The sequence below is a fragment of the Triticum urartu genome, chromosome 7 (assembly GCF_003073215.2).
Source record: "Triticum urartu cultivar G1812 chromosome 7, Tu2.1, whole genome shotgun sequence".
In the NCBI taxonomy this organism is placed as follows: domain Eukaryota; kingdom Viridiplantae; phylum Streptophyta; class Magnoliopsida; order Poales; family Poaceae; genus Triticum; species Triticum urartu.
In genome coordinates, this window is record NC_053028.1 from 236,426,208 (window position 1) to 236,498,296 (window position 72,089).

Genomic DNA, 72,089 nt, shown 5'->3' on the forward strand with positions numbered 1-72,089 from the left:
ATGAGGTCGAGGCAGTGAAGCTTTTCCTCACCGGCGATGATGATGTAGCGGCGGCGCTAGGGTTTGAGAAGCTCCAGCTGGAGAGAGGTCGAGCGGAGTAAAGGAAGTGAGGAAGGGGAAGGGGGGTATTTATAGCCACGGTGAAAAACTGTTCGCCCGAAGAATTTGGACGAACGTGCCCCTGACCCTTCTCATTTGCTTGACATTTGTCACCCACGTACTGAGAAGTGGAGATCATGTGCGATCGTGGGTGAATAGGTACGTATATCATGGGGTGCGGAAGGGTTTGAGCGGCAAAGCCGGAAATTTAGATAAGATAGGTTTTAAAGTTCCGTTCGCAATTTCTTCAGCTGACAAGGACACAGTGAAGATTTTGAACGAGTTTTAAATAGAACGCACATGAAGAATTTGTGAACAGATTGGGTTGAGTATAGCATAGAGGGGGAAGGGTCCGATCACATCCACTTAGCAGAAAAACCAACTTGAAGAAATAGCCATAAGTGAATGCTGTAGAGGACATAAACTCATATATATATATAGCCAATGAAGAAAAACAACGGAAACAGTGAAGACAATGCAAAGTTGAAGAATTTTAACAACTGAGGAATTTCAACTTTTGGTGGTGGCGTGACCCACCGTATAAGAATGATGATTTCAGACACCGCGTACAATTCTCGTAGGGTTCTGAGAATCAAATTCTTCGTTAATTTCTTCACACTTAGAGTGTTATTCTTCATTGATTGAAGAAAAACGTTTCTTCATGTGTTGCACATCTGAGTCATCAATTTTGCATAAGTGTTAGGATGAGTGTCCTTTTCAAAGAACATTCGAAGATTCTAAGATATTTAGCTCACACCGCAACTTGCTAAATCTCTTCTCATCCAAGGGCTTTGTGAAGATATCGGCTAGCTGTTCTTCAGTCTTCACATGCTCAATAGAAATGTCGCCCTTCAACACATGATCATGAAGAAAATGATGACGAATCTGAATGTGCTTTGTCTTCGAGTGCTAAACTGGGTTGTGAGCAATCTTGATGGCACTCTCATTGTCACAGAAGAGAGGCACATTCTTCATGTTGACGCTGTAGTCCTTGAGAGTTTGCTTCATCCATAGCAATTGAGCACAGCAAGAACCAGCGGCAATGTACTCAGCTTCAGTAGTAGATAGTGATACACAGTTCTGTTTCTTCGAGGACCAACAGACCAAAGATCGTCCGAGGAAATGACATGTACCAGATGTTGACTTGCGGTCCACACGATCACCGGCATAGTCAGAGTCAGAATATCCAATGAGATCAAAAGCCGAGCCCTTGGGGTACCATAATCCAAGTGTTGGTGTGTGAACTAGATATCGAAGAATATGCTTCATAGCTTTATGGTGTGATTCCTTCAGTGTAGCTTGAAATTAGGCACACATGCAAACACTAAGCATAATATCTGGCCTAGATGCACATAAGTATAATAAAGAACCAATCATGGAACGGTATACCTTATGATCGAAGTCGATACCATTTTCATCAGTGCACAGGTGGCCATTTGTGGGCATAAGAATTTTGACGCCTTTGCAATCTTGCATGCCGAATTTCCTCAGTACATCCTTGAGGTATATCTCCTGAGATATGAATATGCCATTGCGTTGTTGACGAATTTGAAGATCACGCCCGTGGGGCCTGCTTGAGGCCATAGAGGGCCTTATTGAGTCTGAAGACTTTGTCAGGATGCTTTGGATCTTCAAAACCTGGGGGTTGAGCAACATATACTTCTTCCTCAAGCTTACCATTAAGGAATGCACTTTTCACATCCATTTGATATAGAGTGATATGATGATGGTTAGCATAAGCAAGTAATATGTGAATAGTCTCAAGTCTAGCAACAGGTGCAAAAGTTTCATCGAAGTCAATTCCTTCAACCTGTGTGTAACCTTGAGCTACAAGCCGTGCCTTATTCCTTACCACAAGGCCATTTTCGTCTTGCTTGTTGCGATAGATCCATTTTGTGCCAATGATATTGTGCTTGCGAGGATCTGGACGTTTGACCAGTTCCCAGACGTTGTTGAGCTCGAACTGATGTAATTCTTCTTGCATGGTCTAAATCCACTCAGGCTCCAGAAATGCTTCATCTACCTTAGTGGGCTCTGTGATAGAGACAAAAGCATAGTGCCCACAAAAGTTAGATAAATGTGAAGCTTTTGAGAGTGTGAGAGGACCTGGCGCTTTAATGTCAGTGATGATCTTTTCAACTTGCACTTCTTTTGCAATGCGAGGATGAGCTGGTTATTGTCGAGGAATTTGATCAGCATTTTCTTCAGCACCATTTTCTTCAGTATTTTCTTCAGGTGCATTAGCTCGACGTTCTTCATGTTCTGGAATGAATTCTTCAGCAGATTCTTCAGTAGGAATGACATCCTCAGTAGCTTTGAACTTGATAGTTTCCTCAGGTGCTAGTTCATCTATCACAGAAGGTAGGTTCTCTCTTTGTGAGCCATTAGTTTCATCGAACCGCACATCTACAGTTTCAACAACCTTGTGAAGAACGTCGTTGAAAACTCTGTAGGTGTGCGAGTCCTTTCCGTATCCAAGCATAAAACCTTCATGTGCTTTCGGTGCAAATTTTGAGTTTGGATGAGGATCTCTAATCCAACATTTAGCACCGAAGACTTTGAAATAACTTACATTGGGTTTCTTATCAGTGAGGAGTTCATAGGCAGTCTTCTTGAAGAATTTGTGAAGATATACTCTGTTGATGATGTGGCACATAGTATCAATTGCCTCAATCCAGAAATGACGAGGCGTTTTGTATTCATCAAGCATAGTGCGAGCCATCCTAGCAAGAGTCCTATTTTTGCGCTCCATGACGCCATTCTGCTGAGGAGTATAAGGAGCAGATAACTCATGAGTAATACCAAGTTCATCAAGATAGTCATCAAGGTCAGAATTCTTGAACTCAGTTCCATTGTCACTTCTGATGTGCTTGATCTTCACACCAAAGTTGGTTGAAGCCCTGGAGGAAAATCATTTGAATACTTCCCGCACTTCATGTTTGTAAGTAACAATATGTACCCATGTGTATCGAGAGTAATCATCAACAATAACAAAGCCATATTGAGATGCATCATTTGAGACTGCAGAATAATGGTTAGGACCGAAGGGATCCATGTGAAGCAATTCAAATGGACGAGTGGTGGTCATGATAGTCTTCGCTGGATGCTTAGCCTTTGTCATCTTCCCAGCCTCACAGGCTCCGCATAAGTGATCCTTGAGGAATTTGACATTCTCGATGCCAATGACATGCTTCTTCTTCGCAAGCGTGTACAAATTCCTCATGCCTGCATGACCAAGTCGTCGATGCCAGAGCCAGCCTTCTGAAGCTTTTGCAAGTAGACACACGGTTGGTTGCGGTCTTGTAGAGAAATCAACAATATACATGTCTCCTCTCCTAAAGCCTTCGAAGACTTTGGAATTGTCAGCTTCCATAACCACAACACAATGGTACTTGCCAAAGACAACAACCATATCAAGATCACAAAGCATTGAGACACACATGAGGTTGTATCCTAAGGACTCGACAAGCATGACTTTGTCCATGTGTCGATCCTTTGTGATTGCAACCTTACCTAGACCCAATACCTCACTTTTGCCTTTTGTCAGCAAAGATGATATGCTTCAGATGCGATGGTGATAAGGGAGCATCCATCAATAGATTCTTGTCACCAGTCATGTGATTTGTACATCCACTATCGAGGACCCACTCAGTGGCTTTGGGTTGATCATCCTGTAGATGAATTAGTGCAACTTACGAACTCATATACTTCATCAGTGAAGAATATGACATCAATTCGTCAGATCAATTTCATCAAGCAACAGAATAGATAAAGCAGTATGAGGACGTGAGAAATGAAGGTTCATTTCTTCATGATTAGCCTGCGTCCTTTCAGTCAAGTCTCCAGCAAATTCTTCAGACAATTATGTACGTCTGGAGACCTGACCCTGCAGAAGAGATTAGTTCTTTTTCTTCACCACCCACATCTGAAGGGGTGGCAAAGAGTTCATCACTCTGCGAGATCCATACGAGAAAGGTGGCATAGAAGCCAGTCCATTTTGTTTCACATAAGAGGGGTTAGGATAAGCATATGAATAAGCAGAGAAATTCTTCGAGGACTTATGACCATAATGATTAGAAGAATAATGCTCATATTCATAGCCCTTAGCTCTTCCCTGCGAAACAGAGTTGTTAGCACGATGATATTCATATGAGGACTTTCATCCTTTTGAGGAATTTGGTCCATATGAAGAATTTGATCTGGGGTTCCTTTTCTTCACAGGTGATGTCCTGAGGACATTCACCTGAAGACTTTGAAGACACCTTTTGGGAACCCAGATTTTCTTCATAGGAGGACCGTTCCTGCAGTTAGTGCCAACATATCTAGCAAATATTTCACCATTTTGATTTTTGAACAGTTTGTAGTTGGAGTCAAATGACTCATCATCAGAACAAGGAGATTCACATGCAAAGCCAGATAAGTTAGATGGATCAACTGGAGGTCCCTTTGCAGCAACCCATGAGGTTTTGGGCTACTGCTTCAGGCTTCCAATATGTACCATCAGCATTGAGTTTCCTCTCAAAGGCAATACCATCTTTCCTAGGGTTCCTGTCGAGGATATGCTTTTTAAGCACATCACAAAGAGTCTGATGCCCTTTGAGGCTTTTGTACATGCCTGTCATGTACAATTCCTTCAGCCCTGCATCGTCAGTGATACTGGCAGTGTCCTCAGATGAGGAATTAGTGATAGCAGAGGCATGTGAAGAATTTGAAACATTAGTAGCATTTGAACATTCAGGTGAAGAATTAGCAGATTCACGTTCAATGCACTTCAAGCATGGAGGAACAAATCCTTCTTGCTACCTCTTGAGCATTGTGTTGATTTTCCCCGAAGAGGAAAGGATGATGTAGCAAAGTAGCGTAAGTATTTCCCTCAGTTTTTGAGAACCAAGGTATCAATCCAGTAGGAGGCTACGCGCGAGTCCCTTGTACCTGCACAAAACAAATAAATCCTCGCAACCAACGCGTTAAGGGGTTGCCAATCCCTACACGGCCACTTACGAGAGTGAGATCTGATAGATATGATAATATAATATTTTTGGTATTTTTATGATAAAGATGCAAAATAAAATAAAAGCAAAGTAAAAGCAAAAGGAAATAACTAAGTATTGGTAGATTAATATGATAAAGATAGACCCGGGGGCCATAGGTTTCACTAGTGGCTTCTCTCGAGAGCATAAGTATTCTATAGTGGGTGAACAAATTACTGTTGAGCAATTGACAGAATTGAGCATAGTTATGAGAATATCTAGGTATGATCATGTATATAGGCATCACGTCCGATACAAGTAGACCGACTCCTGCCTGCATCTACTACTATTACTCCACTCATCGACCGCTATCCAGCATGCATCTAGAGTATTAAGTTAATGAAAATAGAGTAACTCCTTAAGCAAGATGACATGATGTAGAGGGATAAACTCATGCAATATGATGAAAACCCCATCTTGTTATTCTCGATGGCAACATTACAATGCATGCCTTGCTGCCCCTACTGTCACTGGGAAAGGACACCGCAAGATTGAACCCAAAGCTAAGCACTTCTCCCATTGCAAGAAAGATCAATCTAGTAGGCCAAACCAAACTGATAATTCGAAGAGACTTGCAAAGATAACCAATCATACATAAAAGAATTCAGAGAAGATTCAAATATTGTTCATAGATAGACTTGATCATAAACCCACAATTCATCGATCTCAACAAACACACCGCAAAAAGAAGATTACATCGAATAGATCTCCACAAGAGAGGGGGAGAACATTGTATTGAGATCCAAAAAGAGAGAAGAAGCCATCTAGCTACTAACTATGGACCCGTAGGTTTGAGGTAAACTACTCACACTTCATCGGAGGGGCTATGGTGTTGATATAGAAGCCCTTGGTGATCGATGCCCCCTCCGGTGGAGCTCCGGAACAGGCCCCAAGATGGGATCTCGTGGATACAGAAAGTTGCGGCGGTGGAATTAGGGTTTTGGCTCCGTATCTGATCGTTTGGGGGTACGTAGGTATATATAGGAGGAAGGAGGACGTCGGTGGAGCAACATGGGGCCCACGAGGGTGGAGGGCGCGCCTGGGGGGGGGGGGGGGGGGGGGGGGGGGTAGGCGCGCCCCCTACCTCGTGGCATCCTCTTTGTGTCTTGATGTAGGGTCCAAGTCTCCTGGGTCTTGTTCGTTCAGAAAATCACGTTCCCGAAGGTTTCATTCCGTTTGGACTCCTTTTGATATTCCTTTTCTTCGAAACCCTAAAACAGGCAAAAAACAACAATTCTGGGCTGGGCCTCCGATTAATAGGTTAGTCCCAAAAATATAAAAGTGGATAATAAAGCCCAATAATGTCCAAAACAGTAGATAATATAGCATGGAGCAATCAAAAATTATAGATACTTTGGAGAAGTATCATCCCCGTCGCCGCGCCCCGCCCCGCCGCTCCCCATCGCCTCGCCTCGTGATACGTCTCCAACATATCTATAATTTTTGATTGCTCCATGCTATATTATCTACTGTTTTAGGCAATATTGGGCTTTATTAGCCACTTTTATATTATTTTTGGGACTAACCTATTAACCGGAGGCCCAGCCCAGATTTGCTGTTTTATGCCTATTTTAGTGTTTTGAAGAAAAGGAATATCAGACGGAGTCGAAACGGAACGAAATCAACTGGAGAAGTTATTTTTGGAAGGAAACACACCTGATGGACTTAGACCCCACATCAGAAGATACGGGAGCTGCCCACGAGGGTGGGGGGCACCCCCCCTAGGGCGCGCCCCCTGCCACGTGGGGCCCCCATGGCTCCCCTGACGTGCTTCTTCCGCCTATATAACTCCATGTACCCAAAACTTCCAGAACGGAGATTAGATCGGGAGTTCCGCCGCCGCAAGCCTCTGTAGCCACTGTCTGTGTCAAAACCGGTGGATCTCGGGTAGGGGGTCCCGAACTGTGCGTCTAGGCTGGATGGTAACAGGAGGTAAGGGACACGAAGTTTTACCCAGGTTCGGGCCCTCTTGATGGAGGTAAAACCCTACGTCCTGCTTGATTAATATTGATGATATGGGTAGTACAAGAGTAGATCTACCATGAGATCAGAGAGGCTAAACTCTAGAAGCTAGCCTATGGTATGATTGTTGTTCTGTATGTTGTCCTACGGACTAAAACCCTCCGGTTTATATACACACCAGAGAGGGTTAGGGTTACACAAAGTCGGTTACAATGGTAGGAGATCCACATATCCGTATCGCCAAGCTTGCCTTCCACGCCAAGGAAAGTCCCTCCCGGACACGGGACGAAGTCTTCAATCTAGTATCTTCATAGTCCAGGGGTCCGGCTGAAGGTATAGTCCGGCCATCCGGACACCCCCTAATCCAGGACTCCCTCAGTAGCCCCTGAGCCAGGCTTCAATGACGACGAGTCCGGCGCGCAGATTGTCTTCGGCATTGCAAGGAGGGTTCCTCCTCCATGTACTTCATAGGAGATTTTGAACACAGAGATAGTGTCCGACTCTGCAAAATAAGTTTCCACATATTGCCATAGAGAGAATAATATTTACACAAATCTAATCTGCTGACGTATTCCGTAGTGTGACATCGCACCACAGCCAAGCCTTTATTCAAATCGTTTTATTGTCCCACCTCAGCGTGTCATGCGAGGCGGTTTCCTTGGCACATCTCGTCGAAGCAGAGATCATGTCCCCTTATTCCAGGATTCTCATCAATACGGGCGTGGGTAACCCAACTGCGCCATTGATTACGGCGCTTGGAGATAAGCGAGTTTTACCAGGCTGGTGGGGACACGTAGTTGCGTCCACCCATATAAGGGGATAAGGATCCACCTTTTCACCTACGCCTTCTTCCTCCTTTGCCTATCCATTTTCGCGCACTCGAGCTCCAGCGCCCAAGTCCGCACTCCCCACCTCAACCTTCTCCAGCCATGTCCGGAGCGGGAGGCAAGTGGATGGTCTCCTCCGTCATGGAGGGACACATCAAAAAACTGAGGAAGGCCGGATACTTGTCTAACGACATCGCATACCGGCTTCCAGAAGAGGGGTAGCTCCTCCCCACCCCAAGGCCCCATGAGAGGGTAGTGTTCCTTCGCCACTTCCTCCGCGGACTGGGCTTTCCTATCCACCCATTCGTCCGGGGACTCATGTTCTACTACGGCCTGGATTTCCATGATCTGGCCCCGAACTTCATCCTCAACATCTCGGCGTTTATCGTTGTGTGCGAGGATTTCCTCCGCATCCGCCCCCATTTCGGCCTATGGCTCAAGACTTTCAATGTCAAGCCGAAGGTGGTGCGCGGCAACCAGGCGGAGTGCGGAGGCGCCATGGTGGGCAAGATGCCCAACGTCTTATGGCTCGAGGGCTCCTTTGTGGAGACCCTGAAGGGGTGGCAATCGGGGTGGTTTTACATCACCGAGCCGCGCGACCCTGAGTGGGTCGCAGCCCCCGAGTTCCAGTCCGGACCCCCAACGCGGCTCACGTCCTGGAAAGAGACGGGCCTGTCGTGGGGCAGCAAAGGAGAGGTGACTGGACTGCAAACATGCATCCAAACCCTGGTGAACAAGTAGCTCAAGCTTGTCAACATAGTCCAGGTTATGCTCATCCGCCGGATCCTCCCGTGTCAACAATGGGCCTTCAATCTGTGGGAGTTCAACCCGGCGCAGCACCGAACTCTGAGCAGGCTCTTCGACACGACGTACGAAGATGCCTGGAAGGTGCTTTTCAAGGGCGCCGAGGCTCCCGCATCCGCTACTGAGGATCGCGGATTCAGCGCGGAGCGTCACGCTAGCGCGGTAAGTTGGTTGTACCTTTTACAGGGTATTAGTTTTTCATAGTTTAACTCTATGCGGGATCTAAGCTCACTTACCTTTGATAGGATTGGCAGGCGAAGTCCGGACAGATCGACTGTCTGGCTCCTTTGCCCGAAGACCCAGTCGATGCCCGCTTGGCGAAGCTTCTGGTTCCGGCACCCTATGTGGTGCCGGAGAGGAAGGCCATGAAGAAGGCCACAGGGACTCGAAAAAGTGCTCGGCGCCAGGAGGTGTCGGGTTCATCATCCGACGGCTCCAAGGAGCATTCCTCCCGTGAAGACAAGGAGGAGGAAGAAGAGACCTCTCCCCCTCCAGCGGGGGGAGAGAAGAAAAGGAAGGCCGCCCTCACTGGGGAGGCCGAAGGGTCCAAGAAGGGGATAACCCTTCCTCGGGACTACTCCACCAACACCGACGACGGTGGAGAGGAGTGGCCGCTCAGGGCCAAGCCCCTGGCGAAATCGTAAGTATCCGGATACCAGAGTAATTCATAGTATTCCTTTATTGCACAGCTTTCCCTTATGTCGAATATGATTATGCAGCCCACCCATAGACCGGCTCGACGCGTCGTCGAGCGGTTCACTGGACTCGTCGGATGTGAATTCGCTTCCGACGGCTACCTCTCCCCGCCCTACGGACGACGCCGAAGTGTTGTCCCAACAGGTTCCAAGCCAGGAGGAGGTGGTCCTGGAGGCGCCGCAAGGCGACCTCCTGGACTCCAGGAGTAAAGGGGATAAAACCCCCCAGGGCTCCAAGTCCGGCTCTAGGCCGGACACCGCTCCGGAACCTTCAAAGGTTCCAGAGTCCGGCGGGCGACCTCCTTCCAAGAGGAGCAAGCCCACCGTGCCGGTGACCCCCGTCCAACCGGAGGCGCCGGACAATCTGTTGGAGGTGCTCAAAGGCGCCTCCATCGACGAGGAGCACTGCACCATTATGAGTGCGGTGGTCCAGAAGGTTCAGTCCGCCAAGAGCGGACTGACTGAAGCTTGTGTTAGCCTTTTAACAGGCTTTGAGGTAAGTAAAGAATGTGTAAATAATATTACCGCATAGACAGTAGCCCCTGATGCTCTGTTTGGCGTTCGGGAAGAAAAGCCGAATAGAGGATCAAATAAAATTCGCAGGAGTCTAACAAAAAGGAGTCAATATGCATATACAGGCTTCTCTGCTGGCGTCCGCCGCACTGACTGCGGAAGTGGACACGCTAAAGCAGAACCTCAAGCAATCCGAGCAAGAGCTCGGGCGTGCCAAGAAGCAGCTCGAGGACAAGGAAGGTAATAAATACCTTGTTTAAATATATATAAAAAAGTGCAATTGCAAAAAATGATAGGATTATCGTGGCTATTGTAGGGGCCACGTCTAAGGTGGCGACCCTTAAGCAAGAATTGTTCAAGGCCGAGAAGAGGGCGGCCACGGAGCGCACCGAGCGGGAGATGTATGAGGCCTAGGTTGGCAAGGTGCGGCCAGAGCTCCAGGCTGTCATGAAAAAACATGAGAGTTTGGAGCTTGACTCAAAGACGCGAGCGTCTGAGCTCGCGGTGGCTGTTGAAAATGCCAAGTCTGCCAAGGCCGAATCCCAGAAGACCCTCTAGGAGTTGGATGCGGTGAAAAAGATAGCAGCAGGTAGGGCATTCTTTATGCAAAGCAAACACATAAACGTGAGTTACTTGTTACTTACCCGAATCCGGAGCTCTCCAGGAGCATTCGCAGATCTTCCCCATAGCGTGTCCGATGCGGCCGCGTTCTATCGAGCCGAGGAGGGCAGCTCGACAGAGAAGGTGTTCTGGTCTCAGTATGCTGAGGCCGGACATCCCGTGCCCCTGAGCGACCAGCTGAAGCAACTGGTCGAGCTCCACAAGCCGGCCGAACAGGCCATGAAGGGCCTCATAGTTCGGTTGTGGCCTGGAGAGGCTCTGTCTGGGAGCTATTTCGGGCTGGTGCGGCGGCTGGTGGGGGCCTGTCCAAGGCTCGAAGTCATCAAGCGCTCCGTCTGCATTGAAGGTGCCCATAGGGCCCTTTCCCGTGCTAAGGTGCACTGGGGCAAGCTGGATGCTGAGAATCTTGTGAAGGACGGGCCACCGCCGGGGAAAGAGCATCGCAAGCCCGAGAATTATTATAAGGATGTTCTGAAGGGTGCCCGCCTTATGGCGGATGAATGTTCCAGGGATGTAATTTTTGAGTAAAACTCGCTCGTTTTGTCCTGTGCGCTGAAAACTTGTTCATATGCGCTAAGCAATGCTGTTGGACTTTAAAATATTACCTTCTGTGCGGCTGTTTATCAATTCTGAGAGATGGCGAGTCGTCGGCTTCTGCCCCCGTGTCGCTAGTGCTGGTGTGTTCGGGGATAAACCTGAGCGCTCTTTTTCCCATGTTTGGGTCCTTCGAGGGAGGCGCTCAGCACAACGAACAAGGCAATCGGACTATAATGCGTGAACACTCTCACTTAGCCATAGAATTCTATAATTTTAAATTTCGGCAAAGCCCCTGGTATTCGGAAGACCGAGTTCGGGGCGCTATCCACGCCTTGGCCGGACAGAGCCGACTCGCTCTAAGCGGCATAAGTCTTTAGGGACTCGAAAAACCTCTCGAACAGCGACCAGCTCTCGCTTCATCATGATAGTCAGTTTTAGCTTTCTCTACTGAGGTGCTGGACCCAGCTCAACTGGGGCACAATCGCAGTAGTTCTCCTAGTGCTACCTTAGCCGACATAGCGGAACGTAAGACACCAAAACATAGGAGCCGGGCAAACCCAACTATTGACCCAAGACATGATTCGGAGCCGATGCATATAATGCTATAAGTTCAGGGTGCCGCACTTGTTAAAGTATTCGGACTTCTCACACCATATTGAGGGGTACTAAAGCCCCTGGCGTATTTTGGCCGTAGCAAAGTGTACGGGTGCAACATGTTGTTAAGGAACATATATTTGTAAAAAAAGAGTAATGCAAAAATAGACAAAAGCTATGGATTGTTTATTAAAAAGGGCTGCGATCAAAGCAGAACGATACAAATAATGCGATAAGCAAAAGGTTGGACTATTTAACATGTCCGTTCCAGGGGCAGGCTGCGGAATGGTATGCGAAACAGGTATACTGCTCGTGATAGAGACCACCTGGGAGTTCCGTAATGCGGCATGGCTTGTCTGCTTCCCTGGTTCTTGCATCGTTTGTGCGACAATTGAACTGCCGAATAGGCCTTCCGAAGAATGGAGTCCTGAAAGTAAGAGAAAGTTAAAAAATCGGCAGCCCCTGGTGCGGTTTAAGCCGTGTTTCGGGCGTGCTGTGATGGTGCCCCTCCCCCTGTACCCATGGTATTTCTAGAGCGTAGTTATGTACGCGAAGCACTGGTGTCGCATTTTTGTGAGGGCTGGGGTTGGGTCCGCATTGCTATGCCTGCTCGGAACGTGCCAGGCGGTCTTGTTATAGGTTACTCCGGTCATGCTTGACGGTGTCCGGACGTTTAATGGCCGGACTGGAGAACTGCCTGGAGAGGCTGCTTTGTACTTCCGCTGCAAGGGCCGCCGTGTGCTCCTCCGTTCGGAGGGAGCGTTCGGTGTTTCCATTGACCGTAATTACTCCTCGAGGGCCTGGCATCTTGAGCTTAAGGTATGCGTAGTGCGGTACCACATTGAACTTGGTGAATGCGGTTCGGCCGAGCAGTGCGTGATAGCCACTGCGGAATGGGACTATGTCGAAGATTAACTCCTCGCTTCGGAAATTATCCGGAGATCCGAAGACCACTTCAAGTGTGACTGAGCCTATACAGTTGGCCTCTACACCTGGTATTACGCCTTTAAAGGTCATTTTGGTGGGCTTAATCCTCGAGGGATCTATGCCCATTTTCCACACTGTATCCTGGTAAAGCAGGTTCAGGCTGCTGCCGCCGTCCATAAGGACTCTAGTGAGATGAAATCCGTCAATAATTGGGTCTAGAACCAATGCGGAGAATCCGCCATGACGGGTGCTAGTGGGATGGTCCCTTCGATCAAAGGTGATCGGGCAGGAGGACCATGGGTTGAACTTTGGGGCGACTGGCTCTACCGCGTATATGTCCCTTAACGTGCGCTTCCACTCCCTCTTGGGGATGTGGGTTGCGTATATCATGTTCAACGTCCGCACTTGTGGGGGAAAACCCTTCTGTCCACTGTTGTTCGGCGGCCGGGGCTCTTCGTCGTCATCGTTATGCAGCCCCTTGTCTTTATTTTCGGCATATAACTTGCCTGCCTTCTTGAACACCCAACAATCCCTGTTGGTGTGATTAGCCGGCTTTTCGGGGGTGCCATGTATCTGGCACAAGCGGTCGAGTATTCGGTCCAAACTGGACAGGCCCCTAGGATTTCTTTTGAATGGCTTTTTCCGCTGACCGGATTTATAGCCTCTGAATCCGGCATTAACTACCGTATCCTCAGCATTGTCGCCGTTAATGCGGCGCTTCTGCTTGTTGCGACGCGACCTGCCACTACTGTCCCTGGTATCTGAATTACCAGGGTTCTTGGTCATATTGTTGCTACGAGCAAGCCAGCTGTCTTCTCCCGCGCAAAAACGGGTCATGAGTGTCGTGAGTGCTGCCATAGATTTCGGCTTTTCCTATCCAAGGTGCCGGGCAAGCCACTCGTCACGAATATTGTGCTTGAAGGCTGCTAGGGCCTCTGCGTCCGGATAGTCGACTATTTGATTTTTCTTTGTTAGGAACCATGTCCAGAATTTCCTGGCCGATTCCTCTGGCTGCTGAATTACGTGGCTTAGGTCATCGGCGTCTGGTGGTCGCACATAAGTGACCTGGAAATTGTCGAGGAATGCGGCTTCCAGGTCCTCCCAACAACTAATAGATCCTGCTGGCAAGGTGTTAAGCCAATGCCGAGCTGGTCCTTTAAGCTTGAGTGGGAGGTATTTGATGGCGTGGAGATCATCGCCGCGGGCCATGTGGATATGAAGGAGATAATCCTCGATCCCTACGACAGGATCTGTTGTGCCATCGTATGATTCGATGTTTATGGGTTTGAAACCCTCGGGGATTTGATGATCCATTACTTCGTCTGTGAAGCATAGTGGGTGTGCGGCGCCTCTGTACTGGGCTATATCACGACGTAGCTCCAATATGATTTGTCTACTGTGTTCGGCCCTACCGGATTTGTGTCCGGCGTGATGGTTATCGTCTCGAGTCGTGGGGCGCCCACGCGATCTGTAGATCGATCTTGTTTTCCTTGCCTTGTCCTCCAACATATCTCACAGGTCTGGCGCATTTTCCCGTGCCTTGGTACGGGGTGCGGCTTGACTGGAGGGCCAAGAGGCCTCTCTGTCGCGGCCACGAGGTGGCCGGTCGGCCGTATCAAGTGCTGGTGATGTAGGTTTAAGTGCTTCCTCCTCTAATCGGGGTAGCAACCTGCGCTTTGGGTAGCTCTTGGAGGGGCGTTCGAGTTTATGCTCTTCGGCCGCAAGGACTTCAGTCCATCTGTCGACTAGCAAATCTTGATCAGCTCTAAGCTGTTGCTGTTTTTTCTTGAGGCTTCTTGCCGTGGCCATAAGCCTGTGTTGAAAACGCTCTTGCTCGACGGGATCCTCTGGCACGACGAATTCATCGTCGCCGAGGCTTGCCTCGTCTTCGGAGGGAGGCATATAATTATCGTCCTCGACCTCTCTGTCTGCCGCTCTCTCATGAGGGCTGGCTTCTCCATCCTCCTGTGTTGAATCTTGGTGGAGGGGGTTTTCTTCGGCACTCTCTGGAGTATTATTATCTCCCGTGCTGGAATCACCGTATTTGCTTTGGCGGGATTTTGAGCGGCGCCGCTGACGCCGGCGCTTAGGCTGTTTCTTGGAGGGGTCATCCTCCGCTGTTCCATCGCCATATCCTTCTTTCGGGGTGTCCATTATGTATATGTCATATGATGAGGTGGCTTTCCAGGGCCCAATAGGCGCTGGTTCTTCATCGTCTCCTGCATCGGCGTCCATACCGTCGATGTCTTCGAAGTCGAAGTCGAGCATGTCGGTTAAATCGTCGACGGTGGCTACAAAGTGGGTGGTGGGTGGGCTTTGAATTACTTCATCGTCCGTATCCCAAACTTCTTCATGGTAGGAGATCCACATATCCGTATCGCCAAGCTTGCCTTCCACGCCAAGGAAAGTCCCTCCCGGACACGGGACGAAGTCTTCAATCTTGTATCTTCATAGTACATGAGTCCGGATGAAGGTATAGTCCAGCCATCCGGACACCCCCTAATCCATGACTCCCTCAGCCACCAAAAACCAATCTAGACCCGTTCCGGCACCCTGCCGGAGGGGGCAATCCCTCTCTGGTGGCCATCTTCATCATCCCGGCGCTCTCCATGACGAGGAGGGAGTAGTTCTCCCTCGGGGCTGAGGGTATGTACCAGTAGCTATGTGTTTGATCTCTCTCTCTCTCTCTCTCGTGTTCTTGAGGTGATATGATCTTGATGTATCGCGAGCTTTGCTATTATAGTTGGATCCTATGTTTCTCCTCCCCCTCTTCTCTCTTGTATTGAGTTTCCCCTTTGAAGTAATCTTATCGGATTGAGTATTTATAGATTTGAGAACACTTGATGTATGTCTTGCGTGGGATACCCGTGGTGACAATGGGGTATTCTATTGATCCACTTGATGTATGTTTTGGTGATCAACTTGCGGGTTCCGCCCATGACCCTATGCATAGGGGTTGGCACACGTTTTCGTCGTGATTCTCCGGTAGAACTTTGGGGCACTCTTTGAGGTTCTATGTGTTGGTTGAATAGATGAATCTGAGATTGTGTGATGCATATCGTATAATCATACCCACGGATACTTGAGGCGACATTGGAGTATCTAGGTGACATTAGGGTTTTGGTTGATTTGTGTCTTAAGGTGTTATTCTAGTACGAACTCTAGGGCTGTTTGTGACACCTATAGGAATAGCCCAACGGATTGATTGGAAAGAATAACTTTGAGGTGGTTTCGTACCCTACCATAATCTCTTCATTCGTTCTCCACTATTAGTAACTTTGGAGTGACTCTTTGTTGCATGTTGAGGGATAGTTTTATGATCCACTTATGTTAGTATTGTTGAGGGAACTTACACTAGCGAAAGTATGAACCCTAGGCCTTATTTCCACACATTGCAATACCGTTTACGCTCACTTGCTACCTTGCTGTTTTTATAATTTCAGATTACAAATACCTTTATCTACCATCCATATACCACTTGTTTCACCATCTCTTCGCCGAACTAGTGCACCTATACAATTTACCTTTGTATTGGGTGTGTTGGGGATACAAGAGACTCTTTGTTATTTGGTTGCAGGGTTGCTTGAGAGAGACCATCTTCATCCTATGCCTCCTACAGATTGATAAACCTTAGGTCATCCACTTGAGGGAAATTTGCTACTGTCCTACAAACCTCTGCACTTGGAGGCCCAACAACGTCTACAAGAAGAAGGTTGTGTAGTAGACATCAAGCTCTTTTTTGGCGCCGTTGCCAGGGAGGTGAGTGCTTGAAGGCATATCTTTATATCTTGCAATCGAGTCTTTTAATTTCTTATTTTATCACTAGTTTAGTTTATAAAAGAAAATTACAAAAAAATGGAATTGAGTTTGTCTCATACGCTTCACCTTTTTAATATCTTTCATGAGTATGATGGAAAGGATAATTGTGCTCAAGTGCTAGAAGAAGAAATCTATAAAATGTTTGGCACTAAATATTTGAATGATGAGCATGATTGCAATGTTGTTAGTATGAATTCCTTGAATATCCATGATGCTAATGATATGCAAAGCCACAAGCTTGGGGAAGCTATGTTTGATGAAGATGATATTTTTTTGTCCCCCAAGCTTTGATGAGCAAATTTATTATGATGAAAGCATGCCTCCTATCTATGATGATTATTGTGATGACACGTATGCTTTAAAGAATAATGATAACCATGAAACTTGTCATCTTGATCTTAATTTTCAATCACATGATAATTATTTTGTTGAGTTTGCTCCCACTATTATTCAAGAGAAGAATTTTGCTTGTGTGGAGAGTAGTAAATTTTCTATGCTTGTAGATCATGAAAAGAATGCTTTAGGTGCTGGTTATATTGTTGAAACCATTCATGATTCTACTGAAAATTATTATGAGGGAGGAACATATGCTTGTAGGAATTGCAATAATATCAAGTTTCCTCTCTATGTGCTTAAAGTTTTAAAGTTATGCTTGTTTTGCCTTCCTATGCTAGTTTATTATTGTTCCCATAAGTTGTTTGCTCACAAAATCCCTATGCATAGGAAGTGGGTTAGACCTAAATGTGCTAGTAATATTCTTCAAGATGCTCTCTTTATGTTACAATTCTTATCTTTTATGTGAGCATCATTGAAATCATCATGCCTAGCTAGGGGCGTTAAACGATAACGCTTGTTGGGAGGCAACCCAACTTTATTTTTATTCCTTGCTTTTTGTTTCTGTTTAGTAATAAATAATTCATCTAGCCAGATGTGGTTTTATGTGTTTAATTAGTGTTTGTGCCAAGTAGAACCTTTGGGAAGACTTGGGGAAAGTCTTGTTGATCATGCTGTCAAAAACAGAAACTTTAGCGCTCACGAGAATTGCTGCCATTTTTATTTGGAGAGTGATATTTAGTTAATTTTTGAAGATGATTAATAGATAAATTCCTCAGGTCCAGAAATTTATTTGAGAATTTTATGAGTTCCAGAAGTATACGTTTGATCCAGATTATTTACCAGACTGTTCTGTTTTTGACAGATTCTGTTTTTCGTGTGTTGTTTGCTTATTTTGATGAATCTATGGCTAGTAAAATAGTTTATAAACCATAGAGAAGTTGGAATACAGTAGGTTTAACACCAATATAAATAAAGAATGAGTTCATTACAGTACCTTGAAGTGGTGATTTATTTTCTTATACTAACGGAGCTTACGAGTTTTCTGTTAAGTTTTGTGTTGTGAAGTTTTCAAGTTTTGGGTAAGGATTCGATGGACTATGGAATAAGGAGTGGCAAGAGCCTAAGCTTGGGGATGCCCAAGGCACCCCAAGGTAATATTCAAGGATAGCCAAGAGCCTAAGCTTGGGGATGCCCCGGAAGGCATCCCCTCTTTCGTCTTCGTTCATCGGTAACTTTAACTTGGAGCTATATTTTTATTTCACCACATGATATGAGTTTTGCTTGGAGCGTATTTATTTTGTTAGGCTTTGCTTGCTGTTTTAATAAAGTATCAAGATCTGAAATTCTTAAAATGTTAGAGAGTCTTCACATAGTTGCGTAATTATTCGACTACTCATTGATCTTCACTTATATCTTTCGGAGTAGTTTGTCTTTGGCTCTAGTGCTTCACTTATATCTTTTAGAGCATGGTGGCAGTTTTATTTTGAAGAAATAGATGAACTCTCATGCTTCACTTATATTAATTTTGAGAGTCTTAAATAGCATGGGTAATTTGCTTAAAATCCTAATATGCTAAGGTAATTAAGATTAATAATAAAATTCTCTTATGAGTTGTGTTAGAATACTAAGAGAAGTTTGATGCTTGATGATTGTTTGAGATATGGAGGTAATAATATCAAAGTCGTGCTAGTTGAGTAGTTGTGAAATTGAGAAATTCTTGTGTTGAAGTTTGCAAGTCCCGTAGCATGCACATATGGTAAATGTTATGTAACAAATTAGAAACATGAGGTGTTATTTGATTGTCCTCCTTATGAGTGGCGGTCGGGGACGAGCGATGGTCTTTTCCTACCAATCTATCCCCCTAGGAGCATGCGCGTAGTACCGAGGTTTTTGATGACTTGTAGATTTTTGCAATAAGTATGTGAGTTCTTTATGACTAATGTTGAGTCCATGGATTATACGCACTCTCACCCTTCCATCCTTGCTAGCCTCTTCGGTACCGTGCATTGCCCTTTCTCACATTGAGGGTTGGTACAAACTTCGCCGGTGCATCCAAACCCCGTGATATGATACGCTCTTTTCACACATAAACCTCCTTATATCTTCCTCAAAACAGCCACCATACCTACCTATTATGGCATTTACATAGCCATTCCGAGATATATTGCCATGCAACTTTCCATCATTCCGTTCATCATGACACATTCATCATTGTCATATTGCTTAGCATGGTCATGTAGTGGACATAGTATTTGTGGCAAAGCCACTTTTTCATACTTGTCACTCTTGATTCATTGCATATCCCGGTACACCGCCGGAGGCATTCATATAGAGTCATACTTTGTTCTAGTATCGAGTTGTAATCATTGAGTTGTAAAAAAATAGAAGTGTGATCATCATCATTAATAGAGCATTGTCCCAAAAAAAGGAAGGCCAAAAAAATGAAAGACCAAAAAAGGCAAAAAAAGAGAAAGGCCAAATAAAAATAAAATAAAAAGGGGCAATGCTACTATTCCTTTTTTCCACACTTGTGCTTCAAAATAGCACCATGTTCTTCATATAGAGAGTCTCTTGAGTTATCACTTTCATATACTAGTGGGAATTTTCATTATAGAACTTGGCTTGTATATTCCAACAATGGGCCTCCTCAAGTGCCCTAGGTCTTCGTGAGCAAGCAAGTTGGATGCACACCCACTAATTTCTTTTGTTGAGCTTTCATACATTTATAGCTCTAGTGCATCCGTTGCATGGCAATCCCTACTCCTTGCATTAACATCAATCGGTGGGCATCTCCATAGCCCATTGATTAGCCTCGTTGATGTGAGACTTTCTCCTTTTTGTATTCTCCACATGATCCCCCCATTATATTCTATTCCACCCATAGTGATATATCCATGGCTCGCGCTCATGTATTGCGTGAAAGTTTATGAGTCTGAGATTACTAAAGTATGAAACAATTGCTTGGCTTGTCATCGAGGTTGTGCATGATGAGAGCATTCTTGTGTGACGAAAATGGAGCATGACTAAACTATATGATTTTGTAGGGATGAACTTTCCTTGGCCATGTTATTTTGAGAAGACATAATTTCTTAGTTAGTATGCTTGAAGTATTATTGTTTTTATGTCAATATGAACTTTTGTCTTGAATCTTTCGGATCTGAATATTCATATCACAAGTAAGAAGAATTACATTGAAATTATGCCAACTAGCATTCCACATCAAAAATTATCCTTTTTATCATTTACCTACTCGAGGACGAGCAGGAATTAAGATTGGGGATGCTTGATACGTCTCCAACGTATCTATAATTTTTATTGCTCCATGCTATATTATCTACTGTTTTAGGCAATATTGGGCTTTATTATCCACTTTTATATTATTTTTGGGACTAACCTATTAACCGGAGGCGCAGCCCAGATTTGCTGTTTTATGCCTATTTCAGTGTTTTGAAGAAAAGGAATGTCAGACGGAGTCGAAACGGAATGAAATCAACTGGAGAAGTTATTTTTGGAAGGAAACACACCTGATGGACTTGGACCCCACGTCAGAAGATACGGGAGTTTCCCACGAGGGTGGAGGGCGCCCCCCTAGGGCACCCCCCTGCCTCATGGGGCCCCGTGGATCCCCTGACGTGCTTCTTCCACCTATATAACTCCATGTACCCAAAAACTTTTAGAACGGAGATTAGATCGGGAGTTCCGCCGCCGCAAGCCTCTGTAGCCACCAAAAACCAATCTAGACCCGTTCCGGCACCTTGCCGGAGGGGGCAATCCCTCTCTGGTGGCCATCTTCATCATCCCGGCACTCTCCATGACGAGGAGGGAGTAATTCTCCCTCGGGGCTGAGGGTATGTACCAGTAGCTATGTGTTTGATCTCTCTCTCTCTCTCTCGTGTTCTTGATGTGATACGATCTTGATGTATCGCGAGCTTTGCTATTATAGTTGGATCCTATGTTTCTCCTCCCCCTCTTCTCTCTTGTAATGAATTGAGTTTCCCCTTTGAAGTAATCTTATTGGATTGAGTCTTTATAGATTTGAGAACACTTGATGTATGTCTTGCGTGGGATACCCGTGGTGACAATGGGGTATTCTATTGATCCACTTGATGTATGTTTTGGTGATCAACTTGCGGGTTCCGCCCATGAACCTATGCATAGGGGTTGGCACACGTTTTCGTCGTGATTCTCCGGTAGAACTTTGGGGCACTCTTTGAGGTTCTATGTGTTGGTTGAATAGATGAATCTGATATTGTGTGATGCATATCGTATAATCATACCCACGGATAGTTGAGGTGATATTGGAGTATCTAGGTGACATTAGGGTTTTGGTTGATTTGTGTCTTAAGGTGTTATTCTAGTACGAACTCCAGGGCTGTTTGTGACACCTATAGGAATAGCCCAACGGATTGATTGGAAAGAATAACTTTGAGGTGGTTTCGTACCCTACCATAATCTCTTCATTCGTTCTCCACTATTAGTGACTTTGGAGTGACTCTTTGTTGCATGTTGAGGGATAGTTTTATGATCCAATTATGTTAGTATTGTTGAGGGAACTTACACTAGTGAAAGTATGAACCCTAGGCCTTATTTCCACACATTGCCATACCGTTTACGCTCACTTTTATCACTTTCTACCTTGCTGTTTTTGTAATTTCAGATTACAAATACCTTTATCTACCATCCATATACCACTTGTTTCACCATCTCTTCGCTGAACTAGTGCACCTATACAATTTACCATTGTATTGGGTGTGTTGGGGACACAAGAGACTCTTTGTTATTTGGTTGTAGGGTTGCTTGAGAGAGACCATCTTCATCCTACGCCTCCTACGGATTGATAAACCTTAGGTCATCCACTTGAGGGAAATTTGCTACTGTCCTACAAACCTCTGCACTTGGAGGCCCAACAACGTCTACAAGAAGAAGGTTGTGTAGTAGACATCACCTCGCCGGTTAGTTATATAAATTTCAGTTATAGAAATTTTTCTGTTTTTTAGTTATAAAAATGTTAGAAATTTTAGTTATATAGAAATGTTAGTTATATAGAAATGTTAGTTATATAGAAATGTTAGCTATATAGAAATGTTAGTTATATAGAAATTTTAGAATTAGTTTTAGTTAGATGGATTAGATTAATGTAAAATTGTTAGACGATGATCGATGTTTTTTTATTTTCTTATAATCCTAGTTATAGAAAAAAAATTAGAATTTGCATATAGAATTTTAGTTATCATAATCTAATCATTTAAAAAATGTTACTTTTGCGGGCGTATAGTATTTGTTCTCGATGATGCCCGGCCCGCATCCTCGCCGTCGACCCGTTCGCGACGACATCCGACTGACCCATGTCCGGGACTGGGCTCCGCCAGGCTGGCACTGGGAGGTGCTACCTGGAGGGGCGCGCTGCTTGGTGAGGAACTCGGCCTCGGGTCCCATCGTCGACCCTGATCTCCTTTGGTGGCGTTCGCGTGGGCCACATTCGGTGCAGAGGGAGCCGGCCCCGCTAGAGATTGTGCGTCGCCGTGACAGGGAGGAGGACGAGCATGTCCGTCGCTACGTGGCTGCTATGGATGTCAGGTTCTCCAACACCTGACAGGTTCTTTGGGCAGATGACCAGAGATATGATCCTGTGATGGTTCCTTCTCTTTGGTTGTCCACCGCCCGTGCCCCAGGAACCGCGAGTGGCCTAGATTCTTCTATAGTATTCGATATTTATTAGCTACCTAGCCAGTGATTATTCAAGATGATGTATTCGAGATTATATATTATTCAAGATGATGTATTCGAGATTATATATTATTCGAGATGATATATTCAAGATTATGTATTATTTGAGACGATGCATATTATGTACTATATGATTCAGTTTTTCCTTATTGATTGCATCCATGCATTGTAATTTGAATACTAAATTGTTTTATGTTTCCTCCGGATTAGTTAAATAAAAGCTATGGCGGACAATACCGGCAAAGAGGGAGAAGAGGCCCTGTTCGAGATCATACGCAGCCCTACCAGGCCAGATGATCTGAATGAAGCAGATGACGGCTCCCAATATCTGAACAATACCGGGAGGGTGATGATAAGATATTCGATCAGGACGACCGAGCTGATGAAGTCATGAACTATGATTATAATTATGATTATGCTGACACAGACAATGTTGATCTTGAAATAACAAAGACTATCGGCAAGGTATATTTATATAAGCAGGCATCTAGTGATCATCACATGTTTTTTTGATTTGAAGATATATTAACGAATCGATCTTTCTTCTTTCAGCCCTCCGGATCGAGCAAATCTGCTTCTACAGACAGCAGGAGAAAGCGAGGCCCGGGCAAAAAGTTGAAGGAGGGTGTAAAGTACAACATCGATTCCATCAAAGCTTGTGGCGAACCCCTCATGCCTAAGAACATTGCGAACAAGTTCGTTCGTCAGTGCGGAGTTCTTGTGAAGGACTAACTCCCGATCACCATTCAAGAATGGAAAGAGCCAAAAACTAAACGTCCAGATGTTACTTTGGTCAACGGCAGAGCAAAAGACAATCTTTGGGAATCTCTGATGGAACATTTCACCCTACCAGATTATTTCACTAATGTAGATGTGCAGAAAGTCAAGGACGCTGCTCTTAAGAAGATGGCAATTGCATTCAACACCCACAAGAAAACTGTATGTGCCAACTACCTCGCTGAAGACAGGAAGACTCCTGAATTCACGGGAACACTGGAGAAGCAAAGAGAACACTGGCCCGCTTTCATGGAATTCAAGGAATCAGAATTATCTAAGGAACGGTCGAGAAAAAACAAGGCCAATCTGCAAAAAAGACACAGTTCCATAGGCTGGGGCCAGGTGGCTAAGCGGTGGGAATGCCTAAGTGGGATAAGTCCGAGCAAGATATGGAGGATGCAGGGGTCAATATAGTTACTAGGAGCTGGCCCCCTAGGTGCAGAACTTGGTTCTATGCGCATGGGGGGCATTGGACCCGAAGACAGGCGAGGTTTCGAAGAAGGCAAGTCTAAAAGCAGCTGAACAAAAGTTACTTGACGCAATAGAAGATGCTCAAAAGGGGGTGTTCACGCCCAACATAGAGAACGACGAGCTTACGCGCGCCCTGGGAAATCCTGAACACCCGGGAAGAACATGAGGCAAGGACGTCATTCCCTGGTATGAGGGCTTTTCGGAATGGAACGACGACTACAGGAGCCGTGCAAGAAAGAAGAGGGAGGAGGAGAAGAAGAGGAAGCTGGAGGAGGAGCAGAGGAAGAAGGACGTAGAACGCCTTCAAGGCCTAGAAGAAAGGCACGCGGACTTGGCACTCAAATTCCAGTAGCAGCATCAACAGATCGACACACTTAGCCAAGAAAGGGGGTCTCAGCAGCGGCAGCGGCAAGCAGATGATCATCCAGCATTGGATAGCACCGTCCCATCCATGCCGAGAAGCAGAGTTGGTTCCGCCCCGGGCGACACACTGCTGGATACATACCCTGTGGATGACATCATAGAGAACACTAACTGTGAGCTACACTTCAAAATGAAGAACATATCCATGAAGGTGGCGGATGCCCTTGCTTTTACAAATACCCCAGAAGCAACCTTCCATTGCATCCTGATTCTAGCGGGCTATGCTTGTGTCTTGGTTGATGAGGTGGTGAACCAATATTCAGGGCTAGAGCTTGACATTCCTAGAGGTGACGACGAGCACACACTGGGAGAGGCCATACATCGTATCATCCTATGGAGAAAGGATTGCATCATCTTACGAAGGCCACCGACACCGCGTCAGCCGACTCCTCCTCGAAGTCCGCCACCAAGTCAGGGGACTCCCGCTCCTCCAAGTCCACGAACGCGTGAGCCGACTCCTCCTCGAAGTCCGCCACCGTGTCTGCAGACTCCCGCTCCTCCAAGTCCACGAACGACTGAGCCGACTCCTCCTCGAAGTTTGCCACCGTGTCAGCCGACTCCCGCTCCTCCAAGTCCACCAATGCATGAGCAGACTTCTGCTCCAACTCAGCCACGTCAGCCTTCTCCGCCACCTCAGCAATCGCAGAAGAGACACGCCGCAACTATGGTGCGTACCGGTATGAGTCGAGGTAGTACAGGAGGTACAGGCGGAGGCAAGCGATATAAATATGGTCCAAGCAGCCTCGGTCCTCTTCCTCAGAGGCCTTACGACATGACCGAGGAGCAAAACAAAGCCATAGTGAAGGCCCAAGTGGCAACCCATTTTGGACCGAAACCGGCACCGCCGCCAAGGGAGAAAGTGCCTGAGGAAAAGATTGACCACTTCATTCGTATGGCTAGACCACCAGCTCCCAAGCCTGTTGACTCAGACTATGAGTGCCAAATCAGGAAGGCACATCGAGCACGACTACAGAAGGAAGCGAGCTCGAGCTCGAGCCAACAAGCAGCTGCCAAAAAATGCGGGAAAACCGTTCCCCAGCTGGGAGAACAAGCGACACAATCGATCCCCCCGCTTGTTGTGCCAACAACACATGAGAGTACGTGAGCCCTATATTTTTGTGGGCAAATCGTTCCCCAACTGAACAATTTGGTAATAGCCGAGGAGCATATAAGGAATGCTAAAATGCTCGGTATCAGTGTTGGACAACTCCTCGACATCGAGCCCATGTCTCCGCTTAGAGAGGAGGAAATAAAATGGAAATATGTCCGCAGACAACCTTTGGTCGAGCCCGAGGAGGTCAAGAACCTCCCGACGAGAATGTATGAATTGCATCAATGGTACCTGAACATTACCAATATTTCCAATCGAGAGTCCCTCATGGTGAATGTCAAGGAGGAGCATTACTTCCATGAGAAAGCTCTGGCTGTTGAGTATACGGAACTGTTTCAATTATTCAATCAAGACGCACTCGACAAATCTCTCATCAGTTGCTATTGTTTGTAAGTGATTTCTTTCTGTAATTTAAGTCTCAAGCTAGCTGTAGTGATCATTTTGATCAATCATTACCTGTAATTATCCTCACTATATTCTTTTTTGTGGTATTATGCAGGATGAAGATGTATTGAATGAAAAAATCTGGACGCTATGGCATTGGGTTCATTGACCCAAATACCATTAATAAGTACACATGGTAAATTCCAAGTTGTCAAGCAAGTTTAGAGGAAAGCATGCTAGAGTTCTTCAAGCACCTTAATAGCAATGAAGATATACTACTTCCTTTACAACTTCCTGTGAGTCACACTGTCTTGTACTACAAATTCTATTTTTGCTTACTAGCTAGCTAGATGTTAATAATTAAGTGTATAGGGTTTAGGCTAGTTGATTAGTGTTGTGCACATGCCCGCTTAATTAAGACATGCAAACGTGTGCGCATGTAGTTTCCACCGGATCTTGTTAATCATTAAATTTGATAAAGGAACAGTTGAAGTACTGGACTCACTACTTAAGGAAGAAAGTGACTTCGCCATCGTGAAGGGGATAGTCGGCAGGTAATTTCAATCATTATTAACTATATCTCGGCCTATTTAATTAGTTCATCATTTCCTGATATCAACTATTTAATAACGCCTTTATTCATTTTCTTTGCTGGTGGGCAGGGCTTGGGCAAAGTTCATCAAGGTGACTCCAGGCAAATTGCGACAAAAGCTGCTTTGGTTTCGACCCAAGGTAAGTAATTAAGTATTACTAGCTAGCTTACCATCTATTTAATTCTTGTTTCAATACCATTAATTAATTAGCATGCTTGATTAATTATTATTTGATTAAATTCCATTCTCGTAAAGGCCCTGAAGCAGGCTCCGGGGACTAATCTGTGTGCATACTACGTTTGCGAGAACATTCGCATGATGGCGTCCGAAAGGAGCAAATCTCAAAGACAGGAATGGGTACGTTTGCCAGAACACTATAAACAATTTTTACATGATTATCGATATCTAGTCACACAACTAATACACATGCATATTGATCTCCTTCTTAACAGTTCAAAGAGGTGCGGGAGAAGCTCCTAGCAATGGAGCACATACTAGCACTTCAAGAGGAAATAGCGGTATTTTTGCTCGACCAGGTCGTAGATCCGAAAGGAGAAAACTATTACCCGCTACCGCCCCCATGAACCACTTGTCGTCGTGCTCCGAAGGCACCAAGGCAACATGTAGGAGAAATTGTATATATATATACATGTGTATGTGTGAATAATTAATGGTGGTTGTGAGACATTCAATGATATATATATATATATATGATCGGTTCTACGAGAAAATCTATTTATATATATGCATAACATGTACAATACGTAGTATCGTAATATACCAGCAAACAAAAAAGAATTAAATGGAAAACACAAAATTAATGGAAAAATAAAAAATAAAACCAAAACCACCCCAAACATTTAGTGCTGGTTGGTGTTACCAACCGGTACTAATATCCTACACGCACCCGGGCCTGGCTCGTGCCACGTGGTGGCACTTTAGCACTGATTTGTGATGAACCGGTACTAAACGGGGGACCTTTAGTCCCCACTCTTTAGTGCCGGTTGTGGAACCGACACTAAAGGCCCTTACGAACCGGCGCTAAAGCCCGGTTCTACACTAGTGATACACATACTGTTTTGTGCTGCCTCTTTTGTTGGAAATTGATCCAATTTAACGGGGCATAATTGGATGGGGGAGGCACATATAATTTAACTAACCCTAGAAATAGGAAAGCAAAGAAGGAATCAACCATGCATGCATAACTTCATGTTGATTAGTTTGATTTGCCATTGATCCAGCGAAACATGAATTCAAAATATTGAGTAGGATGCTGAACCTATGCTCGACGTTAAGATATGTGCATGTCAGTCCATCCCGTTCAAGAAGGCGAACATACGCAGCCCTTCATGAGCAAGCTTCCAAGACAAGGTGCTAAACTAAGAAATTTGAATCTTAACCAGGTTTGAATCCAAAGAGCAGTACTAGATCGAACTGACCATGGTCTTGAACATCTCCTCTCAACATGAATTACTTTTAATTAATGTCTTATGCTCTACGAGTAGGTGTTATATTTTATTTTGAGAAGGAAAATAGTAGGGTTAAACCCAAATGCAATTTTTATACAATAATTAAAATTAACAAAGGTCATTACAAGGCTTGAGTGAAGCCAAAAAAGGAAAAATAAAAGGCCTAAATTTCTTCTTGATCTTATGTCTAAATTTAGCTCATTGAAAAAAAGCTTGCCTTTAAATAGAGTTTGATCACCATGCTTGAAAATTTTGTTGTTCTGCATGATCCAAATAGCCCAAGCAGCTAAAATTATGGTTTCCATACATTAATTAACTTTAGTTCCTTGATGGTTGCAAAAGTTTTGGAGCACAAACAAGTAAGCACTTATGGTTGGACATAGTTCTAACACTAGCGTTTTTTATGTGTAGATATTGTATTAAGCACAATTCTTCCAAATCCTCTAAATTTGCCATGCAACTGAGATTGGCCATTAGTAAAGAAGTAAAATATGTCGTAGAAATTCATTGTTTTGCTAGGAGAATCTTTCCATTATTGACCATAAAACTCTCTCGTTCACTTGAATCAAAACTCAAGATGCTTTGCATGTAATTCGTTGTCATATTGTGCCCTACTCATGCACGGAAGGCTAGGTTTATGGTAATAGTCGGTGGCGTGTGATCTAAAGGTTGATTCGTGGTTGTGTAGTAGCGGGCGGGGTCATAAAAACAAGGGTAATGTGTCAAAATTAATGACAAGGGTGGAGGGAAAGGTAGTTAAGTATTCTTCTAAAGGGGGACGTAGAAAGCAGCGAAGAGGCACTTGTGTAAGTGATTTTCTAGCTTGGAGGGGCCTTAGGAAACTATGTGTGCCCTTCCCAAGCACGAGAACCTTACATACATTGGGAGCAAAAAACCAAAACCAAATAAATTTTATTGGATGCAAATACTCCCTCCATAAAGAAATATAAGATTGAATAAATTGTAAATTCAATTTGGATGGCACTACTTTGAATAAATTTAAATAGTTAATCTTTAGCATGAGTAGAGCTTTATAAAATTAGTCGAGATATAAACTAAAGGTTTGATTCATATGGATACTATGAAGGGAAAAGAATCTATGTTCTAAGAATGCAACTTTGGACAATTATGTCCCAAAAAAGTTCTCGTGTTACTTATTTGTACTTGTAAAATATGCTTACAAAAGTTTTTTTGTACTTGTATTGGTACTTTCATGCCATCAATTTCTACTTTTTTGCATCGCTAAGCCCCACACATTTAAATAGGGTCAAAATGAATGACTAAAAACACATTAGATAGAGGTCATTCCTCAAATGTGTGCACCCAAGACAAGCACCTAAGACAACTCATGGTTAATAATAGATGAATCCAAGTTGTCAAACTAGGCTCTTTCTTGTCAATCACAAAATCCTATTGTGAATAAGTGCAACTTTCGTGGGCCCTATTGTTACAAAGATTCACACTTTGATATACATGGTGCAAAATGTGTTGATGTGACAAAACTTAGGCAATCTCATATAATGGATCCCCCTTCACCACTTTAACTATGTTTCCATTAGATTGGCACTATTGTAAAAGTGTTTTTTGTGTTACAAGTTAGCGTTGTATTTTGTGGTAAAATTTAGCTAACAAGTTGCTTGTGTGTTTAGAAAGTATATTTTACACATTTTCTTCAATTTTTTGTAGTGACCATTCAAAGAAAAATGGGGAGTCAAAAACAATATAGTGTCAACCACTTTGGTCCAATCTTGAGAAAGCCATCCATAAGGAAGGCACCGGGCAAACTCAAGAAGAAGTGCCTTAAACAATTGTAGAGAACTCAACAGTCGTTTAGGGCAGCGTATAACCATGCTAATGAAAGAGGTGATGATAATGTTACCAAAAGACCTCAACAAAATAATGTTGCAACAAAAAACCACCCCAATTTCCTTTTGAGGAGCCTAGGCATGCTAAGGCAGTGACTCGACAAAATGTCTCTTCACGTTCTTCATGGCCAAACAAAGGGAATGACTTCTCCATGGGAAAATGGTGAGAAGTCCAAAGCCTATTTCTCTAGGGCTCTCCAAAAGAATACCCAGAAGGCTAATCCATCCCGTGCAATGCCTAACAGTGGTGTTGATTCTCTACAAAAGAATACTACCAAGTTAAGACCTTCTTCCTTTATGTCGAATAATGGTAATACCTCAAGGCCAAACAATAGCATGGGTTCTCCCGTGAAGAATGTGGAGCCTAACATTGAATCTCCTCGGTCAAAGAATAAGATGCTTGTATCCTCTTACTCAAGGCCCAATGATGAGATGTTGGCTCCTCGGTCGAATTGTGGGTTTGGTCCTTTGACGAGGACCATAGAGAAGTCTAAGCCCTCTTCAACTAGGGATCAATATTCCTCAGTGTTGAAGGATGATTCAAATTCCATATTTGGTATTTCAAAGAAATCATACCCCTCTTCGATGCTTCGCAACTCATGGAATGAAGACCGTCAGATGGCGATGGAAGCTTCAAATTCCAACTTAGCTTTGAAGGATAAAAAAGTCATGGAAGATATCCAGCCCAACTTGGAGATCAATTGTGTTTCTTTACCTGGTAAGAACCTTCTGAGTCACCAAATGGCCGAGGCATCATGCATGGTCGACTCAATTGACCGGTGCATTCAACTTGATAGTAGAAAGTGCAATACTAGACTTTCGAAGGATGGAAGAACCTATGTGTACAAATCTAATGAAAGTGCGTTATATCGACTAGAGGGGGGTGAATAGGCATTTTTTATGAATTCTTCACTGAGGAATTTGCAGCTGAGGAAATTCCTTAGCGAAGAACTACTAGCAGCGGAATAAGTACTCAAAAATAAACATAACAGAACACAAGCATAGTCATCATGATGAACTGAAGACAAGCACAAAGTACTGAAGAAATTGAACTGAGGAATTTGAGAAAGTCTTCAGTCAAAGTCTTCAAACACAAATATGAACATGCACTCAACACAGTTATGAGGAAATGAAAGAGTTGAGGAAATAGAACCAGTGAGCTTGGTGAAGACAATGATTTGGTAGACCAGTTCCAACTACTGTCTCAGTTGTACATCTGGTTGGAGCGGCTAGGTATTTAAACCCGAGGACACACAGTCCCGGACACACAGTCCTCACCATATTCTCCTTGAGCTAAGCTCACATAGACCTCGCCCAATCACTCGTGGTAAGTCTTCAGGTGACTTCCGAACCTTCACAAACTTGGTCACTCGGCGATCCACAATTCCTCTTGGATGCTCTAGACCTTGACGCCTAACCGTCTGGAAGAAGCACAGTCTTCAAAGGTAACAAGCGTCAGGTCCACGCAGGATCAATATCTTCAGTGATGCTCAATAACTTGGGGTTTGTAGGTGTTTGGGTTTGGGTTTTCCTCACTTGATGATTTTCGCTCAAAGTCCTCGGAGGATGGGATGCTCTCGAATGACAAGTGTTAGTTTCTCTTAGAGTAGCCAACCAGCTAGTGGTTGTAGGGGGGCAGCTATTATAGCCTAGGGAGCAGCCCGACATGATAAGACATAAATGCCCTTCAATGATATGACCGTTAGGTGGGTAGATATTTTGGGACAGCTGGCACAAAGCATAACAACGGTCGGAAATTTGAGTATCAAATTCCTCAGGGCTATCATGTTCCTCACTATGTAGGCAATCCGCACTGGCGAATTCCTAACTCCTCAGTTAGAACAAATTCCTCAGAGATCAGAAGAACTTCGTCTATGTCACTGAAGAATATGACTGAACTATATGAGATTTCCAATGGCTTCACTCGAAGGGATTGGTAGGTGTAGGATTTTGAGTTGAGCATCACATGGAAATTTTTCCTTAGTATTTCCTCGACCGCCTTTAACAGTACGGTGTTTCCTACGACTCAAGAAAGAGAAAATGAAACTAACAAAACAAAAGTCTTCATGCTTCATGTTCCTCGAATGAATACCAAGTCTTCAGGATTGCACCAATTTCTTCACTTTCAAAGTCTCCAGAAGGTCTTCAGAAGTCCAAAGTCTTCAGTTGAAGAACTTCATTTTTAGGGGTCGACTTTCTCTATAAATATCAAACTCCTCATAGACTTATAGACCCGTGTACACTCAAAAACACATTAGTCCCTTGACCTATAAGTCTTCAATACACCAAAATCACTAAGGGGCACTAGATGCACTCACAATCTCCCCCTTTTTGGTGATTGATGACAATATAGGTTAAGTTTTCAACGGGGATAAACATATGAAGTGTAAATACTGATATTGAGGAATTTGATTGCAAGATATAGAATAACTCCCCCTGAAGATGTGCATGATGAGGAATTTGCTTTTGAAGCATTGCACACTTGAAGAGTAGAATCATGGAGATCTCCCCCTATATCTTGTAATTCATACATGCATTTGACATATCATAATGAGGAATTTGAAATGCATGATGAAATATGGTGACTGATGTAATTCGGCATGCGTGCATAAACATATATGAGGAATAAGCATGCAGAAAAACACATCAAAAGTATCAGAGCACCATCGGGTTTAAGTTTACAACTCGATCCAATAAAGTTCCAGAAGAGCGAGAGTTGTAACTTTGCAAAAAAAACACCCATATAGACAGACCCGTTTGAAGACTAACTCAAAATTCTTCCCCTTTGTCATCGAATGACCAGAAGGATCGAAAATGAGGACTAACGCCCCTGAAGAATATCAAGTTGATGAAGGAGCACTAGCGTTGTTGGGGTCGTTTGTTGTGGAAGGGCATGCCGCAGTGTCGTCCAAGTCTTCATGCTCATCGGTGTCGCGCGATGAAGAATATGAGCTGGACACCAAAGGAGGAGCCTTGACCTTCTTGTATTTCTTCGGTGGAGGCGTAGACCAGTCAAAATCTTCCTTGAGATCCATTTTCTTGAGATCTTCTTCACCATACAGATGTGATAGAATAGCCCAGGTGCGACCGAAGACTTCATGGAGGTAGTAATGGTTTTTCTTCACTGCATTGTGTGTAGCGGTCATGTTGTGAAGAAATGAACCAAACTGACGCTTAACCTATTTATGGTTTCGATCCACCTTCTGGTGAAGACTAAGCAGAAGCTCACGGTCAATCATCACACGAGGAGCAGTTGCTTGAGGAGTAGACTTGGGTGCATTGGCAGCAGAGTCATGTGTGGCAGAGTCATCATTGGTGGAATAAGATGCAGCTTTGCGAAACTGAGCATCCAATGGACAAATGCCTTCATCAATGACAGCAGGAGCCTTACCCTTTTCATCAGTGGAAGTAAAGGCCTGCTTGAGGACTTCAATCGGGGGCAGATAGCTAAGGTGATTCTGAAAATCAGCCTTGTAGTTGAGTGAAGACCTTGTCCCGAGGAATCTCATAATCCAAGGTGCATAAGGTTTCAGCTCAAACGGAGAAAGTGCAGCATTTGCCAGAGTCCTCATGAAGAAATCCTGATAGTTGATAGGAATGCTATGAATGATGTTGAATAGCAGATTCTTCATGATGCCAACTATTTCCTCATCAGCTGAGTCGTGGCCTTTGATGGGACTCATTGTCCTCGTCAGAATGCGATGGACAGTTCTGGGCACATAGAGTAAATCCTTCACAAGGAATTTGGTCCTTGGGGCTTGACCGGGCTTCAAAGGCTTCATTAACACTTGCATGTAATGAGCTGTGAGTTCTGGTTCATGATACAGGCAGCAAGCTCCTTCACTAGGTGGACTGATGGGTAGGGCGTGAAGCAATTTAGAGGCCGATGCCTTATAGTGAGTGTTTTCGGTCATCAGTCCAAGACCCAGGTGTTGATATCTTCAAGATCACGTGTGATATGCAATGTAGCATAGAACTGAAGAATAAGCTCTTCATTCCAATCGACAATGTCAGAGCAAAAGTCGAGGAGGCCTGCATCATGAAGATCACTGAGCACAGGATAGAAGCAAGGTAATGATTCCATGTCCATGTGTGGAATATGCTCATGGTAGAAGATTTTGTCTTTCTTGAAAAGCAATGAAGAATAGAAGTTGGCCTGGATTGCAGTCCAGAAACGCTTCCACCTTAGACGAGCAGAGTCATAAGGATTGTAGTCAGTGAAGAACACATGCTCGCCGAAGAAATCATCAGCCTTGAATTTCTGCTTCTTTGAGAATGGATCCTTTGGCTTGGGGTGAGGAGTGTCAGTCAATTGCATCACAACCTCCGGGATCTCGATCTCAGGTTCCACAAGCTGAGGAATTTCAGGTGCTGCTTCAGTGGCAGCCTGGGACTTCAATTCTTCATTTACATGATCTTCAGCACTAGTGGCTGGAATTTCTTCATGGACAGACGGTGTGGCATGTGGTTCATCAGATCCCATTTGTACAGTAGTTTCTGGGGACTGAGGAATTTGTTGCAATGGTGTGAAGAGTGGAGAGTTGGGGTGCTGACTTTCCCAAAATTCATCACTTAGCACAGGTGTGGTACAGCCAATGTCCACATCTTCATCTTCCATTTCTTCAACGCCGGCCTCTTCAGCAGTAAACTGAAGCATATGCGAGGATACAACTGGTGTTGAAGGGATTGTATCCACTTCAATTTCTTCATCCATCTGCTCTGACGAAGCAGCAGAGGGATTCCCTTCATCAGATTCACTTGGAATCACATATTCTTCATCAAAAGGAACAAGGTCCTTTGATGGCATGGTTGAGATAGGAACAATATCAATTGGGTTTGCAAACGAGCTTGTCAGTGGCTTCATCTTCTTCGGGGATGAAGAGTCTAATGAAGTTGATGCCTTCCTTTTCTTCACTGTTGCACGCTCTACAACCTTAGTCTTATTCACATCTGATGCAGATGGAAGGATTGGAGTTGGTGTAGGTGCAGGAGGAGCAGAGGAATTGGGTTGAATTTCTTCAGGTACAACTGATGCAGTTGTCCTGACTTCTTCATTTTCTTCCGGTGCACCACTAGTGGATGCCCTGGCAATTTCATCAGCGGCTGGAATGCAGTCATCAGCCCTGGAACTCACATTTTCTTCAGCAGCCTGATTTTCATCAGCGGTGCTGGCATGTTCTTCAGTCGGCTGAGCAGTACGGTGTTTCCTACGACTCAAGAAAGAGAAAATGAAACTATAAAAACTAAAGTCTTCATGCTTCATGTTCCTCGAATGAATACCAAGTCTTCAGGATTGCACCAATTTATTCACTTTCAAAGTCTTCAGAAGGTGTTCAGAAGTCCAAAGTCTTCAGTAGAAGAACTTCATTTTTAGGGGTTGACTTTTTCTATAAATATCAAACTCCTCATAGACTTATAGACCTGTGTACACTCAAAAACACATTAGTCTCTTAAGCTATAAGTCTTCAATACACCAAAATCACTAAGGGGCACTAGATGCACTTACATCTAAGAGTAAGAGGATGAAGTCATTATTGGAAGAGAAGTTTGAGGCACGTGGGGTTGCTAGAATAACAAAATCAATGGGAATCTCCACTAAGCTTAACAATAAGAACTCTAGCCTCGGGGAGGATGAAAGAAACGTTGATGAAAAGTTTAATAAGATGAAGAGGACTGATAATTGTAGTCAAACAAACAAAAGGAGAAGATATGTAGTATATGACGATGAAGTTGATGATGATGGTGATCAGAATCTCACTGGTGCTAAAAGTGCTGCTGCTAGATTGACAACACAAAAGGATTGTCATCCAGAAGTCTCTAATCTGTTTGGTTTAGAATCTTCGAAGCCATATCAGTATTGTTCCCTGCCCATTGATGAACCTATTTGGAGATAGAACATACACTTTTTTCTCTCCAATTTCACGCATTGCAAATTCTAGTCCCTATATGCTGATATTTTTTGTGTTTTATTATTCAACAGTGGAATCATAAAGATAGGTAGTGGAAAATTTGTTTCACGGGCTGCACATTTGTCAACCAAATACTGTGAGAAGGTGTGGAAATTATTGGGGAATATAGTAATTTGAAAATTTTCCTACGCACACACAAGATCATGGTGATGAATATCAACGAGAGGGAAGAGTGTTGTCTACGTACCCTCGTAGACCGAAAGCGGAGGAGGTATAACAACGCGGTTGATGTAGTCGTACGTCTTCACGGCCCGACCGATCAAGCACCGAAACTACGGCACCTCCGACTTCTAGCACACGTTCAGCTCGATGACGATCCCCGGACTCCGATCCAGCAGAATGTCGGGGAAGAGTTCTGTCAGCACGACGGCGTGGTGACGATCTTGATGTTCTACCGTCGCAGGGCTTCGCCTAAGCACCGCTGCAATATTATCGAGGATTATGGTGGAGGGGGGCACCGCACACGGCTAAGAGATCCAAGGGATCAATTGTTGTGTCTATGTGGTGCCCCCTGCCCTCGTATATAAAGGATCAAGGGGGGAGGTGGCCGGCCTAGGAGGAGGGTGCGCTAAGGGGGTAGTCCTACTCCCACCGGGAGTAGGACTCCTTCCCTTGTTGGAGTAGGAGAGATGGAAAGAGGGAGAGAGGAACAAGGAAAAGGGGCCTGCACCCCTTGTCCAATTCGGACCAGAGGGGGGGGGGCGTGCGCCTCCTTCATTTTGGCCTCTCTCCTCTATTCCCGTATGGCGCAATAAGACCCATGTACTCCCCGGCGAATTCCTGTAACTCTCCGGTACTCCGAAAAATACCCGAATCACTCAGAACCTTTCCGATGTCCGAATATAATCGTCCAATATATCGATCTTTACGTCTCGACCATTTCGAGACTCCTCGTCATGTCCCCGATCTCATCCGGGACTCCGAACTCCTTCGGTACATCAAAACTCATAAACTCATTATATAACTGTCATCGAAACCTTAAGCGTGCGGACCCTACGGGTTCAAGAACAATGTAGACATGACCGAGACACGTGTCCGGTCAATAACCAATAGCGGAACCTGGATGCTCATATTGGCTGCCACATATTCTACGAAGATCTTTATCAGTCAAACCGCATAACAACATACGTTGTTCCCTTTGTCATCGGTATGTTGCTTGCCCGAGATTCAATCGTCGGTATCTCAATACCTAGTTCAATCTCGTTACCGGCAAGTCTCTTTACTCGTTCCGTAATACATCATCCCGCAACTAACTCATTAGTTGCAATGCTTGCAAGGCTTTAAGTGATGTGCATTACCGAGAGGGCCCAGAGATACCTCTCCGACAATCGGAGTGACAAATCCTAATCTTGAAATACGCCAACCCAACAAGTACCTTTGGAGACACCTGTAGAGAACCTTTATAATCACCCAGTTACATTGTGATGTTTGGTAGCACACAAATTGTTCCTCTGGTAAACGGGAGTTGCATAATCTCATAGTCATAGGAACATGTATAAGTCATGAAGAAAGCAATAGCAACAAACTAAACGATCAAGAGCTAAGCTAACGGAATGGGTCAAGTCAATCACATCATTCTCTAATGATGTGATCCCGTTAATCAAATGACAACTCATGTCTATGGCTAGGAAACTTAACCATCTTTGATTCAACGAGCTAGTCAAGTAGAGGCATACTAGTGACACTCTGTTTGTCTATGTATTCACACATGTATTATGTTTCCGGTTAATACAATTCTAGCATGAATAATAAACATTTATCATGAAATAAGGAAATAAATAATAACTTTATTATTGCCTCTAGGGCATATTTCCTTCAGTCTCCCACTTGCACTAGAGTCAATAATCTAGTTCACATCGCCATGTGATTTAACATTAATAGTTCACATCACCATGTGATAAACACCCATAGTTCACATCTCATGTGACCAACACCCAAAGGGCTTACTAGATTCAATAATCTAGTTCACATCGCTATGTGATTAACGCCCAAAGATTACTAAGGTGTGATCATGTTTTGCTTGTGAGAGAAGTTTAGTCAACGGGTCTGCCACATTCAGAACCATAAGTATTTTGCAAATTTCTATGTCAACAATGCTCTGCACTAAGCTACTCTAGCTAATTGCTCCCACTTTCAATATGTATCCAGATTGAGACTTTGAGTCATCTGGATCAGTGTCAAAACTTGCATCAACGTAACCTTTTACGACGAACCTTCTGTCATCTCCATAATCGAGAAACATATCCTTATTCCACTAAGGATAGTTTTGACCAATGTCCAGTGATCTACTCCTAGATCACTATTGTACTCCCTTGCCAAAAAAATAGTGTAGGGTATACAATAGATCTGGTACACAGCATGGCATACTTTATAGAACCTATGGTTGAGGCATAGGGAATGACTTTCATTCTCTTTCTATCTTCTGCCGTGGTCGGGCTTTGAGTCTTACTCAATTTCACACCTTTGTAACACACGCAAGAACTCCTTCTTTGACTGTTCCATTTTGAACTACTTCAAAATCTTGTCAAGGTATGTACTTATTGAAAAACTTATCAAGCATCTTGATCTATCTCTATAGATCTTGATGCTCAATATGTAAGCAGCTTCACCAAGGTCTTTCTTTCAAAAACTCCTTTCAAACACTCCTTTATGCTTTGCAGAATAATTCTACATTATCTCTGATCAACAATATGTCATTCACATATACTTATCAGAAATGTTGTAGTGCTCTCACTCACTTTCTTGTAAATACAGGCTTCACCACATGTCTGTATAAAACTATATGTTTTGATCAACTTATCAAAGCGTATATTCCAACTCTGAGATGCTTGCACCAGTCCATAGATGGATCCCTGGAGCTTGCATATTTTGTTAGCACCTTTAGGATGGACAAAACCTTCTAGTTGCATCATATACAAATCTTCTTTAATAAATCCATTAAGGAATGCAGTTTTGTTTATCCATTTGCCAGATTTCATAAAATGCGGCAATTTCTAACATGATTCGGACAGACTTAAGCATAGATACGAGTGAGAAACTCTCATCGTAGTCAACACCTTGCACTTGTCGAAAACCTTTTTGTGACAATTCTAGCTTTGTAGATAGTAACACTACTATCAGCGTCCATCTTCCTCTTGAAGATCCATTTAATCTCAATGGCTTGCCGATCATTGGGCAAGTCAATCAAAGTCCATACTTTGTTCTCCTACATGGATCTCATCTCAGATTTCATGGCCTCAAACCATTTCGCGGAACATAGTTCGTAGGATCGTCATGGTCAAGTAACATGACCTCCAGAACAGGATTACCGTGTCGGATTTCGGGTTCCGGCAGACCCTTGAGGTTCGAACACTGGGGTGCGCGCGGAGATTTCGCCTCCTACCTACCTGCACCCCTCCGCCTCGCTAAGATCTAAGCTATGAAAAGAAAAACACAAGAGACACAGGATTTATACTGGTTCGGGCCACCGTTGTGGTGTAATACCCTACTCCAGTGTGTGGTGTGGTGGATTGCCTCCTGGGCTGATGGTGATGAACAATACAAGGAAGAACAGCCTCGCGAGGGTCTATTCTTGGCTGGGGCAATGAACTGCTGGGAGGAGTCCAGTCACCCTCCTCTCTCCCTTCCATCCTATGGGTGGCTGGTCCTATTTATAGAGTCCCGGGTCCTCTTCCCAAATATCGAGCGGGAAGGGAGCCAACAATGGCGGGCTAATTTGAAGGGGGACAGCTAGTACAAGTTATCCTAACAAAAGTAGTCTTCGCCTGCACAAAGCTCTGGTGGTGACGTCGTCTTGGGCTCCACAATGACCTCCGTCTTGCAGTCCTCCTGGTCTTGGTCTTGTTGCACCGAAATGGCAACCTTTGCCTGATGCCTCGGTACTCCGCGGCTGCGCTTGCCCCCTTTGCACCAAAGGGGAAAGGAGGACACCGCGCGGGCTAGCACCCGCCTGGCGCCCTTGGCCGTCATGGCTTGCGTCACGGGCACCTCGTGAGGTACCCCGCCTTGATCTCTCCGCCTCCTCGCGAGCCAGCCTGATGAGGCCGTGCCTGAGGAAGCTCCGCGTCGTCCACCTCGCGAGGCTTGGCCCCTCGCGAGGGTCTTGGGTCTGTGTTGGTGAAGATGGGCCGTGCTGGGCCCCCCTTTGAGCCACGCCACAGGCCGCAGGCAGGCAAGTCTGGGACCCCCGTTCCCAGAACGCCGACAGTAGCCCCCGGGCCCAAGGCGCGCCCGGGCTTGGCCGTGCAGGGAGGCAAAAGGGCAAGAGCGAAGCGCCACGGGCCCTAACAGCCTGCGGTCTTGGGCGCTGCATGGCGGTTGATTGGACGTGGGCGTCTCCACTTCCTCATGGCGCCTCGGCAACTGCACGGATTGGACAAGTCCCTGCATGCATAGCGGGTCATAATTACCTGCGATCGTGGGGGTCGGCGGTTGGCCCTCGCCAGCTATAAGTACGGATCGGTGCACGCCCTTCCAGTTCATCCCCCCTTGCTTCTCCTTCTTCTTCATGGCCCCGTCGAGGAGGTTCTCGGCCGCAGAGAAGGGGAAGGCTCGCCAGGTTGAGCCTGCCTCTCCCCCGCCCAAGCGCGGCCGAGGGCGCCCTCACAAACATCCTGTGGCCACCACGGCAGCTCCCCGCGGCCGTGGAGACGATTTCCAGCACGGCGACGGGCGGATTGCTGTGGCCGGGGGGCGTGCTCTGGTCGCGCGTCCACCTAGGCCGCGCTGCAGAGGTGCTGCCGGAGTTCGTCGTGTGGTCGGCGGAGCCGACTAGCACCCGGCTTCCACTTCCTCGCTTCCTCCTCGGCGAGCTCTCGACCTGCGCCCCGGGTGGCCTCTGGCTTCAGGCCGACGGCTGCTGCAGCCGGGCCTCATGGGCTTCACTGGAGGTCTCCGCAGCCGGGAGCCTGGCCCTGGCCCGCGGTTGGCGGACGTTTGCCCGCGCGCGTGGCCTGAGCCGTCGGTGCACCCTGCACTTCAAGTTTGACGGCGATGCCACCCTCTACGTGAGGGTGTTTGGGGAAGATGGTCCCCGCGCGGGGTGCTGCCCCGAGGACGACGACCGCGGCCGGGAACCCAGCTCCGGCGGTGATGGAGAGGACAGCGCTCGCGTGACTGGCGGCGCTCAGGGTCCCCCAAGCTTCTCCGGTTCTTCTTCAGGCGGCGACTCTTCTAGCGGTGGCCGCGGTCAGCCTCCACGCCATCGTATCTGCTTGGGAGGTGGTAGCGTGTTCGCCCGCCGTCGCGCCCCGGTGAAGCGCGAGAGGGAGTCTGCCTGCGCCCCGGAGGCAGCTCGAGTCTTCCCTACAGGCCGGTGTGAGGCGAGCTGCGCCTGATTTGTTCTTTCTTTTCCTTTTTCCTGCGTAAAAAGACAGTAGTGTGGAGCCCCGCGGGGGCGTGTTTGGGTCATTGCTGTTAATCATCGTTTTGCTTCCATTATCGTGCCTTCCGGTTACGTGCCCGCGCGTGGATAGTTCCCGGCCCCAGCCGTGTGGGGGTGGGGGGGGGGCAACCGACCCAGGCCATGTGTTCGTGTCGCGGTGCCCGTGGGGCACGGACTGGAGGGGTGCTCCTGTAATGGACCCAGGTCGCGAGCCCTTTGAACGACTAGGACAGGAACACTCGCGAGGGCGCTCGGCTGCCCCCCCTCACGAGGCCTTGCATAAGAGAAATCGAGGCAGGAGATGAAAAGTCGAAGAACCACAAGTCAAAGACGGCAACAACTTCAACAAAACTTCGAATGAGGATGAACAAGCCAACTGCGGAAAGCAAATGAAAAAGCCGCGTCCGGCACCTAATCTAGTCTTCGACGTCTTCTCACCAGCGCGAGCTAAGTGCTGCCACTGGGCGTGGGAGGGAGCCCCAGGGCTGAGGCCGGCGCTCCTGAGACTCCGGGGTGTGTACAGCCCCAACTCATTATTACGTGAGAGTGCAGGGTCGGCGAGCTTCACAGGTGTTGGCCTTCTTCACAGGCTCCGGGCCTTTTCCAAAACGCGACAGCTTCACAGGCATTCGCCTTCTTCACAGGCTCCGGGCCTTTTCCAAAACGCGACAGCTTCACAGGCATTCGCCTTCTTCACAGGCTCTGGCCTTTTCCAAAACGCGACAGCTTCACAGGCTCTGGGCCTTTTCCAAAACGCGACAGCTTCACAGGCATTCGCCTTCTTCACAGGCTCTGGGCCTTTTCCAAAACGCGATAGCTTCACAGGCATTCGCCTTCTTCACAGGCTCTGGGCCTTTTCCAAAACGCGACTGCTTCACAGGCTTTGGGCCTTTTTTTAGGGGTAGAACCTCCGGAGGTGCTGGATGTTCCATGCGTTCTGGACCGGCACCCCCTCCTGAGTCTCCAAGCGCGCGGAGCCGGGCCTGGAAACATGAACAACTTTGAACGGGCCCTCCCACATGGGAGAGAGCTTGTGCAGCCCCTCCCTGGAGAGAACCCGCCTGAGCACGAGGTCTCCTACATCGAGGGTTCTGGGGTGGATGTTGCGGCAGTGATATCGCCGCAGCGCTTGTTGGTACCTCGCCGCTCGCAGCGCGGCTTCTCGGCGACGTTCCTCCCCCGGCATGAGGTCCATCCCCCGCATGGCGTCCTGCTGTGCCTCGTCGAACGCCAGGACCCGCGCGGAGCGACGTCTGACCTCGTGAGGGAGGACCGCTTCGGCTCCGTAGACCAGGAAGAAAGGGGTCTCTTCGGTCGGCTTGGTCGCGGTTGTGCGGATGGACCACAACACAGACTGAAGCTCGTCGTGCCAACCTCTACCGCAGGCCTCCAGCTTCTTCTTGAACGTCCTGGTATTGAGGCCCCTCAAGACCTCTGCGTTGGCTCGCTCGGCCTGGCCGTTGCTTCGGGGGTGCGCCACCGAAGCGTAGCATATCTGAGTTCCAAGGTTAGCACAGTATGTTTTGAAGAGGTTACTGGTGAACTGCGAACCGTTGTCCGTGATGATGCGGTTCGGTACCCCGAACCGGCTCATGATGCCCTTGATGAACTTGACCGCGGAACCCACGGGAATGGTGCGGACAGCCTCTAATTCATCCCACTTGGTGAACTTGTCCACGGCGACGTATAGGTAGTGGTAGCCCCCTGGCGCCCGAGGAAACGGGCCCAAGATGTCCAGCCCCCAGACTGCGAATGGCCACAAAAGGGGTATAGTCTGCAGGCCTCTTGCTGGCTGATGGATTTGATTGGCGTGGAACTGGCAGGCCTCACAAGCTTTCACTAGTTCGACGGCGTCATTGAGTGTGGTGGGCCAATAAAACCCACTGCGGAACGCCTTGCCGACGAGGGTCCGTGATGATGAATGATGTCCACAGTCTCCGCCGCGTATATCTTCCAGCAGTTCCTTCCCTTGCTCCCTGGAGATGCAGCACAGGGATACATCGTTTGGGGATCCCTTGTGTTAAGTAACTCCGGAGCTCCGTGATCCAGCATCCCTCGTGAGGTTCCATCGTCAGGAGCAGGCGTGCTCCTGAGACCGGGCCACAGGCCGGAACTCCTGAGGCAGGTGGCTGGGGGAGCTCCTCCCGAGGCTGAGCCGTGTTTGACATTGATGGCAGGGCTGAGGGCTTGAAGAGCCGCTCCTCGAAAACGCCAGGCTCCTGAGGTAACCGCCTGGATGCCTGTTTGGCGATGTCGTCCGCCTCCTAATTGGTGCCATGGGGCACATGCCGCAACTCCAACCCCTAGAACTGCTTCTCCATCCCGCGGACCTCCGCAAGGTAGGCTTCCATGTGCTCATCTTTCGGCTCGTACACCTTGTTGGAGAAATTGACAAGGAGCTGCGAATCACCCTTGATGGTGAGGCGTTTCACTCCCAGGGCAGCTGCGGCCTTCAAGCCCGCTATTAAACCTTCATACTCCGCTATGTCGTTGGAGACCTTTTCACCTTGCCGGAAACAGAGCTGCAAAACATAGTAGAGCTTGTCCTGAGTGGGCGATATAAGCACCGCCCCAGCCCCAGCGCCATGCCTGGAGAACGCCCCATCGAAGTGCATGACCCAGCCTTCTGGCGCCTCGCTTCCCGAGGAGAGGGACCGATCCTCGATGGCCTTGAGGCCTGGTGCCTCCGCCCATTCTGCCACAAAATCCGCCAACGCTGCTCCCTTGATGACTCTGGTCGTGCTGAATTCGAGCTGAAACGCTTGCAGTTCTATGTTCCACTCAGCGACCCTTCCAGCTGAGTTAGGGCTCCTGAGCACTCTCTCTAGGGGGTATGACGAGACGACCTTGATGGGGTGACCCCGAAAATAGTGCCGCAGCTTGCGCGAGGCCACCAGTAGCGCGAGGAGGAGTTTCTGAGGCATGGGGTACCATGCCCTTGCATCCCGCAACACCGTGCTGACGAAGTACACTGGGTGCTCAACGAGGTTGGGTGCGTCAGTGCTGGCGGCTCCCTTCGGAGACCATGGCGCCTCTTGAGGCGATGAGGCCTCCTGAGACTGACCATCTGGGAGAGGGGCCTCTTCCGCCTCCGGTGCACTCCTCTGCGGCGGCTGATCCTCCTCAGCTACGGTGGCGGTTTCTGTGGGCCTTCCTTGTTCCTGTTCCGTCTTGTCCCGGGCTGCTGCCATGGTTTTGATTCGACGCTCCTCTCTAACCACCACCAGGGCTGCGCTGGCGGAGTAGGGAGTGGCGGCGAGGTAAAGCACCAGGGGCTCTTGAGGGCACGGAGCCACCATGACCGGTGGGCTGGTCAGGTATCTCTTGAGATCCTGGAACGCCTTGTCGGCCACTTCAGTCCACTCAAAGGGCCCCTTTTTCTTCATTAGCTGGAAGAAGGGCAGTGCTCGTTCCCCCAACTTGGAGATGAAGCGCCCTAGCGCACTCACGCGCCCAGTGAGCTTCTGCATTTCTCTGAGGGTCTTTGGCGGGCTCATGTCTTCCACCGCCTTGACCTTTTCCGGGTTAGCCTCGATGCCTCTGTGGGACACGAGGAAACCCAAGAGCTTGCGCGAGGGGACTCCGAACACACACTTCTCTGGGTTGAGCCGTAGGTTCACTGCGTTGAGGCTCGCGAAGGTTTCCTCCAGGTCTTGTATCAGGGTCCTGGCCTCCCGAGACTTTACCACAATGTCATCGACGTAAGCTTCAACATTCTTCCCGAGCTGCGGGCCCAAGGTGATGTGCATCAGCCGCTGAAAGGTTGCCCCTACGTTATGCAGCCCGAATGGCATGCAGGTGTAGCAGTACACCCCACACGGGGTTAGGAAGGCTGTCCTTTCGACGTCTTCTACCGCCATCTTGATCTGGTGATAGCCAAAGAAGGCATCCAAGAAGCATAGCAGGTCGCATTCCGCTGTGGAATCGACGATCTGGTCGATGCGGGGGAGCGGGAACGGATCTTGCGGGCATGCTTTGTTGAGGTAGGTGAAGTCGACACACATGTGCTCCTTCCCTCCCTTCTTTGGCACAACGACAGGGTTGGCCAACCAATCCGGGTATCGGACCTCGTGAATGACCCCAGTGGCTTCTAATTTGCGGGTCTCTTGGACGATGAAGGCCTGCTTTTCTGTGGACTGCCGCCTGGCCTTCTGCTTCACAGGGTGCACGTTGGGGCACACGTTGAGGTGATGCTCGATTACACTCCTAGGGATCCCTGCCAACTGGTCAGGCTCCCAAGCGAATACCTTCTTGTTTGCGCGCAGGAACCCGACTAGGGCCTCCTCCTGCTCGGGTTCGAGGTTGGCGCCTATGGTGAAAGTGGCGTTGGTGGACCCGTCCTCATCGACGGGTATCTTCTTGGTTTCTGCCTTGTCTTGGGTGAACAACTGTTTCTTCTTGGCGGGTGCAGCCCCCTTGGGCTCGGGGGTCTCCAAGTCGGCGGGCTGTGCCAACGCCGCCGTCTTGAAGGCGATCTTGAGCACCCGCAGCGCATCTCCGGTGTCCCCGTGCATGGTGAGGACACCGCTGCTCCCGGGCATCTTCATGAGGTTATACGCCGGGTGCGTCGCGGCCATGAACTGGGCCAGCGCTGGGTAGCCGAGGATGGCGTTATAGGGGAGGCCGATGGGGGCGATGTCGAAGTCGACCAGCTCCGTGCGGAAGTTGTTGTAGGTGCCGAAGGTTACTGGGAGCCGGATCTGTCCCAAGGAGCTGGATGACCCGCCCCCAACGCCTGAGAAGGGCCGGCTGGGTTGCAGCCGTTCCAGGGGTATGCAGAGGAGGTTGAAGGCCTCGACCGAGAGCATGCTGAGGCCTGCACCACCATCGATGAGAGTTCTGGTGACGGCCACCTGGCAGATGGTGGGGGTGCACAGCATGGGGAGCGCACCCGAGCAGGCCGAGTTGGAGGGGTGGTCCTCCGAGCTGAAGGTCAGGCCGGTCTTGGGCGCCGCCTGGTCCGGGAGAGCCCCCTGTCGCGCGGAAGCGGCACTGACCTGGCGGATGAACGGCTTGACGTGGTGACTTGTAGGCGGCGCCTGCGAGCCGCCCAGGAGGGCCGCGAGGACCGGGGGTGTTGGTGTAGCGCGATGGGCAGGGAAGATGCTGCGGGGCTCTTCCCAGGAGGCCATGGAGGCTGCCGGCAGGTGGAGCAGCCATGTGCGGGGAGTGCCAGGGAGGGCCTTGGGGAGCCAGTTGGCCATGACCCTACCGTCACCTCCGGCTTTGAGGAGGGCCTCCTCGCTCGCCAGCAAGAAGGCCAGCAGATCTGTCGCGCTGCCGTAGCGCGGCGGTGTCGTTGGCTTGAACTTGTCCGGCCACCGTACCCGTTGCAGGGCTGGGGCCAGGGCTCAGAGCCCCCTGGCCCCCGTGCTGGCGCCGGCGGCCGGAGCGGGCGATGCGCTACTCGTCGTGAGGCAGGCCGTGGCGGTGGCGGAAGAGAAAACTCCGGTGCACCCCTACCTGGCGCGCCAAATGTCGGATTTCGGGTTCCGGCAGACCGTTGAGGTTCGAACATTGGGGTGCACACGGAGATTTCGCCTCCTACCTACCTGCACCCCTCCGCCTCGCTAAGATCTAAGCTATGAAAAGAACAACACAACAGACACATGATTTATACTGGTTCGGGCCACCGTTGTGGTGTAATACCCTACTCCAGTGTGTGGTGTGGTGGATTGCCTCCTGGGCCGATGGTGATGAACAATACAAGGAAGAACAGCCTCGCGAGGGTCTGTTCTTGGCTGGGGCAATGAACTGCTTGGAGGAGTCCAGTCATCCTCCTCTCTCCCTTCCATCCTATGGGTGGCTGGTCCTATTTATAGAGGCCTGGGTCCTCTTCCCAAATATCGAGCGGGAAGGGAGCCAACAATGGCGGGCTAATTTGAAGGGGACAGCTAGTACAAGTTATCCTGACAAAAGTAGTCTTCGCCTGCACAAAGCTCTGGTGGTGACGCCGTCTTGGGCTCCACGATGACCTCCATCTTGCAGTCCTCCTAGTCTTGGTCTTGTTGCACCGAAATGGCAACCTTTGCCTGATGCCTCGGTACTCCGCGGCTGCGCTTGCCCCCTTTGCACCAAAGGGGAAAGGAGGACACCGCGCGGGCTGGCACCCGCCTGGCGCCCTTGGCCGTCATGGCTTGCGTCACGGGCACCTCGTGAGGTACCCCACCTTGATCTCTTCGCCTCCTCGCGAGCCAGCCTGATGAGGCCGTTCCTGAGGAAGCTCCGCGTCGTCCGCCCCGCGAGGCTTGGCCCCTCGCGAGGGTCTTGGGTCTGTGTTGGTGAAGATGGGCCATGCTGGGCCCCCCTTTGAGCCACGCTGCAGGCCGCAGGCAGGCAAGTCTGGGGACCCCCGTTCCCAGAACGCCGACATACCGTACCACTCTGGTGCGGATCTCACTCTGGTTTACCTACGAGGTTCGGTAGTAACTTAATCTGAAGTTACATGATCATAATCATTAGCTTCCTCACTAATTGGTGTAGTAGTCACAGGAACAGATTTCTGTGATGAACTACTTTCCAATAAGGGAGAAGGTACAATTACCTTATCAAGTTCCACTTTCCTCCCACTCACTTCTTTCGAGAGAAAACTCCTTCTCTAGAAAGGATCCATTCTCAGCAATGAATAACTTGCCCTCGGATCTGTGATAGAAGGTGTACCCAACATTTTCTTTTGGGTATGAAGATTTACTTCTCCGATTTGGGTTCGAGCTTATCATGTTGAAACTTTTTCACATAAGCATCGCAGTCCCAAACTTTAAGAAACGACGGCTTAGGTCTCTTGCCAAACCACAGTTCATACGGTTTCGTCTCAAACGGATTTAGATGGTGCCCTATTTAATGTGAATGTAGCTGTCTCTAATGCATAACCCCAAAACGATAGTGGTAATCGGTAAGAGACATCATAGATCGCACCATATCTAATAAAGCACGGTTACGACATTCGGACACACCATTACACTGTGGTGTTCCAGGTGGCGTGAGTAGTGAAACTATTTCACATTGTTTTAACTGAAGGCCGAACTCGTATCTCAAATATTTTACTTCTGCAATCATATCGTAGAAACTTTTATTTTTGTTACGATGATTCTCCACTTCACTCTGAAATTCTTTGAATTTTTCAAATATTTCAGACTTGTGTTTCATCAAGTAGATATACTCATATCTGCTCAAATCATCTGTGAAGATCAGAAAATAATGATACCTGTCGCGAGCCTCAATATTCATCGGACTACATACATCAGTATGTATGATTTCCAACAAATATGTTGCTCGCTCCATTGTTCCGGAGAACGGAGTCTTAGTCATCTTGCCCATGAGGCATGGTTCGCAAGCATGAATTGATTCATAATCAAGTGATTCCAAAAGCCCATCAGCATGGATTTTCTTCATGCACTTTACAGCAATATGACCTAAACGGCAGTGCCACAAATAAGTTGCACTATCATTATTAACTTTGCATGTTTTGGCTTCGATATTAGGAAAATGTGTATCACCACGATCGAGATCCAACAAACCATTTTCATTGGGTGTATGACCGTAGAAGGTTTTAATCATGTAAACAGAAAAACAATTATTCTCTAATTTACATGAATAACCGTATTGCAATAAACATGATCCAATCATATTTATGCTCAACGCAAACACCAAATAACATTTATTTAGGTTCAATACTAATCCCGAAAGTATAGGGAGTGTGCGATGATGATCATATCAATCTTGGAACCACTTCCAACACACATCGTCACTTCACCCTTAACTAGTCTCTGTTTATTTTGCAACTCCCGTTTCGAGTTACTAATCTTAGCAACTGAACTAGTATCAAATACTGAGGGGTTGCTATAAACACTAGTAAAGTACACATCAATAACATGTATATCAAATATACCTTTGTTCACTTTGCCATCCTTCTTATCCGCCAAATACTTGGGTAGTTCCGCTTCCAGTGACCAGTCCCTTTGCAGTAGAAGCACTTAGTTTTCAGGCTTAGGTCCAGACTTGGGCTTCTTCACTTGAGCAGCAACTTGCTTGCCGTTCTTCTTCAAGTTCCCCTTCTTCCTTTTGCCCTTTCTCTTGAAACTAGTGGTCTTGTCAACCATCAACACTTGATGTTTTTCTTGATTTCTACCTTCGCCAATTTTAGCATCATGAAGAGCTTGGGAATTGTTTTCGTCATCCCTTGCATATTATAGTTCATCACGAAGTTCTACTAACTTGGTGATGGTGACTAGAGAATTCTATCAATCACTATTTTATCTAGAAGATTAACTCCCACTTGATTCAAGTGATTGTAGTACCCAGACAATCTGAGCACATGCTCACTGCTTGAGCTATTCTCCTCCATCTTTTAGCTATAGAACTTGTTGGAGACTTCATATCTCTCAACTCGGGTATTTTCTTGAAATATTAACTTCAACTCCTGGAACATCTCATATGGTCCATGACGTTCAAAACGTCTTTGATGTCCCGATTCTAAGCTGTTAAGCATGGTGCACTAAACTATCAAGTAGTCATCATATTGAGCTAGCCAAACGTTCATGGCATCTGCATCTGCTCTTGCAATAGGTCTGTCACCTAGCGGTGCATTAAGGACATAATTCTTCTGTGCAGCAATGAGGATAAACCTTAGACCACAGATCCAATCCGCATCATTGCTACTAACATATTTCAACTTAGTTTTCTCCAGGAACATATCAAAATTAAACAGGGAGCCTCATCGCGAGCTATTGATCTACAACATAGATATGCTAATACTACCAGGACTAAGTTCATGATAAATTAAAGTTCAATTAATCATATTACTTAAGAACTCCCACTTAGATAGACATCCCTCTAATCCTCTAAGTGATCACGTGATCCAAATCAACTAAACCATGTCCGATCATCACGTGAGATGGAGTAGTTTCAATGGTGAACATCACCATGTTGATCATATCTACTATATGATTCACGCTCGACCTTTCGGTCTCCGTGTTCCGAGGCCATATCTGTTATATGCTAGGCTCGTCAAGTTTAACCTGAGTATTCCGCGTGTGCAACTGTTTTGCACCCGTTGTATTTGAATGTAGAGCCTATCACACCCAATCATCACGTGGTGTCTCAGCACGAAGAACTTTCGCAACGGTGCATACTCAGGGAGAACACTTATACCTTGATAATTTAGTGAGAGATCATCTTATAATGCTATCGTCGTAACTAAGCAAATTAAGATGTATAAAAGATAAACATCTCATGTAATCAAAATATGTGACATGATATGGCCATCATCATCTTGTGCCTTTGATCTCTATCTCCAAAGCATCGTCATGATCTCCATCATCACCGGCATGACACCATGATCTCCATCATCTTGATCTATATCAATGTGTCATCACATGGTCGTCTCGCCAACTATTGCTCTTGCAACTATTGCTATCACATAGTGATAAATTAAAGCATTACAGGGCGATTGCATCTTATGCAATAGAGAGACAACCATAAGGCTTTTGCCAGTTGCCGATAACTTCAACAAAACATGATCATCTCATACAACAACTTATATCTCATCACGTCTTGACCATATCACATCACAACATGCCATGCAAAAACAAGTTAGACGTCCTCTACTTTGTTTTTGCAAGTTTTATGTGGCTGCTACTAGGCTTAGCAAGAACCGTTCTTACCAACGCATCAAAACCACAACGATAGTTTGTCAAGTTAGTGTTGTTTTAACCTTCTCAAGGACCGGGCATAGCCACACTCAGTTCAACTAAAGTTGGATAACCTGACACCCACTAGTCACCTGTGTGCATAGCACGGCGGTAAAACCAGTCTCGCGTAAGCGTACGCGTAATGTCGGTCCGGGCCCCTTGATCCAACAATACCGCCGAACCAAAGTGTGACATGCTGGTAAGCAGTATGACTTATATCGCCCACAACTCACTTGTGTTCTACTCGTGCATATTACATCAATGCATAAAACCTGGCTCGGATGCCACTATTGGGGAACGTAGTAATTTCAAAATTTTCCTACGCACACGCAAGATCATGGTGATGCATAGCAACAAGAGGGCAGAGTGTTGTCTACGTACCCTCGTAGACAGAAAGCGGAAGGGTTATAACAACGCGGTTGATGTAGTCGTACGTATTCACGGCCCGACTGATCAAGCACCGAAACTACGACACTTCCGAGTTCTAGCACACGTTCAGCTCGATGATGATCCCCGGACTCCGATCCAGCAGAATGCCGGGGAAGAGTTCCATCAGCACGACGGCGTGGTGACGATCTTGATGTTCTACCGTCGCAGGGCTTCGCCTAAGCACCGCTGCAATATTATCGAGGATTATGGTGGAGGGGGACACCGCACATGGCTAAGAGATCCAAGGGATCAATTGTTGTGTCTATCGGGTGCCCCCTGCCCCCGTATATAAAGGAGCAAGGGGGGAGGCGGCCGGCCTAGGAGGAGGGTGCGCCAAGGGGGTAGTCCTACTCCCACCGGGAGTAGGACTCCTCCTTCCCTTGTTGGAGTAGGAGAGAAGGAAAGAGGGTGAGAGGAACAAGGAAAAGGGGGCTGCACCCCTTGTCCAATTCGGACCAAAGGGGGGTGCGTGCCTCCTTCCTTTTGGCCTCTCTCCTCTATTCCCGTATGGCCCAATAAGGCGCATGTACTCCCCGGCGAATTCCCGTAACTCTCCGGTACTCCGAAAAATACCCGAATCACTCGGAACCTTTCCGATGTACGAATATAGTCATCCAATATATCGATCTTTACGTCTTGACCATTTCGAGACTCCTCGTCATGTCCCCGATCTCATCCGGGACTCCGAACTCCTTTGGTACATCAAAACTCATAAACGCATTATATAACTGTCATAGAAACCTTAAGCGTGCAGACCCTACGGGTTCGAGAAAAATGTAGACATGACCGAGACACGTCTCCTGTCAATAACCAATAGCGGAACCTGGATGCTCATATTGGCTCGCACATATTCTATGAAGATCTTTATCGGTCAAACCGCATAACAATATACGTTGTGCCCTTTGTTATCGGTATGTTGCTTGCCTGAGATTCGATCGTCGGTATCTCAATACCTAGTTCAATCTCGTTACCGGCAAGTCTCTTTACTCGTTCCGTAATACATCATCCCGTAACTAACTCATTAGTTGCAATGCTTGCAAGGCTTTAAGTGATGTGCATTACCGAGAGGGCCCAAAGATACCTCTCCGACAATCGGAGTGACAAATCCTAATCTTGAAATACGCCAACCCAACAAGTACCTTTAGAGACACTTGTAGAGCACCTTTATAATAACCCAGTTACGTTGTGACGTTTGGTAGCACACAAAGTGTTCCTCTGGTAAACGGGAGTTGCATAATCTCATAGTCATAGGAACATGTATAAGTCATGAAGAAAGCAATAGCAACAAACTAAACGATTAAGAGCTAAGCTAACGGAATGGGTCAAGTCAATCACATCATTCTCTAATGATGTGATCCCGTTAATCAAATGACAACTCATGTCTATGGCTAGGAAACTTAACCATCTTTGATTCAACGAGCTAGTCAAGTAGAGGCATACTAGTGACACTCTGTTTGTCTATGTATTCACACATGTATTATGTTTCCGGTTAATACAATTCTAGCATGAATAATAAACATTTATCATGAAATAAGGAAATAAATAATAACTTTATTATTGACTCTAGGGCATATTTCCTTCAGAGATTGTCATGATCACTTGAGCCAGTGGTTGAAGTGACAAAGCTTTCTAGACTGGAGGCTTGGCCTAAGAGCTTTGAGGCATCAAGGCCCACTAATGACAACATTGCATTGTATTTATTGCCCACCGAGATGAGGTGTTTTGATTACCCTTTGCTATTTATTTTCCTAGAAACTTTTGCACCCTTAGGATTCTAACCATTCTTGTTTCTAAACCTAGGCAAGATGTAGACCTGGAACAACTTGTTAAAGAAGTCATGGAGAATGATATGGTCCTACAAGCTATTGTTGGTGAAGCTAAGATGCTGATATTCCCATCTGTTCTACTGCCTGAGCAACACCAAAGTATGCATTTTCTCTTTTCTGGAAACATTCAAGCAAAAGAATATGATTGCTACACCTGATTTCTAGTGGCATCCCTATCCATACATAGTCATACTAACCATTCTTTACAAATAGTTCAATTCTTCACAACCACTATGTAAGCTCTTTACCTACTGTGTATATTTGGCTCATGGGTTAAATGGCTTACCATGTTCTATTTATTTTTTGCTTGCAGCTTTCCAAGGAAAACCCTACCTGTGGGCGGTAGTTAAGCACATAAAGGACAAGGTTCACGTAGTGGAAGAGGAACAACATGGGAAAGGACATTGTGCATAGAAGAAGGAAAACAGCATGCTTCACATTTCAGTGTGGGAGAAGGGTTAAACATGGATGCTCGACTTGAAGCTTCTGAGGAAGCGGAGATGCAAGACATGGAGCAGGAACAAAATCCCACTACGACAAGTCTAGCAACAAGTCCTACAGCTTCACCCAACGGTCAAAGTCCTACAACTTCAGCTCCCACCTCAGATGCCACAATATCTGCAAACCACGGATAGGTCCATGATACGTCTCCAACGTATCTATAATTTATGAAGTATTCATGCTATTATATTATCAACCTTGGATGTTTTATATGCATTTATATGCTATTTTATATGATTTTTGGGACTAAACTATTAACCTAGAGTCCAGTGCCAGTTTCTGTTTTTTCCTTGTTTTAGAGTATCACAGAAAAGGAAAACCAAACGGAGTCCAATTGACCTGAAACTTTATGGAGCTTATTTTTGGACCAGAAGAAGGCCATGGAGTAAAAGAGTTGGGCCAGAAGAGTCCCGGGCTGCCCACGAGGGTGGGAGGCGCGCCCCCTACCTCGTGGACCGCCCGGAGAACCCCCTGACTTGTTCTCGATGCCAAAACCTCTTATATATACAGAAACCTCCAGAAATTAACCTAGATCGGCAGTTCCACCACCGCAAGCCTCTGTAGCCACGAGAAATTAATCTAGACCCTCTCTGGCACCCTGCCGGAGGGGGCCATCATCACCGGAGGCTATGGAGGAGGATCCCGGAGGGGCCATCATCACCATGAAGGCCAAGGACCAGAGGGAGAACCTCTCCCCATCCAGGGGGAGGCCATGGAGGAGGAAGCACAAGGGGGAGAACCTCTCCTCCTCTCTCTCGGTGGCACCGGAGTGCCATCAGGAGGGGAATCAGTGCCGCGGTGATCGTCTTCATCAACATCACCATCCTCATCTCTTTTCCGCGGTACACTCTCCCGCACTCAGCTGTAATCCCTACTTGAACATGGTGCTTTATGCCACATATTATGATCCAATGATGTGTTGCAATCCTATGATGTTTTGAGTAGATATCCTTTGTCTTTGGGTTGATTGATGATCTAGATTGGTATGAGTTGTATGTTTTATTTTGGTGCTATCCTATGGTGCCCTCCGTGTCATGCAAGCGTGAGTGATTCCCGCTGTAGGGTGTTGCAATATGTCGATGGTTTGCTTATTGTCTGCGTTGCCTGAGTGACTGAGACACAAACACGGATAAACGGGACATGGCGTATGGGACTAAAGAGGACTTGATACTTTAATGCTATGGTTGGGTTTTACCTTAATGATCTTTAGTAGTCGCGGATGCTTGTTAGAGTTCCAATCATAAGTGCATATGATCCAAGAAGAGAAAGTATGTTAGCTTATGCCTCTCCCTCATATGAAACTGCAATAGTGATCATTGGTCTTGTTAACAATTGCCTAGGACAATTCCGCACACCGATCCACCATTATTCCACACTCGCTATTTATAATATTTAGTAATATAGTCTAGCTTTATGATAACAGCCCCTACTTTTATATTTTATCTCTCTGATATCATGCAAAGTTATCGTCTTCATACCCACAACGTAGTTTTATTTCTCGTTTATAGTTGGAAGCAAACGTTCGGTGTTCGTAGAGTCGTATCAGTGGCTGAGGCAGTCCTGGATTAGGGGGTCTCCGGACAGCCGTACTATATCCTTTGGACGGACTGTTGGACTATGAAGACACAAGATTGAAGACTTCGTCCCGTGTCCGGATGGGACTCTACTTGGCGTGGAAGGCAAGCTAGGCAATACGGATATGGATATCTCCTCCTTTGTAACCGGCCTTGTGTAACCCTAGCCCCCTCCGGTGTCTATATAAATCGGAGGGTTTTAGTCCATAGGACAACATACAATCATACCATAGGCTAGCTTCTAGGGTTTTACCTCCATCAAGAGGGTTTTACCTCCATCAAGAGGGTCCGATCTCATGGTAGATCAACTCTTGTACTACTCATATTATCAAGAATAATCAAGCAGGACATAGGGTTTTACCTCCATCAAGAGGGCCCGAACCTGGGTAAAACATCGTGTCCCCTGCCTCCTGTTACCATCCGCCTTAGACGCACAGTTCGGGACCCCCTACCGAGATCCGCCGGTTTTGACACCGACATTGGTGCTTTCATTGAGAGTTCCTCTGTGTCGTCGCTGTTAGGCTTGATGACTCCTTCGATCATCGATAGCGATGCAGTCCATGGTGAGACTTTTCTCCCCGGACAGATCTTTGTGTTCGGTGGCTTCGCACTGCGGGCCAACTCGCTTGGCCATCTAGAGCAGATCGAGAGTTACGCCCCTGGCCATCAGGTCAGGTTTAGAAGCTTAAACTACATGGCCGACATCCGCAGAGACTTGATCTTCGACGGATTCGAGCCCCTGCTTAGTGCGCCACACGGTCACGATGAGCATGATTTAGCTCTGCCATCGGACAGTGTCCAAGAGATCACGCCGGCAACCGCTCCGATCCTCAATTCGGAGCCAGTTGCGCCATCCATGGACGGGTGGATAGACCCTGCCACGGAGGACGCACTCTCATCGGCGATCGTGCCGAGTATCGACCTTACCCTTCACGGGAGCCATGACGCCGAACTACCGGATTCCTCCCCGGCCACGGACTCCGAACCGCCTGTGCCCGTGCCTATCGAATCCGATTGGGCGCTGATCATGGAGTTTACCTCCGCGGATATCTTTCAGCACTCGCCCTTCGGTGACATACTGAACTCATTAAGGTCTCTCTCCTTGTCAGGAGAGTCCTGGCCGAACTATGTCTGGCAAGATTGGGATGCGGATGACGGAGAAATTCGCCGCCCACCCACCACCCACTTAGTAGCCACTGTCGACGACTTAACCGACATGCTTGAGTTCGACTCCGAAGACATCGACGGTATGGAAGATGATGCGGGAGGCAAAGAGGAACCACTGCCCGCAGGGCACTGGACAGCCACCTCATCATATGCTATATACATGGTGGACACACCCAAAGAAGGCAATGGCGATGAGACAGCGGAGGATGACTCCTCCAAAAAGCAACCCAAGCGCCGACGTCAGCGGCGCCGCTCTAAGTCTCACCAAAGAAAAAGCGGTGACACCATCACAGGAGATAATACCACTCCAGACAGTGCCGAAGACGACAACAATCCCCTCCAGCAAGATTTAGGGCAGGAGGATGGAGAAGCCAGCCCTCCCGAGAGAGCGGCAGATGGAGAGGCGGAGGATGATAATTACATGCCTCCCTCCGAAGACGAGGCAAGCCTTGACGATGACGAATTCGTTGTGCCTGAGGATCCCGTCGAACAAGAGTGCTTCAAGCGCCAGCTTATAGCCACGGCAAATAGCCTTAAGAAAAAGCAACAGCAGCTTCAAGCTAATCAAGATTTGCTAGCTGACAGATGGACTGAAGTCCTTGCGGCCGAGGAATATAAACTTTAACGCCCCTCCAAGAGTTACCCAAAGCGTAGGTTGCTACCCCGAATGGAGGAGGAAGCACTCAAACCTACATCTCCAGCATATGATGCGGCTGACCGGCCACCTCGTGGCCGCGACAGAGAGGCATTTCAGCCAAAAACTCAGCCCGCACCCTGTTGCCACTCAAATAAAAATGACAAGGCACGGGGAAACATGCTAGACCTGCGATACGTATTGGAGGACAAAGCAAAACATGCAAGATCGATCTACGGATCACGAGGGCGCGCCACTATGCGAGACGATAACCGTCACGCCGGATACAGTAAAAGTAAATCCGGCCGGGCCGAACACAGCGGGCAAGACTCATTTGAGCTGTGTCGCAATATAGCCCAGTACAGAGGCGCCGCACACCCCCTATGCTTCACAGACGAAGTAATGGATCACCAAATCCCAGAGGGTTTCAAACCCGTAAATATCGAATCATACGACGGCACAACAGATCCCGCGGTATGGATCGAGGATTTCCTCCTGCACATCCACATGGCCCGCGGTGATGATCTACACGCCATCAAATACCCCCCACTCAAGCTCAAAGGACCAGCTCGGCATTGGCTCAACAGCTTGCCAGCAGAGTCCATTAGCTGTTGGGAAGATCTGGAAGCCACATTCCTCGACAACTTCCAGGGCACTTATGTGCGACCGCCAGATGCCGATGACTTGAGCCACATAATTCAGCAGCCAGAGGAATTGGCCACACAATTCTGGACACGGTTCCTAACAAAGAAAAATCAAATCATCGACTATCCGGATGCAAAGTCCTTAGCATCTTTTAAGCACAACATCTGCGACGAGTGGCTCGCCCGACACCTTGGCCAGGAAAAGCCGAAATCGATGGCAGCCCTCACGACACTCATGACCCGCTTTTGTGCGGGAGAAGACAGCTGGCTGGCTCGCAACAATAACATATCAAAGAACCATGGTACTTCCGATACCAAGGATGGCAATGGAAGGTCACGTCGCAACAAACACAAGCGCCGCTTTAACAGTGACAATACCTAGGATACGACAGTCAATGCCAGATTCAAAAGCTCTAAACCCGGTCGGCAGAAAAAGCCATTCAAGAGAAGCACTCCGGGCCCGTCCAGTTTGGACCGTATACTCGACCGCTCGTGTCAAATACACGGCACCCCCGACAAGCCAGCCAACCACACTGAGGGAGTCCAGGATTAGGGGGTATCCGGACAGCCGGATTATATCCTTCGGCCGAACTATTGGACTATGAAGATACAAGATTGAAGACTTCGTCCCGTGTCCAGTTGGGACTCTACTTGGTGTTGAAGGCAAGCTAGGCAATAGGGATATGTATATCTCCTCCTTTGTAACCGACCTTGTGTAACCCTAGCCCCCTCCGGTGTCTATATAAACCGGAGGGTTTAGTCCGTAGGACAACATACAATCATACCATAGGCTAGCTTCTAGGGTTTAGCCTCTTCGATCTCGTGGTAGATCAACTCTTCTAATACTCATATCATCAAGAATAAATCAAGCAGGACATAGGGTTTTACCTCCATCAAGAGGGCCCGAACCTGGGTAAAACATCGTGTCCCCTGCCTCCTATTACCATCCGCCTTAGACGCACAGTTCGGGACCCCCTACCCGAGATCCGCCGGTTTTGACACCGACATTGGTGCTTTCATTGAGAGTTCCACTGTGCCGTCGCCAGAAGGAAGGATGTCTCGTATCGTCTTTAAAGACGGTACTACTGTTGGGGGAGCTTTGGCTGTCGGCCAAACTCTCCGGCTAGGCGGTTTCATCATGAACGCCTGTTCGGCTGCTGCACCAACGATGACTTCTCGGGTCATCGAAAATAGCCTCCACGTCGGCTCGGAATTCGCCGAGCAGATGGATCCCATGGAGCTCTCCTCCCTAAACGAACTCTTGGATCGCATCGCTGCCTTGGGAGTCACTATGGACTATGATCAGATTGGGCTTAAACCCGATCAACGGGAGATTAACTCTCCACCGGTCACCCACCATGTTGCGGTTGTGGAGGAACAATGCGGCAACTCTTCCTTTATTTTGAGGACTAACTATGTCCGAATACCTGAGCTCTCCGAGCCGGATACCCGTTCACGGGAGGTCATCACCCAAACCCTGAACCTAGAGTCAGGCAGCGGGCCAGACTCATTGGGCAACATACCGGAATCCGAACTTCCAAGATCGGTAACCCCTCGGCCCCTGGGTCTTGGATCGGTTAGGGGTTCGGACTCAAATCCACCCACCCACCCAGACATAAACGATCTTTCTAACATCAGACAAGAGCCCCATGAAACAGTACATCATTATTGGGCCAGATTCCTCCTTGTGTTGAACAAGGTTAAGGACTGTCGTGAGGAAGATGCAATCTCACTTTTCTGCAATAATTGCACGGACAAGGGAATCCTTAACGCCTTAAGTCACCGTGACATATCACGCTTCGTTGACTTGGCATCCATAGTGCGAAAGTACTGTGCGATGGAAAACGCCTGGAAAACTGAAACGAAATTTTGGGATAATCCGGCTCCAAATATACACCAAGTCCGAAGTAAAAGGGTGCACTATCATAAGACACCCGAGCTAGTTGCCAAGAAACAAAAACCCTATACAGGGCATGGAACTGTATTGGAGGGATGGCTTAACGGCCCCTGCAAAATTCATAGTACGGCGGATACCATACCAACACAAAACCTTAGAGCATGTTGGATACTCCGGCAGGTGGCTAAAAGCGGTGAGGATCTTCTCATCCTAGATGCCGCAGAGCACCATCCCACGGATAGCAATATGGTATTAACAGTCTTTGAGACCTTCGCATCAAATAATAGGCGCAAGCGAACACTCCGCAGCATTGCCGAAATCTGCCATGTGGCAGCAATAAATCCATGGAGTGACATGGCTATCACCTTCAATGCCAGTGATGAACCTAAATTCCGAACAGCCCGAGCACCGGCTGCACTGGTCCTCAGCCCAATCGTGGACGGCTTTCGACTCACCAAAGTACTCATGGACGGCGGCAGTGGATTAAACCTCATCTGTGAGGAAACTCTTCAAAAGATGGAAATAGACTGGAACCGCATTGAGCAAAGTAGCACAACCTTTAGAGGAATCATCCCCAGTCAGGAAGCACGCTGTGCTGGGAAAATCACACTAGATTTGGTATTCGGCACGCCAGATAATTACAGGTCCGAAGAAATTACATTCCAAGTGGCCCCATTCAGCAGTGGTTATCACGCTCTTTTAGGACGGGAGGCGTTCACAATCTTCTAAGCCGTACCCCATTATGGGTACATGAAGCTCAAAATGCCCGGGCCCAACGGAATCATCACTCTCGCCAGTGATCCGGACACAGCACTCCGCGCCGAAAACAAAACAGCCGCACTGGCCCTTGAGGCATTATCCGAAGCCCTCTCGGCCGAGGAATTAACCATGCTACGCTCCATAGTGGACAGGGACGACGTGATACTCGACAAAATATCCAAGTCCACCTCTTTTAAACTAGCGGATGAAATAGTCAAATTCCATGTCCACCCAACAGACCCTGCAAAAACAACCTCCATCGGGGCACAGTTAAACCCCGCCGTGGACGCCGCACTACGAGAGTTCCTGCGCGAGAATTGGGACATATTCGCCTGGCATCCCTCAGGCATGCCAGGAATCCCACGCAGGCTGGCCGAGCATAGCCTCAATATCCTAAAGGGATTCAAGTCGGTCAAGCAAGCTCTTCGGCTTTTCTCTGAACCTAAGAGACAGGCCATGGGAGAGGAACTAGCCATGTTATTGGAGGCCGGATTCATCAGAGAAATAAAACACCCGGACTGGCTAGCAAACCTGGTGATGGTACCAAAGAAGGAAAAATCCTGGCGCCTTTGTGTCGATTTCAAGGACCTCAATAAAGCTTTCCCAAAGGATCCCTTCCCCCTCCCCCGCATCGATCAAATTATTGATGCTACCACAGGACATGAGTCATTGTGTTTCCTCGACGCATACTCCGGTTACCACCAAATCAAGATGGCGGAGTCCAACCAAGCCGCAACGGCATTCATCACACCATACGGTCCCTTCTGTTTTAACACAATGCCTTTTGGGCTCAAAAACGCCGACGCAACATATCAGCGCATGATTCAGACATGTCTGGAGAAACAAATCGGCAAAACAGTAGAGGCATACGTAGACGATGTCATCATCAAAACCAAACACGTCGACTCTTTGATAGACGACTTGAGGCTCACATTCGACAACCTCCGAACATACGACATCAAGCTCAATCCGGAAAAATGCGTTTTCGGCATACCAGCCGGAAAGCTCCTAGGTTTCATTGTCTCCAATAGAGGTATTGAAGCTAATCCGGCCAAAATCCGAGCTTTGTCACAGTTGGCTACCCCAACAGACCTCAAACAAATCCAGAAGTTAACTGGATGCGTGGTGGCTCTAAGCCGCTTTATCTCCCGCTTAGGAGAAAAGGCTTTACCCCTTTATCGCCTCCTTCGGCGCATCGAACACTTCGAGTGGACGGACGCGGCCACAGCCGGATTGGAAGAAATAAAGGCCATTTTGGCAATCAACCCAATCCTGGCTGCGCCAAACATCGGCGAACCAATGCTGTTGTACATTGCGACAACTCATCAAGTTGTCAGCGCAGTGCTCGTTGTCGAACGGGAAGCGGACGGACATAAATTCCCTCTTCAAAATCCGGTATACTATGTATCCACTGCCCTCACTCCATGCAAATCACGGTACCCACATTATCAAAAGATAGCCTATGCGGTATTCACGGCATCCCGGAAGCTGCGACACTACTTTCAAGAGTGTTCGATTACAGTAGCCTCGGGAGTGCCACTTAATGATATTATAAACAACCGCGACGCCACGGGCCGTATTGCCAAATGGGCCATTGAGCTCCTCCCGTTCGACATAACTTACAAGCTGCGGCGAGTCATTAAGTCGCAAGTATTGGCCGACTTTGTCTCCGAATGGACGGAAGCCGAACTCCCTAAAGAGTACGGCGCATATTCCAACTGGATCATGCACTTCGACGGCTCCAAAATGTTGGCTGGTTTGGGGGCTGGCGTCGTTTTGACGTCCCCAACCGGAGATACAGTTCAATACGTACTCCAGATAATGTATACGGACTCCAACAACGCAGCCAAATATGAGGCCCTTTTACATGGTCTCCGGATGGCAGTATCCATGGGCATTCAACGCCTAGAGGTGCGGGGGGATTCGAACCTCGCAATATCCCAAATAAATGGAGACTTTGATGCCAAGGATCCGAAAATGGCGGCCTATCGCAACACCGTCCTAAAAATGTCAGCTCGGTTAGAGGGGCTCGAATTTCATCATGTGGCTCAGGAAAACAATCAGGTGGCGGATATCCTCGCCCGCATCGGCGCAAAACGCGACGCGGTCCCCCCCAACATATTTCTGGAGAGGCTATTCAAGCCATCCGTAGTATGGGAAGGGGACACCGGTAACAATAATCCGGACCCGGCCAAAATACCCGATACCGAACACTCTGACACAATCGGAGGCTCCGCCACCGAAATAACACCTTCGGCCCACGTAATAATGGCCATCATAGCCCCGTGGACAGAACCATTCCTGGCCTACCTAACTAGACAGGAACTTCCGGAGGACCAAAATGAGGCACACTACATAGTGCGGCGATCTAAGGCCTACAGGGTCCATGAGGGAGAATTGTATAAAAAAAGCACTACCGGAGTCCTTCAAAGGTGTATCTCCGAAGAGGAAGGACGGAAATTTTGGCTGAAATTCACGCCGGACTCGGCGGTCACCATGCCGCAGCCCGGGCTCTTGTCAGCAAGGCCTTCCGTACAGGATTCTATTGGCCAACGGCCCGGGCAGATGCACAGGACTTGGTCCAACGTTGCGCCGGTTGCCAGCTCTTTGCAAATCAAAGCCACATGCCACCCACCGCCCTCCAAACAATCCCCATTACATGGCCCTTCGCGGTCTGGGGCTTGACATGGTTGGACCCCTTAAAGGGGGAACCCACAAGAAAACATAATTACTGGTCATGGTGGATAAATTCACCAAATGGATAGAGGCCAAACCTGTTAAAATAGCCGAATCCGGACCGGTGATAGAATTCATATCCTGGGTCGTACACCGTTATGGCGTCCCTCGCAGCATCATCACTGACAACGGCACAAACTTTACTGCCGATGAGGTAAAACTCTGGTGCAGCAAAATGGGCATCAGGCTCGATTATGCTTCGGTCTATCACCCACAAACCAACGGTCAAGTGGAGCGCGCGAACGGTCTTATAATGAGCGGCATTAAACCCAGGCTACTGCGGTCCTTAACGGAGTCTAACATGCACTGGGTAGAGGAGCTCGACTTCGTACTCTGGGGGCTGCGGACCACGCCAAACCGTAGTACCGGGTATACTCCCTTCTTTATGGTGTACGGCGCAGAGGCAGTCTTGCCCCGTGACATAATTCATGACTCACCTCGAGTGCGCATGTACGAAGAAAGAGAAGCCGAGCTTGATCGGCAGGACAGTCTGGACACCTTGGAGGAGGAGTGCGACATGGCAAAAGCCCGTTCCGCTTTTTATCAGCAACAGGCTCGCAGATACCAAAGCAGAGAAGTACGGGCAAAAACTTATAACGTTGGTGAACTAGCTCTACGTCTGTCGGATAAGAAAAAGAACAAGCTCGAGCCCAAATGGGAAGGTCCCTTCATTATTGACCAAGTTCTGACCGGTGGAGCGTACCGACTGCAGGATGCATCAACTAATCGACTCGTGCCGAACCCATGGAACGCGGCCAGGCTCCGAAGATTCTACGCCTAGCGCCGGACCCTGTGTTCGTCCCCTTCCTCTGTCCATTTTTTATACATTATCTGTCTTGTTTTTCTTTCTTTCTTTTATTCTTTCTCCACGCCTTCAAAAGTCCAACTTGCGCCTCGTTTGCACATTACAGATGCGCTAGCCGCACTCATCATACCTGGGGGCTTCTTTCATAGAAGCTTGATTATTTATTTGGGCATCGTGCCCCACACATGTGTTATGCTTCCACATGTACCTTTTTTCGCCATTATATGCATCGATATTACTTAAGTTTTGGCCAAGCTGGGTTGCCTGGCTCTTGTATTTATGCCCTACGTTCCCGTTAATTCGGCTAGGGCATAAGGGGAGCACCTTTGCGATTGTTACTGCCGGGTCAGCCGGATGTGTACCTCAGACTGGGTGAAGCCGAAAGCTAGCGTTCTTAAGGGAATATTCGGTCGGCGAACAAAAGATGATTTTTATTTATTTTCCATATCTTCCCCCAGATGCTTTTTCCTGCATTTCCTATCATAGTCCGGACATGCACTTTAGGGCATGCTTACCCAGGGAAGGGAACCCTTAACGGAACTATTCTCCCTGGAAGATGTTTCTTACTACCCATGTAATATAACATAACTAGTTGGGCACTTGTCTGTTCAAGCACCAATGACCGCTACGCCTGGTCTCCACGCATACCCCGGTTCTTATATAACTGAGCGGGTATTCGGATACACTCCGGACTATTGGGTTCCGAGGTTGAAGAGAAAAGGTCCTCCATGACAAATGATCTACAATCCGGCTAGAAGGCACTATACATGTCACTTTAATTACATAGTCATGCAGACTGACTAAATTCCTCCTCTATACCATCCAACAGGCGGTCTAGCCTACAATCCTGTTGGGAATACTTTGCGGCTAATTCTACTTGCCCATAAACTAAGCTAACGGGGATCTCTTTTCCATCGGGCCCCACAGGTCCAACCTCGGTCATGTGATTTGGGTCAGTCTTGGTGTACCGCGTCTTCACCATGGCCCAGGCTTCTCGGGCACCTTGTCGGCAGGCCAAAATCTTCCATAATCGGAAGCACCGCCATGCTCCCTTGAGCTTCTCCGTAAGCTCCGCAACACCTTTTGGCAGGGAGGCGGATGGCCACAAGGCCTGGGCAACGCCTTGCATCACCTGCCGAACTTGTTCATGCAGATGCGAGAGCTCGGATAGAAGATCACCTGCAGACCCGGGCATTTCCTCCGCAGGATGACCCGTCAGCATACCTACAGACATAATGCTGTTAGTCGGCTTCTTCACCGAACTCCTTCAAAAGGATTCGTTCAAGCTCTTACTGAAAATGCCGCACCGAAGCCGCTTTTTCTCCTTCTCGGAGTCTGCAAGCTGGGCTCGAACGTCTTTTAGTTCCATGCTCAGCTTGACATTGGCGTCTTGGAGATTGTTTTTCTCCCGCCTAACCTCAGTCAGCACACGTTTGCCAGCCTCTAGCTGTCGCACGACATGCTGGTCCTCCGGATTTTCTTCGGATTCATCTGCAAAATCTATTGTTAGATCTACAGCCACGCCGCACACTATATGGTAACCATCATTATTTAAAGTAAATGTTACCAGCGGGAGGCCTTTTCAGTTCCTGCAACGCGGCGACAGCAGCTCGCAGTTGGGTCTTGCATTCCTCCAGCTCCTGGGACAGCCTAGTATTCTTCTTTGTAAGAACCTACACAATAAAGATGATCCTTAAATCAGTTCGGCTAACTGTTTCAAGTCTCAGGGGCTACTGATACATATAAATCGCCAGATTTACTTACCCGTACATCCTTTACATACTGATCCGTGGCTCTGGCTAGACCATCTTGAGCAGCACGGAGGTACGCCTCTCCGGAATTAAAGGCATCAAATGCCTCTGGTGAGAAACAAGCATCACGGAGTATGGCCCGACGGCGCCTATGATTCATGGCGCTTTCCACTTCTGAGTTAGTAGCGGATAATCTATCCGCATCATCTGTAGGGGGATTATCCAGCGCCTGGCCCATATCGGCTTCCGCCTCTATGTCCAGTCCTGGAGCCCGACTGGTGGAGGCGTGATCAGCAACATTGCCGGACATATTCCGGCGAGCATTTTTTGTATTAAAGAAACACGAGCGTCATTACATTTTGAGAAAGACGACAACCACGGAGCGGGGTTTTTATACCTTTGCGTCGGCGTCTCCGTCCTGACCGCCTTCCTTTTTGACCTACCCGGCCTCAGCGCCTCTTGTTGGCGAGTTGTTGCGGGTTCGGCAGGGCGTCCCGAATGCCTTCCCTGTAAAAAAATGCCATGTGTATATGGTGGGTGAAGTGTCTAAAAGGGGATCCTAGTTTTTGGAGTTGGGATTTTTGGTTTTTCTTACGTGCGATGCAGGGAGCAGTCCGGGATAGTCGGCCGTAATGGCCACCATGGCGTCGTCACAACTTAACTGATAGAACTGCCGGTCTATCAGCTCCACGAAGATAACCGTATCTTCTTCAAGTCCGGAGTCGAGGGCCCGGTCAGGGTCCTCCGGTTGTGGAGAGGGGCTGCTGACCTCCTTTATAGCTTTTCGCAGTTCCTGCCGTGAACTGGCAAGGTGAATACTTACGGTAAAGAATGCGGGAAAATGGAAGTAAGGGGATATAGCTTACCCAGCTTGGAGGATTGTACATGGAGAATCCATCCCGTGGCTTGATGCGGGTGAACTCCTCCTCCTCTCCCTTGAACAATTCGGACATAATTTTTGCTAAAGCGACAGCATCGCCCGGACCCTTACGCCCGTAGCGGGTGGCGTCATCCGCCCCGTTGAAACACCACAAGGGGTGCCCACGGTATTGAAGTGGTTGCACTCCCCACATTATGCAAATCGACATAACTTCAATTATTGTCAATCCTGATTGAGCCAGTGCTTTGATCCGGTTCATCAGATAGAGGACTTCTCTGTTTTCTTCCACCTGGGGGCTCCGTGGGCGCCAACTTCGGTGCTTCTTCAGAGGAGCATTGTTGAACTCAGGAAGACCCCGCCGAACAGGGTCCGGAAGGGAAACATCCTCCATGTAAAACCATTCTGAAGGCCAGTCTTCGGACGACTTCTTCGGGGTACCGGACAGGTATCCGGTATCGGCGATGCGCCATATTTCGGCTCCGCCCACTTGATAAAGTGATCCCCTCTGTGTGCGAGTGACGAGGCAAAATAGCCTTTTCCACAGCTCGAAGTGATCCTCGCAGCCCAGGAACAACTCGCAGAGAGCAACATAGCCGGCGATATGTAGAATGGAGGCATTGGTGAAATTGTGTAATTGGAGGCCGTAGAACTCCAGGAGCCCGTGGAGGAACGGATGAATTGGAAATCTGAGTCCCCTTAGTAAATAAGGAACAAGGCAGACCTGTTCCCCCATGGAGGGATAGGGAAAGCTCTCCGCTTGCTCCCCGCCATTGTAGGTGGCAAGCCCGGCTCGAACGGGCACCATATACGCCGGAGGGAGAAATCCCTTGGTCTGCAGCTCGACCAATCGAATGTGTGGGACTGAACACCTCTCCCAATCACCGGGCTTAGGGCTACGGGGGCGGGAGGAGGAGCTGCGGAGGTCGGCCATGCTGGAATGGATCTTTCCAAAACACGCTCTGATGGATTCTCGCTGAGGGGAGGATGGTGTGGATCGGATCTAAGAATCCCTATCCCTTTAATAGACAATTTATTTATCTGGCTAAGGGGGAAAATGTAAAAATATCCTGGCGCCTCGTATTCATTTGATGCATGGGAGATAGCCCTTATTGGGCATAGAAGCCAAGAGGTTCAACATTTATGGGGCCGGACACTGCTTACAAACATTTGGAAATTGGAGAAGAACCCGCCTTGCAATGCCGAAGACAATACTGCGCGCCGGACTCATCGTCATTGAAGCCTGGTTCGGGGGCTACTGAGGGAGTCCAGGATTAGGGGGTATCCAGACAGCCGGACTGTTGGACTAAGAAGATACAAGATTGAAGACTTCACCCAGTGTCCGGATGGGACTCTACTTGGCGTGGAAGGCAAGCTAGGCAATATGGATATGTATATCTCCTCCTTTGTAACCGACCTTGTGTAACCCTAGCCCCCTCCGGTGTCTATATAAAATGGAGGGTTCAGTCCATAGGACAGCATACAATCATACCATAGGCTAGCTTCTAGGGTTTAGCCTCTCCGATCTCATGGTAGATCAACTCTTGTAATACTCATATCATCAAGAATAAATCAAGCAGGACGTAGGGTTTTACCTCCATCAAAAGGGCCCGAACCTGGGTAAAACATCGTGTCCGCTGCCTCCTGTTGCCCTTCGCCTTAGACGCACAGTTCGGGACCCCTACCCGAGATCCGCCGGTTTTGACACCGACACACACCAACAGGGATTATTGGGTGTTCAAGCAGGCCAGTAAGTTAAATGCCGAAAACAAAGATAAGGGGTCACATAGCGATGACAAGGAGGAGCCTCGGCAGCCGAACACCGGAGGACAGAAGAGGTTCCCCCCACAAGTGCGGACGGTGAACATGATATACGCAACCCACATCCCCAAGAGGGAGCAGAAGTGCACGCTAAGGGACATATATGCGTTGGAGCCAGTCGCCCCAAAGTTCAACCCATGGTCCTCTTGTCCGATCACCTTCGATCGCAGAGACCACCCCACTAGTATATGTCATGGCGGATTCGCCGCACTGGTCCTAGACCCAATCATTGACGGATTTCACCTCACTCGAGTCCTTATGGATGGCGGTAGCAGCTTGAACCTGCTTTATTAGGACACAATGCGCAAAATGGGTATAGACCCCTCAAGGATCAAACCCACAAAAACGACCTTCAAAGGTGTCATACCAGGTGTAGAGGCCCATTGCACAGGCTCAGTCACACTGGAAGTGGTCTTCGGATCCCCGGATAACTTCCGAAGCGAGGAGTTAATCTTCGATATAGTCCCGTTCCGCAGTGGCTATCATGCACTGCTCAGGAGAACCGCATTTGCGAGATTCAATGTGGTACCGCATTATGCATACCTCAAGCTCAAGATGCCAGGACCTCGGGGGGTCATCACAGTCAATGGAAACACAGAGCGCTCTCTCCGCACGAAGGAGCACACTGCGGCCCTCGCAGCAGAAGCGCAAAGCAGCCTCTTAAGGCAATCCACCAGTTCGGCGATTAAGGACCCGGACACCTTCAAGCGCTCCCGGAGTAATCGGTAACAAGACCGCCTGGCACGTCCCGAGCTCGCATAGCGATGCGGCCCCCACCCCGGTCCCAGCCAAATGGCGAAATCCGTGCCACGCGTACATAATTACGCATTAAAAATACCATGGGCACAGGTGGGGAGGGGGGCACGACTACGGCACGCCCCAAGACGTGGCTCAACCGCACTAGGGGCTTCCCGCTTTGTTATTTTTCTCTTTCAAAAATGTAATCTCTGGAAACCCTGTCTGACTGTCGGAGTAAATAGCCATGGGTAGCCTAGCCGGCCTCCCCTGGCCCTTCTGAAAAAATTACGAGCCCGTCTGGCTCTCAAGAATCCAAGACATGGAGCCGCCTTCCCCGTGCTGGCTGCCACCCAGACCGGCTTTCGGAAGGCGGTCTGACTTTAGCCCTCATGAAGAAAGCCATGGGAGGGCCGACTTCGGGAAGCCGGCCGTGAGAAGGCCGACTCCAAGAAGCCGGCTCCCATAAAGCGGTCGAGACCATACCCTCAAAGTTTGCACCCACCTAACGGCGGTGCGACAGGGCGTGGCTACAGTGAAGCCTGCCACCCCCGAATCCCGGAGCACGCCTGGCACAGTGCGCCGTACGGAGTGGGCATGACCCGTCCGGCGCGGCACTGTTGCCATGTTGACCCTGGTGTCACCCACGACGGGCCGCCAGCGCGGCCCACAGATGGTGGGCCCCTTCGGGCAGAGAGACACCCGAAGGCGGCCACGCCTCCCCCCAATCGGCCCAAGACGGAGCCGGCTCCCCGCAGCCGGCTTGCCACCTCCCTCGAAGGAGACGCCCCATTAAGGAGACAAGACGCGGTGAGGCTACAGTGATCGCCCAACGGGCGGCGGCACTGTAGCTGCGCCTACCACGACGAAGCCCACGTCACCAAGATAGAGCAACAGTAACCAGCCGCCGACCAGGCCCTGGACAGTGGGGCCTGCCTGTCGACCAAGGGGCCGGCAGCCGGCGGGACCCACCAGTCGGCGGGCCCTAGCAGCTGGCGCAGAAGCCGGCGAGCGCAGTCACAGACGGCTGGGCCCCGCGCCCAGTCGGATTACCATTGTACCCCCGGGGGGTAGGCCTATATAAACCCCCCGGGGCACCCATGCAAAGGGTTCGACCCCCAGCTAGTCTTAGACACCATACAAGGAGAAGAAGCAGGCTAGCCGTGCCCTTCTTTCTCCTCCCACCGAACAGCTCAAGGAGCGTTGTGTAGCTACTTGTCCATCTACAGAACATGCGGAGACCGCGCAGAGCAGTAGTAGGGGTGTTATCTCCGCGGAGAGCCCCGAAGCTGGGTAAGATCCGCCGGCATGCATGTCTTCGCCTTATCCCGTTTCCAGGCACCGGCGACGTCTTACTGGCTCCCATAATGATAAGCCATCCGTTGGCATATGTCGCACCTACCACCCGATTTGGCGCCCACTGTGGGGCCAGGTGCACCGTCGTCCGGAGACCTGTTCTGGACGGGAACCTTCTTCCTCCCCCGCGAGCGTAGCCAGCCCGGCACGCCCGATGGCGCTTGCCACGACGTGCTGCAAGGCGTCACCAACGCCTGCGCAGCGAGCAGCCTCGCTGATCTCCTCGACAAGACCCTCATCTCCGACGAGCTCGCCTTCGATGCGGGCACCGACCACCTCGCCAACCTCCTCGGCCAGGTCCATGTCTCCAGCGGGCCCGCTGTGGATCTGGAGTCGGTTGGCTCCACCGATCCGATGCCTGTCGACTCCGACACAGCCTCGTTCGACACCTTCCCCACCAACGTCGCGATCTTCAACGACCCGCTTCCCCGAGCCGGTGGCTGCGACGCTGTCACCACCGAGGTGATGGTTATCGGCCACGACGACGCTGCTGACGAGAGCGCCCACGACGCCCCGCGCGCGGTGGCCCATGACCTGTCCACCCCCCTCCCGGCTGATGCCGACGACGAAGCACTGGAGGCGCGCCGCCTCGCCCTCCTCGCAGAGGGCCAGAGGCTGGCTTCCGTGAGACGCCTCACTGAGGCCTACCAGCGCGAAGCTGACCGCGCCGCCTTCGGCACGCCGGCCCCGGGCGGGCCAAGCCGGGCCGGCCTTGTCAAGAAACGCGGCGCCGTCATCGCCGACACGCTGGGAGTCGACCGCCCAGTCTACGCCACTCCACTTGAGAACCTGCGCGCCGCCCAGGCGGCCGTAGACGAGCTGGACGGACTGGGGGCCGAAGAGCTTCCCCACATGGCCTGACGCATCCAACTGCTGATTGATGCAGCCGCGCAGCGGCACGAAGCCGACGCCCGCGCGGAAAGCCCTCCCCCGCGCCAAGATCACGGCGCGACGTCCCGGACGCCGACCGCGGGCAGAGACCGCGCGCGGCGCGAGAAAGAGCCGGCTGCCAGCCGAAGCCAAACCCGAATCTCCATCGAGCGAGACGCGGACGGCCATCCCCGATCCATGGAATGGCGGGGCAACCCGCCTCCGCCTCGACCCCGAGGAGAGAGATATCCCACCCCGCCGCCAGTGGTGCACCCGACTCTCAGCGGCCGACTAGGTCGCCGCGAAGGAGTCGGCGAGAACGACGCCCGCCATCGGATCGACCGCCTGGCGCGATCCCTGGCGCTGGAAGAACAAGACGATGTCGGTCCGCCTTGCTTCGGCCCCCGCATCCGCGACGAGCCCTTCCCCAAAGGGTTCTTGCTCCCAGGAGACACGCCCAAGTACAACGGCTCCGTGAAGCCGGAAGATTGGTTGATCGACTACTCCACGGCGGTTAGCATAGCCAACAGCAACCGGCGCGTTGCCGTGAAGTACGTGTCCCTCATGCTGCAAGGCACGGCGCGGACCTGGCTCAACAGCCTCAAGCCGCGCAGCATCAACAGCTGGCTAGATTTCACCGAAGCTTTCATCCGCAACTTCACCAGCACCTACAAGCAGGCTCCCAAGCCCAGACAGCTCTCCTTGTGCGTACAAGGCCCCGCCGAGTCCACTCGCGATTACCTCACGCGTTGGGCCGAGCTCCGCAACTCTTGCGAAGGGTTGCACGAGGTGCAAGCCATAGAATACTTCACAGCCGCATGCCGAGAAGGCACCCTCCTCAAGCACAAGCTCCTCTGCGACGAGCTGACTACCCTCGACGAGCTTCTGCACATAGCGGACAAATACGCCACCGCCGACTCCTCGATGAAGACTGAGCTTCGGGTAGACGCGTCCGGGAAAGTACTCAACCCGGCGCCCAAGACGCTGGCTGGGGATTCCGGCCGACGCCCACACTCGAACGACCACAAGCGCAAGGGCCCCGCGCCGCCTCCCGCCAGTCGGTAGGTGGCCACAGTTGAAGA